Source organism: Pelophylax lessonae (genome assembly GCF_965119305.1).
Source record: "Pelophylax lessonae genome assembly, chromosome: 2".
NCBI lineage: Eukaryota > Metazoa > Chordata > Amphibia > Anura > Ranidae > Pelophylax > Pelophylax lessonae.
Window position 1 is genome coordinate 315,154,733 of NC_138769.1, and position 72,089 is coordinate 315,226,821.

Sequence of the window (72,089 nt, forward strand, 5' to 3'; positions counted from 1 at the left end):
GGGTGCTGCCTGTTCCAAACTCCTCCTACTCCTCATCCTGCCTTTAGGGGTACAAACAATAGTAATTGGGGCCTAGTGTGCTTCTGTACGTGTGAGATACATACACTTTTTTTGATCATATTTCCTATTCCGCTATTCAATAAAAACTTTTGGGGATCAATTAAATTGCGGGATAGTCTGTGTTGGTACGTGTGAGATCCACCTTTCCAAGTTTTTGGGGTTCATCTCATACTTCTGAAGATTTGAGGGTGCTGCCTGTTCCAAACTCCTCCTACTCCTCATCCTGCCTTTAGGGGTACAAACAATAGTAATTGGGGCCTAGTGTGCTTCTGTACGTGTGAGATACATACACTTTTTTTGATCATATTTCCTATTCCGCTATTCAATAAAAACCTTTGGGGATCAATTAAATTGCGGGATAGTCTGTGTTGGTACGTGTGAGATCCACCTTTCCAAGTTTTTGGGGTTCATCTCATACTTCTGAAGATTTGAGGGTGCTGCCTGTTCCAAACTCCTCCTACTCCTCATCCGGCCTTTAGGGGTACAAACAATAGTAATTGGGGCCTAGTGTGGTTTTGTACGTGTGAGATACATACACTTTTTTTGATCATATTTCCAAATCCGCTATTCAATAAAAACCTTTGGGGATCAATTAAATTGCGGGATAGTCTGTGTTGTTACCTGTGAGATCCACCTTTCCAAGTTTTTGGGGTTCATCTCATACTTCTGAAGAATTGAGGGTGCTGCCTGTTCCATACTCCTCCTACTCCTCATTCAGCCTTTTAGGGGTACAAACAATAGTAATTGGGGCCTAGTGTGGTTTTGTACGTGTGAGATACATACACTTTTTTTGATCATATTTCCTATTCCGCTATTCAATAAAAACCTTTGGGGATCAATTAAATTGCGGGATAGTCTGTGTTGGTACGTGTGAGATCCACCTTTCCAAGTTTTTGGGGTTCATCTCATACTTCTGAAGATTTGAGGGTGCTGCCTGTTCCAAACTCCTCCTACTCCTCATCCTGCCTTTAGGGGTACAAACAATAGTAATTGGGGCCTAGTGTGCTTCTGTACGTGTGAGATACATACACTTTTTTTGATCATATTTCCTATTCCGCTATTCAATAAAAACCTTTGGGGCTCAAAAAAATTGTGGGATAGTCTGTGTTGGTACCTGTGAGATCCACCTTTCCAAGTTTTTGGGGTTCATCTCATACTTCTGAAGAATTGAGGGTGCTGCCTGTTCCATACTCCTCCTACTCCTCATTCAGCCTTTTAGGGGTACAAACAATAGTAATTGGGGCCTAGTGTGGTTTTGTACGTGTGAGATACATACACTTTTTTTGATCATATTTCCTATTCCGCTATTCAATAAAAACCTTTGGGGATCAATTAAATTGCGGGATAGTCTGTGTTGGTACGTGTGAGATCCACCTTTCCAAGGTTTTGGGGTTCATCTCATACTTCTGAAGATTTGAGGGTGCTGCCTGTTCCATACTCCTACTCCTCATTCAGCCTTTTAGGGGTACAAACAATAGTAATTGGGGCCTAGTGTGGTTTTGTACGTGTGAGATACATACACTTTTTTTGATCATATTTCCTATTCCGCTATTCAATAAAAACCTTTGGGGATCAATTAAATTGCGGGATAGTCTGTGTTGGTACGTGTGAGATCCACCTTTCCAAGTTTTTGGGGTTCATCTCATACTTCTGAAGATTTGAGGGTGCTGCCTGTTCCAAACTCCTCCTACTCCTCATCCTGCCTTTAGGGGTACAAACAATAGTAATTGGGGCCTAGTGTGCTTCTGTACGTGTGAGATACATACACTTTTTTGATCATATTTCCTATTCCGCTATTCAATAAAAACTTTTGGGGATCAATTAAATTGCGGGATAGTCTGTGTTGGTACGTGTGAGATCCACCTTTCCAAGTTTTTGGGGTTCATCTCATACTTCTGAAGATTTGAGGGTGCTGCCTGTTCCAAACTCCTCCTACTCCTCATCCTGCCTTTAGGGGTACAAACAATAGTAATTGGGGCCTAGTGTGCTTCTGTACGTGTGAGATACATACACTTTTTTTGATCATATTTCCTATTCCGCTATTCAATAAAAACCTTTGGGGATCAATTAAATTGCAGGATATTCTGTGTTGGTACCTGTGAGATCCACCTTTCCAAGTTTTTGGGGTTCATCTCATACTTCTGAAGATTTGAGGGTGCTGCCTGTTCCATACTCCTCCTACTCCTCATTCAGCCTTTTAGGGGTACAAACAATAGTAATTGGGGCCTAGTGTGGTTTTGTACGTGTGAGATACATACACTTTTTTGGATCATATTTCCTATTCCGCTATTCAATAAAAACCTTTGGGGATCAATTAAATTGCGGTATAGTCTTTGTTGGTACGTGTGAGATCCACCTTTCCAAGTTTTTGGGGTTCATCTCATACTTCTGAAGATTTGAGGGTGGTGCCTGTTCCATACTCCTCCTACTCCTCATCCTGCCTTTAGGGGTACAAACAATAGTAATTGGGGCCTAGTGTGCTTCTGTACGTGTGAGATACATACACTTTTTTTGATCATATTTCCTATTCCGCTATTCAATAAAAACCTTTGGGGATCAATTAAATTGCGGTATAGTCTTTGTTGGTACGTGTGAGATCCACCTTTCCAAGTTTTTGGGGTTCATCTCATACTTCTGAAGATTTGAGGGTGCTGCCTGTTCCAAACTCCTCCTACTCCTCATCCTGCCTTTAGGGGTACAAACAATAGTAATTGGGGCCTAGTGTGGTTTTGTACGTGTGAGATACATACACTTTTTTTGATCATATTTCCTATTCCGCTATTCAATCAAAACCTTTGGGGATCAATTAAATTGCGGGATAGTCTGTGTTGGTACGTGTGAGATCCACCTTTCCAAGGTTTTGGGGTTCATCTCATACTTCTGAAGATTTGAGGGTGCTGCCTGTTCCATACTCCTACTCCTCATTCAGCCTTTTAGGGGTACAAACAATAGTAATTGGGGCCTAGTGTGGTTTTGTACGTGTGAGATACATACACTTTTTTTGATCATATTTCCTATTCCGCTATTCAATAAAAACCTTTGGGGATCAATTAAATTGCGGGATAGTCTGTGTTGGTACGTGTGAGATCCACCTTTCCAAGTTTTTGGGGTTCATCTCATACTTCTGAAGATTTGAGGGTGCTGCCTGTTCCAAACTCCTCCTACTCCTCATCCTGCCTTTAGGGGTACAAACAATAGTAATTGGGGCCTAGTGTGCTTCTGTACGTGTGAGATACATACACTTTTTTTGATCATATTTCCTATTCCGCTATTCAATAAAAACTTTTGGGGATCAATTAAATTGCGGGATAGTCTGTGTTGGTACGTGTGAGATCCACCTTTCCAAGTTTTTGGGGTTCATCTCATACTTCTGAAGATTTGAGGGTGCTGCCTGTTCCAAACTCCTCCTACTCCTCATCCTGCCTTTAGGGGTACAAACAATAGTAATTGGGGCCTAGTGTGCTTCTGTACGTGTGAGATACATACACTTTTTTTGATCATATTTCCTATTCCGCTATTCAATAAAAACCTTTGGGGATCAATTAAATTGCGGGATAGTCTGTGTTGGTACGTGTGAGATCCACCTTTCCAAGTTTTTGGGGTTCATCTCATACTTCTGAAGATTTGAGGGTGCTGCCTGTTCCATACTCCTCCTACTCCTCATTCAGCCTTTTAGGGGTACAAACAATAGTAATTGGGGCCTAGTGTGGTTTTGTACGTGTGAGATACATACACTTTTTTTGATCATATTTCCTATTCCGCCATTCAATAAAAACCATTGGGGATCAATTAAATTGAGGGATAGTCTGTGTTGGTACGTGTGAGATCCACCTTTCCAAGTTTTTGGGGTTCATCTCATACTTCTGAAGATTTGAGGGTGCTGCCTGTTCCAAACTCCTCCTACTCCTCATCCTGCCTTTAGGGGTACAAACAATAGTAATTGGGGCCTAGTGTGCTTCTGTACGTGTGAGATACATACACTTTTTTTGATCATATTTCCTATTCCGCTATTCAATAAAAACTTTTGGGGATCAATTAAATTGCGGGATAGTCTGTGTTGGTACGTGTGAGATCCACCTTTCCAAGTTTTTGGGGTTCATCTCATACTTCTGAAGATTTGAGGGTGCTGCCTGTTCCAAACTCCTCCTACTCCTCATCCTGCCTTTAGGGGTACAAACAATAGTAATTGGGGCCTAGTGTGCTTCTGTACGTGTGAGATACATACACTTTTTTTGATCATATTTCCTATTCCGCTATTCAATAAAAACCTTTGGGGATCAATTAAATTGCGGGATAGTCTGTGTTGGTACGTGTGAGATCCACCTTTCCAAGTTTTTGGGGTTCATCTCATACTTCTGAAGATTTGAGGGTGCTGCCTGTTCCATACTCCTCCTACTCCTCATTCAGCCTTTTAGGGGTACAAACAATAGTAATTGGGGCCTAGTGTGGTTTTGTACGTGTGAGATACATACACTTTTTTTGATCATATTTCCTATTCCGCCATTCAATAAAAACCATTGGGGATCAATTAAATTGAGGGATAGTCTGTGTTGGTACGTGTGAGATCCACCTTTCCAAGTTTTTGGAGTTCATCTCATACTTCTGAAGATTTGAGGGTGCTGCCTGTTCCAAACTCCTCCTACTCCTCATCCTGCCTTTAGGGGTACAAACAATAGTAATTGGGGCCTAGTGTGCTTCTGTACGTGTGAGATACATACACTTTTTTTGATCATATTTCCTATTCCGCTATTCAATAAAAAACCTTTGGGGATCAATTAAATTGCGGGATAGTCTGTGTTGGTACGTGTGAGATCCACCTTTCCAAGTTTTTGGGGTTCATCTCATACTTCTGAAGATTTGAGGGTGCTGCCTGTTCCAAACTCCTCCTACTCCTCATCCTGCCTTTAGGGGTACAAACAATAGTAATTGGGGCCTAGTGTGGTTTTGTACGTGTGAGATACATACACTTTTTTTGATCATATTTCCTTTTCCGCTATTCAATAAAAACCTTTGGGGATCAATTAAATTGCGGGATAGTCTTTGTTGGTACGTGTGAGATCCACCTTTCCAAGTTTTTGGGGTTCATCTCATACTTCTGAAGATTTGAAGGTGCTGCCTGTTCCATACTCCTCCTATTCCTCATTCAGCCTTTTAGGGGTACAAACAATAGTAATTGGGGCCTAGTGTGGTTTTGTACGTGTGAGATACATACACTTTTTTTGATCATATTTCCTATTCCGCTATTCAATAAAAACCTTTGGGGATCAATTAAATTGCGGGATAGTCTGTGTTGGTACGTGTGAGATCCACCTTTCCAAGTTTTTGGGGTTCATCTCATACTTCTGAAGATTTGAGGGTGCTGCCTGTTCCAAACTCCTCCTACTCCTCATCCTGCCTTTAGGGGTACAAACAATAGTAATTGGGGCCTAGTGTGCTTCTGTACGTGTGAGATACATACACTTTTTTTGATCATATTTCCTATACCGCTATTCAATAAAAAACCTTTGAGGATCAATTAAATTGCGAGATAGTCTGTGTTGGTACGTGTGAGATCCTCCTTTCCAAGTTTTTGGGGTTCATCTCATACTTCTGAAGATTTGAGGGTGCTGCCTGTTCCAAACTCCTCCTACTCCTCATCCTGCCTTTAGGGGTACAAACAATAGTAATTGGGGCCTAGTGTGGTTTTGTACGTGTGAGATACATACACTTTTTTTGATCATATTTCCTATTCCGCTATTCAATCAAAACCTTTGGGGATCAATTAAATTGCGGGATAGTCTGTGTTGGTACGTGTGAGATCCACCTTTCCAAGTTTTTGGGGTTCATCTCATACTTCTGAAGATTTGAGGGTGCTGCCTGTTCCAAACTCCTCCTACTCCTCATCCTGCCTTTAGGGGTACAAACAATAGTAATTGGGGCCTAGTGTGCTTCTGTACGTGTGAGATACATACACTTTTTTTGATCATATTTCCTATTCCGCTATTCAATAAAAACTTTTGGGGATCAATTAAATTGCAGGATAGTCTGTGTTGGTACGTGTGAGATCCACCTTTCCAAGTTTTTGGGGTTCATCTCATACTTCTGAAGATTTGAGGGTGCTGCCTGTTCCAAACTACTCCTACTCCTCATCCTGCCTTTAGGGGTACAAACAATAGTAATTGGGGCCTAGTGTGCTTCTGTACGTGTGAGATACATACACTTTTTTTGATCATATTTCCTATTCCGCTATTCAATAAAAACCTTTGGGGATCAATTAAATTGCGGGATAGTCTGTGTTGGTACCTGTGAGATCCACCTTTCCAAGTTTTTGGGGTTCATCTCATACTTCTGAAGATTTGAGGGTGCTGCCTGTTCCATACTCCTCCTACTCCTCATTCAGCCTTTTAGGGGTACAAACAATAGTAATTGGGACCTAGTGTGGTTTTGTACGTGTGAGATACATACACTTTTTTTGATCATATTTCCTATTCCGCTATTCAATAAAAACCTTTGGGGATCAATTAAATTGCGGGATAGTCTGTGTTGGTACGTGTGAGATCCACCTTTCCAAGTTTTTGGGGTTCATCTCATACTTCTGAAGATTTGAGGGTGCTGCCTGTTCCAAACTCCTCCTACTCCTCATCCTGCCTTTAGGGGTACAAACAATAGTAATTGGGGCCTAGTGTGCTTCTGTATGTGTGAGATACATACACTTTTTTTGATCATATTTCCTATTCCGCTATTCAATAAAAACCTTTGGGGATCAATTAAATTGCGGTATAGTCTTTGTTGGTACGTGTGAGATCCACCTTTCCAAGTTTTTGGGGTTCATCTCATACTTCTGAAGATTTGAGGGTGCTGCCTGTTCCAAACTCCTCCTACTCCTCATCCTGCCTTTAGGGGTACAAACAATAGTAATTGGGGCCTAGTGTGGTTTTGTACGTGTGAGATACATACACTTTTTTTGATCATATTTCCTATTCCGCTATTCAATCAAAACCTTTGGGGATCAATTAAATTGCGGGATAGTCTGTGTTGGTACGTGTGAGATCCACCTTTCCAAGGTTTTGGGGTTCATCTCATACTTCTGAAGATTTGAGGGTGCTGCCTGTTCCATACTCCTTTTTTTGATAGTCTGTGTTGGTACGTGTGAGATCCACCTTTCCAAGGTTTTGGGGTTCATCTCATACTTCTGAAGATTTGAGGGTGCTGCCTGTTCCATACTCCTACTCCTCATTCAGCCTTTTAGGGGTACAAACAATAGTAATTGGGGCCTAGTGTGGTTTTGTACGTGTGAGATACATACACTTTTTTGATCATATTTCCTATTCCGCTATTCAATAAAAACTTTTGGGGATCAATTAAATTGCGGGATAGTCTGTGTTGGTACGTGTGAGATCCACCTTTCCAAGTTTTTGGGGTTCATCTCATACTCCTGAAGATTTGAGGGTGCTGCCTGTTCCAAACTCCTCCTACTCCTCATCCTGCCTTTAGGGGTACAAACAATAGTAATTGGGGCCTAGTGTGCTTCTGTACGTGTGAGATACATACACTTTTTTTGATCATATTTCCTATTCCGCTATTCAATAAAAACCTTTGGGGATCAATTAAATTGCGGGATAGTCTGTGTTGGTACCTGTGAGATCCACCTTTCCAAGTTTTTGGGGTTCATCTCATACTTCTGAAGATTTGAGGGTGCTGCCTGTTCCATACTCCTCCTACTCCTCATTCAGCCTTTTAGGGGTACAAACAATAGTAATTGGGGCCTAGTGTGGTTTTGTACGTGTGAGATACATACACTTTTTTTGATCATATTTCCTATTCCGCTATTCAATAAAAACCTTTGGGGATCAATTAAATTGCGGGATAGTCTGTGTTGGTACGTGTGAGATCCACCTTTCCAAGTTTTTGGGGTTCATCTCATACTTCTGAAGATTTGAGGGTGCTGCCTGTTCCAAACTCCTCCTACTCCTCATCCTGCCTTTAGGGGTACAAACAATAGTAATTGGGGCCTAGTGTGCTTCTGTACGTGTGAGATACATACACTTTTTTGGATCATATTTCCTATTCCGCTATTCAATAAAAACCTTTGGGGATCAATTAAATTGCGGTATAGTCTTTGTTGGTACGTGTGAGATCCACCTTTCCAAGTTTTTGGGGTTCATCTCATACTTCTGAAGATTTGAGGGTGGTGCCTGTTCCATACTCCTCCTACTCCTCATCCTGCCTTTAGGGGTACAAACAATAGTAATTGGGGCCTAGTGTGCTTCTGTACGTGTGAGATACATACACTTTTTTTGATCATATTTCCTATTCCGCTATTCAATAAAAACCTTTGGGGATCAATTAAATTGCGGTATAGTCTTTGTTGGTACGTGTGAGATCCACCTTTCCAAGTTTTTGGGGTTCATCTCATACTTCTGAAGATTTGAGGGTGCTGCCTGTTCAAATTCCTCCTACTCCTCATCCTGCCTTTAGGGGTACAAACAATAGTAATTGGGGCCTAGTGTGGTTTTGTACGTGTGAGATACATACACTTTTTTTGATCATATTTCCTATTCCGCTATTCAATCAAAACCTTTGGGGATCAATTAAATTGCGGGATAGTCTGTGTTGGTACGTGTGAGATCCACCTTTCCAAGGTTTTGGGGTTCATCTCATACTTCTGAAGATTTGAGGGTGCTGCCTGTTCCATACTCCTACTCCTCATTCAGCCTTTTAGGGGTACAAACAATAGTAATTGGGGCCTAGTGTGGTTTTGTACGTGTGAGATACATACACTTTTTTTGATCATATTTCCTATTCCGCTATTCAATAAAAACCTTTGGGGATCAATTAAATTGCGGTATAGTCTTTGTTGGTACGTGTGAGATCCACCTTTCCAAGTTTTTGGGGTTCATCTCATACTTCTGAAGATTTGAGGGTGCTGCCTGTTCAAACTCCTCCTACTCCTCATCCTGCCTTTAGGGGTACAAACAATAGTAATTGGGGCCTAGTGTGGTTTTGTACGTGTGAGATACATACACTTTTTTTGATCATATTTCCAATTCCGCTATTCAATCAAAACCTTTGGGGATCAATTAAATTGCGGGATAGTCTGTGTTGGTACGTGTGAGATCCACCTTTCCAAGGTTTTGGGGTTCATCTCATACTTCTGAAGATTTGAGGGTGCTGCCTGTTCCATACTCCTACTCCTCATTCAGCCTTTTAGGGGTACAAACAATAGTAATTGGGGCCTAGTGTGGTTTTGTACGTGTGAGATACATACACTTTTTTTGATCATATTTCCTATTCCGCTATTCAATAAAAACCTTTGGGGATCAATTAAATTGCGGGATAGTCTGTGTTGGTACGTGTGAGATCCACCTTTCCAAGTTTTTGGGGTTCATCTCATACTTCTGAAGATTTGAGGGTGCTGCCTGTTCCAAACTCCTCCTACATCTCATCCTGCCTTTAGGGGTGGGTACAAACAATAGTAATTGGGGCCTAGTGTGCTTCTGTACGTGTGAGATACATACACTTTTTTTGATCATATTTCCTATTCCGCTATTCAATAAAAACTTTTGGGGATCAATTAAATTGCGGGATAGTCTGTGTTGGTACGTGTGAGATCCACCTTTCCAAGTTTTTGGGGTTCATCTCATACTTCTGAAGATTTGAGGGTGCTGCCTGTTCCAAACTCCTCCTACTCCTCATCCTGCCTTTAGGGGTACAAACAATAGTAATTGGGGCCTAGTGTGCTTCTGTACGTGTGAGATACATACACTTTTTTTGATCATATTTCCTATTCCGCTATTCAATAAAAAACCTTTGGGGATCAATTAAATTGCGGGATAGTCTGTGTTGGTACCTGTGAGATCCACCTTTCCAAGTTTTTGGGGTTCATCTCATACTTCTGAAGAATTGAGGGTGCTGCCTGTTCCATACTCCTCCTACTCCTCATTCAGCCTTTTAGGGGTACAAACAATAGTAATTGGGGCCTAGTGTGGTTTTGTACGTGTGAGATACATACACTTTTTTTGATCATATTTCCTATTCCGCTATTCAATAAAAACCTTTGGGGATCAATTAAATTGCGGGATAGTCTGTGTTGGTACGGGTGAGATCCACCTTTCCAAGTTTTTGGGGTTCATCTCATACTTCTGAAGATTTGAGGGTGCTGCCTGTTCCATACTCCTCCTACTCCTCATTCAGCCTTTTAGGGGTACAAACAATAGTAATTGGGGCCTAGTGTGGTTTTGTACGTGTGAGATACATACACTTTTTTTGATCATATTTCCTATTCCGCTATTCAATAAAAACCTTTGGGGATCAATTAAATTGCGGGATAGTCTGTGTTGGTACGTGTGAGATCCACCTTTCCAAGTTTTTGGGGTTCATCTCATACTTCTGAAGATTTGAGGGGTCTGCCTGTTCCAAACTCCTCCTACTCCTCATCCTGCCTTTAGGGGTACAAACAATAGTAATTGGGGCCTAGTGTGGTTTTGTACGTGTGAGATACATACACTTTTTTTGATCATATTTCCTATTCCGCTATTCAATAAAAACCTTTGGGGATCAATTAAATTGCGGGATAGTCTGTGTTGGTACGTGTGAGATCCACCTTTCCAAGGTTTTGGGGTTCATCTCATACTTCTGAAGATTTGAGGGTGCTGCCTGTTCCATACTCCTACTCCTCATTCAGCCTTTTAGGGGTACAAACAATAGTAATTGGGGCCTAGTGTGGTTTTGTACGTGTGAGATACATACACTTTTTTTTAACATATTTCCTATTCCGCTATTCAATAAAAACCTTTGGGGATCAATTAAATTGCGGGATAGTCTGTGTTGGTTTGTGTGAGATCCACCTTTCCAAGTTTTTGGGGTTCATCTCATACTTCTGAAGATTTGAGGGTGCTGCCTGTTCCAAACTCCTCCTACTCCTCATCCTGCCTTTAGGGGTACAAACAATAGTAATTGGGGCCTAGTGTGCTTCTGTATGTGTGAGATACATACACTTTTTTTGATCATATTTCCTATTCCGCTATTCAATAAAAACTTTTGGGGATCAATTAAATTGCGGGATAGTCTGTGTTGGTACGTGTGAGATCCACCTTTCCAAGTTTTTGGGGTTCATCTCATACTTCTGAAGATTTGAGGGTGCTGCCTGTTCCAAACTCCTCCTACTCCTCATCCTGCCTTTAGGGGTACAAACAATAGTAATTGGGGCCTAGTGTGCTTCTGTACGTGTGAGATACATACACTTTTTTTGATCATATTTCCTATTCCGCTATTCAATAAAAACCTTTGGGGATCAATTAAATTGCGGGATAGTCTGTGTTGGTACGTGTGAGATCCACCTTTCCAAGTTTTTGGGGTTCATCTCATACTTCTGAAGATTTGAGGGTGCTGCCTGTTCCAAACTCCTCCTACTCCTCATCCGGCCTTTAGGGGTACAAACAATAGTAATTGGGGCCTAGTGTGGTTTTGTACGTGTGAGATACATACACTTTTTTTGATCATATTTCCTATTCCGCTATTCAATAAAAACCTTTGGGGATCAATTAAATTGCGGGATAGTCTGTGTTGGTACGGGTGAGATCCACCTTTCCAAGTTTTTGGGGTTCATCTCATACTTCTGAAGATTTGAGGGTGCTGCCTGTTCCATACTCCTCCTACTCCTCATTCAGCCTTTTAGGGGTACAAACAATAGTAATTGGGGCCTAGTGTGCTTCTGTACGTGTGAGATACATACACTTTCTTTGATCATATTTCCAAATCCGCTATTCAATAAAAACCTTTGGGGATCAATTAAATTGCGGGATAGTCTGTGTTGTTACCTGTGAGATCCACCTTTCCAAGTTTTTGGGGTTCATCTCATACTTCTGAAGAATTGAGGGTGCTGCCTGTTCCATACTCCTCCTACTCCTCATTCAGCCTTTTAGGGGTACAAACAATAGTAATTGGGGCCTAGTGTGGTTTTGTACGTGTGAGATACATACACTTTTTTTGATCATATTTCCTATTCCGCTATTCAATAAAAACCTTTGGGGATCAATTAAATTGCGGGATAGTCTGTGTTGGTACGGGTGAGATCCACCTTTCCAAGTTTTTGGGGTTCATCTCATACTTCTGAAGATTTGAGGGTGCTGCCTGTTCCATACTCCTCCTACTCCTCATTCAGCCTTTTAGGGGTACAAACAATAGTAATTGGGGCCTAGTGTGGTTTTGTACGTGTGAGATACATACACTTTTTTTGATCATATTTCCTATTCCGCTATTCAATAAAAACCTTTGGGGATCAATTAAATTGCGGGATAGTCTGTGTTGGTACGTGTGAGATCCACCTTTCCAAGTTTTTGGGGTTCATCTCATACTTCTGAAGATTTGAGGGTGCTGCCTGTTCCAAACTCCTCCTACTCCTCATCCTGCCTTTAGGGGTACAAACAATAGTAATTGGGGCCTAGTGTGGTTTTGTACGTGTGAGATACATACACTTTTTTTGATCATATTTCCTATTCCGCTATTCAATAAAAACCTTTGGGGATCAATTAAATTGCGGGATAGTCTGTGTTGGTACGTGTGAGATCCACCTTTCCAAGGTTTTGGGGTTCATCTCATACTTCTGAAGATTTGAGGGTGCTGCCTGTTCCATACTCCTACTCCTCATTCAGCCTTTTAGGGGTACAAACAATAGTAATTGGGGCCTAGTGTGGTTTTGTACGTGTGAGATACATACACTTTTTTTTTAACATATTTCCTATTCCGCTATTCAATAAAAACCTTTGGGGATCAATTAAATTGCGGGATAGTCTGTGTTGGTACGTGTGAGATCCACCTTTCCAAGTTTTTGGGGTTCATCTCATACTTCTGAAGATTTGAGGGTGCTGCCTGTTCCAAACTCCTCCTACTCCTCATCCTGCCTTTAGGGGTACAAACAATAGTAATTGGGGCCTAGTGTGCTTCTGTATGTGTGAGATACATACACTTTTTTTGATCATATTTCCTATTCCGCTATTCAATAAAAACCTTTGGGGATCAATTAAATTGCGGGATAGTCTGTGTTGGTACGTGTGAGATCCACCTTTCCAAGTTTTTGGGGTTCATCTCATACTTCTGAAGATTTGAGGGTGCTGCCTGTTCCAAACTCCTCCTACTCCTCATCCTGCCTTTAGGGGTGGGTACAAACAATAGTAATTGGGGCCTAGTGTGCTTCTGTACGTGTGAGATACATACACTTTTTTTGATCATATTTCCTATTCCGCTATTCAATAAAAACTTTTGGGGATCAATTAAATTGCGGGATAGTCTGTGTTGGTACGTGTGAGATCCACCTTTCCAAGTTTTTGGGGTTCATCTCATACTTCTGAAGATTTGAGGGTGCTGCCTGTTCCAAACTCCTCCTACTCCTCATCCTGCCTTTAGGGGTACAAACAATAGTAATTGGGGCCTAGTGTGCTTCTGTACGTGTGAGATACATACACTTTTTTTGATCATATTTCCTATTCCGCTATTCAATAAAAACCTTTGGGGCTCAAAAAAATTGCGGGATAGTCTGTGTTGGTACCTGTGAGATCCACCTTTCCAAGTTTTTGGGGTTCATCTCATACTTCTGAAGAATTGAGGGTGCTGCCTGTTCCATACTCCTCCTACTCCTCATTCAGCCTTTTAGGGGTACAAACAATAGTAATTGGGGCCTAGTGTGGTTTTGTACGTGTGAGATACATACACTTTTTTTGATCATATTTCCTATTCCGCTATTCAATAAAAACCTTTGGGGATCAATTAAATTGCGGGTTAGTCTGTGTTGGTACGGGTGAGATCCACCTTTCCAAGTTTTTGGGGTTCATCTCATACTTCTGAAGATTTGAGGGTGCTGCCTGTTCCATACTCCTCCTACTCCTCATTCAGCCTTTTAGGGGTACAAACAATAGTAATTGGGGCCTAGTGTGGTTTTGTACGTGTGAGATACATACACTTTTTTTGATCATATTTCCTATTCCGCTATTCAATAAAAACCTTTGGGGATCAATTAAATTGCGGGATAGTCTGTGTTGGTACGTGTGAGATCCACCTTTCCAAGTTTTTGGGGTTCATCTCATACTTCTGAAGATTTGAGGGTGCTGTCTGTTCCAAACTCCTCCTACTCCTCATCCTGCCTTTAGGGGTACAAACAATAGTAATTGGGGCCTAGTGTGCTTCTGTACGTGTGAGATACATACACTTTTTTTGATCATATTTCCTATTCCGCCATTCAATAAAAACCTTTGGGGATCAATTAAATTGCGGGATAGTCTGTGTTGGTACGTGTGAGATCCACCTTTCCAAGTTTTTGGGGTTCATCTCATACTTCTGAAGATTTGAGGGTGCTGCCTGTTCCAAACTCCTCCTACTCCTCATCCTGCCTTTAGGGGTACAAACAATAGTAATTGGGGCCTAGTGTGCTTCTGTATGTGTGAGATACATACACTTTTTTTGATCATATTTCCTATTCCGCTATTCAATAAAAAACCTTTGGGGATCAATTAAATTGCGGGATAGTCTGTGTTGGTACGTGTGAGATCCACCTTTCCAAGTTTTTGGGGTTCATCTCATACTTCTGAAGATTTGAGGGTGCTGCCTGTTCCAAACTCCTCCTACTCCTCATCCTGCCTTTAGGGGTACAAACAATAGTAATTGGGGCCTAGTGTGGTTTTGTACGTGTGAGATACATACACTTTTTTTGATCATATTTCCTATTCCGCTATTCAATAAAAACCTTTGGGGATCAATTAAATTGCGGGATAGTCTGTGTTGGTACGTGTGAGATCCACCTTTCCAAGGTTTTGGGGTTCATCTCATACTTCTGAAGATTTGAGGGTGCTGCCTGTTCCATACTCCTACTCCTCATTCAGCCTTTTAGGGGTACAAACAATAGTAATTGGGGCCTAGTGTGGTTTTGTACGTGTGAGATACATACACTTTTTTTTAACATATTTCCTATTCCGCTATTCAATAAAATCCTTTGGGGACCAATTAAATTGCGGGATAGTCTGTGTTGGTACGTGTGAGATCCACCTTTCCAAGTTTTTGGGGTTCATCTCATACTTCTGAAGATTTGAGGGTGCTGCCTGTTCCAAACTCCTCCTACTCCTCATCCTGCCTTTAGGGGTACAAACAATAGTAATTGGGGCCTAGTGTGCTTCTGTATGTGTGAGATACATACACTTTTTTTGATCATATTTCCTATTCCGCTATTCAATAAAAACTTTTGGGGATCAATTAAATTGCGGGATAGTCTGTGTTGGTACGTGTGAGATCCACCTTTCCAAGTTTTTGGGGTTCATCTCATACTTCTGAAGATTTGAGGGTGCTGCCTGTTCCAAACTCCTCCTACTCCTCATCCTGCCTTTAGGGGTACAAACAATAGTAATTGGGGCCTAGTGTGCTTCTGTACGTGTGAGATACATACACTTTTTTGATCATATTTCCTATTCCGCTATTCAATAAAAACCTTTGGGGATCAATTAAATTGCGGGATAGTCTGTGTTGGTACGTGTGAGATCCACCTTTCCAAGTTTTTGGGGTTCATCTCATACTTCTGAAGATTTGAGGGTGCTGCCTGTTCCAAACTCCTCCTACTCCTCATCCGGCCTTTAGGGGTACAAACAATAGTAATTGGGGCCTAGTTTGGTTTTGTACGTGTGAGATACATACACTTTTTTTGATCATATTTCCTATTCCGCTATTCAATAAAAACCTTTGGGGATCAATTAAATTGCGGGATAGTCTGTGTTGGTACGGGTGAGATCCACCTTTCCAAGTTTTTGGGGTTCATCTCATACTTCTGAAGATTTGAGGGTGCTGCCTGTTCCATACTCCTCCTACTCCTCATTCAGCCTTTTAGGGGTACAAACAATAGTAATTGGGGCCTAGTGTGCTTCTGTACGTGTGAGATACATACACTTTTTTTGATCATATTTCCAAATCCGCTATTCAATAAAAACCTTTGGGGATCAATTAAATTGCGGGATAGTCTGTGTTGTTACCTGTGAGATCCACCTTTCCAAGTTTTTGGGGTTCATCTCATACTTCTGAAGAATTGAGGGTGCTGCCTGTTCCATACTCCTCCTACTCCTCATTCAGCCTTTTAGGAGTACAAACAATAGTAATTGGGGCCTAGTGTGGTTTTGTACGTGAGAGATACATACACTTTTTTTGATCATATTTCCTATTCCGCTATTCAATAAAAACCTTTGGGGATCAATTAAATTGCGGGATAGTCTGTGTTGGTACGGGTGAGATCCACCTTTCCAAGTTTTTGGGGTTCATCTCATACTTCTGAAGATTTGAGGGTGCTGCCTGTTCCATACTCCTCCTACTCCTCATTCAGCCTTTTAGGGGTACAAACAATAGTAATTGGGGCCTAGTGTGGTTTTGTACGTGTGAGATACATACACTTTTTTTGATCATATTTCCTATTCCGCTATTCAATAAAAACCTTTGGGGATCAATTAAATTGCGGGATAGTCTGTGTTGGTACGGGTGAGATCCACCTTTCCAAGTTTTTGGGGTTCATCTCATACTTCTGAAGATTTGAGGGTGCTGCCTGTTCCATACTCCTCCTACTCCTCATTCAGCCTTTTAGGGGTACAAACAATAGTAATTGGGGCCTAGTGTGGTTTTGTACGTGTGAGATACATACACTTTTTTTGATCATATTTCCTATTCCGCCATTCAATAAAAACCTTTGGGGATCAATTAAATTGCGGGATAGTCTGTGTTGGTACGTGTGAGATCCACCTTTCCAAGTTTTTGGGGTTCATCTCATACTTCTGAAGATTTGAGGGTGCTGCCTGTTCCAAACTCCTCCTACTCCTCATCCTGCCTTTAGGGGTACAAACAATAGTAATTGGGGCCTAGTGTGCTTCTGTACGTGTGAGATACATACACTTTTTTTGATCATATTTCCTATTCCGCTATTCAATAAAAAACCTTTGGGGATCAATTAAATTGCGGGATAGTCTGTGTTGGTACGTGTGAGATCCACCTTTCCAAGTTTTTGGGGTTCATCTCATACTTCTGAAGATTTGAGGGTGCTGCCTGTTCCAAACTCCTCCTACTCCTCATCCTGCCTTTAGGGGTACAAACAATAGTAATTGGGGCCTAGTGTGCTTCTGTATGTGTGAGATACATACACTTTTTTTGATCATATTTCCTATTCCGCTATTCAATAAAAACTTTTGGGGATCAATTAAATTGCGGGATAGTCTGTGTTGGTACGTGTGAGATCCACCTTTCCAAGTTTTTGGGGTTCATCTCATACTTCTGAAGATTTGAGGGTGCTGCCTGTTCCAAACTCCTCCTACTCCTCATCCTGCCTTTAGGGGTACAAACAATAGTAATTGGGGCCTAGTGTGCTTCTGTACGTGTGAGATACATACACTTTTTTTGATCATATTTCCTATTCCGCTATTCAATAAAAACCTTTGGGGATCAATTAAATTGCGGGATAGTCTGTGTTGGTACGTGTGAGATCCACCTTTCCAAGTTTTTGGGGTTCATCTCATACTTCTGAAGATTTGAGGGTGCTGCCTGTTCCAAACTCCTCCTACTCCTCATCCGGCCTTTAGGGGTACAAACAATAGTAATTGGGGCCTAGTGTGGTTTTGTACGTGTGAGATACATACACTTTTTTTGATCATATTTCCTATTCCGCTATTCAATAAAAACCTTTGGGGATCAATTAAATTGCGGGATAGTCTGTGTTGGTACGGGTGAGATCCACCTTTCCAAGTTTTTGGGGTTCATCTCATACTTCTGAAGATTTGAGGGTGCTGCCTGTTCCATACTCCTCCTACTCCTCATTCAGCCTTTTAGGGGTACAAACAATAGTAATTGGGGCCTAGTGTGCTTCTGTACGTGTGAGATACATACACTTTTTTTGATCATATTTCCAAATCCGCTATTCAATAAAAACCTTTGGGGATCAATTAAATTGCGGGATAGTCTGTGTTGTTACCTGTGAGATCCACCTTTCCAAGTTTTTGGGGTTCATCTCATACTTCTGAAGAATTGAGGGTGCTGCCTGTTCCATACTCCTCCTACTCCTCATTCAGCCTTTTAGGGGTACAAACAATAGTAATTGGGGCCTAGTGTGGTTTTGTACGTGTGAGATACATACACTTTTTTTGATCATATTTCCTATTCCGCTATTCAATAAAAACCTTTGTGGATCAATTAAATTGCGGGATAGTCTGTGTTGGTACGGGTGAGATCCACCTTTCCAAGTTTTTGGGGTTCATCTCATACTTCTGAAGATTTGAGGGTGCTGCCTGTTCCAAACTCCTCCTACTCCTCATTCAGCCTTTTAGGGGTACAAACAATAGTAATTGGGGCCTAGTGTGGTTTTGTACGTGTGAGATACATACACTTTTTTTGATCATATTTCCTATTCCGCTATTCAATAAAAACCTTTGGGGATCAATTAAATTGCGGTATAGTCTTTGTTGGTACGTGTGAGATCCACCTTTCCAAGTTTTTGGGGTTCATCTCATACTTCTGAAGATTTGAGGGTGCTGCCTGTTCCAAACTCCTCCTACTCCTCATCCTGCCTTTAGGGGTACAAACAATAGTAATTGGGGCCTAGTGTGGTTTTGTACGTGTGAGATACATACACTTTTTTTGATCATATTTCCTATTCCGCTATTCAATCAAAACCTTTGGGGATCAATTAAATTGCGGGATAGTCTGTGTTGGTACGTGTGAGATCCACCTTTCCAAGGTTTTGGGGTTCATCTCATACTTCTGAAGATTTGAGGGTGCTGCCTGTTCCATACTCCTTTTTTTGATAGTCTGTGTTGGTACGTGTGAGATCCACCTTTCCAAGGTTTTGGGGTTCATCTCATACTTCTGAAGATTTGAGGGTGCTGCCTGTTCCATACTCCTACTCCTCATTCAGCCTTTTAGGGGTACAAACAATAGTAATTGGGGCCTAGTGTGGTTTTGTACGTGTGAGATACATACACTTTTTTGATCATATTTCCTATTCCGCTATTCAATAAAAACTTTTGGGGATCAATTAAATTGCGGGATAGTCTGTGTTGGTACGTGTGAGATCCACCTTTCCAAGTTTTTGGGGTTCATCTCATACTCCTGAAGATTTGAGGGTGCTGCCTGTTCCAAACTCCTCCTACTCCTCATCCTGCCTTTAGGGGTACAAACAATAGTAATTGGGGCCTAGTGTGGTTTTGTACGTGTGAGATACATACACTTTTTTTGATCATATTTCCTATTCCGCTATTCAATAAAAACCTTTGGGGATCAATTAAATTGCGGGATAGTCTGTGTTGGTACGGGTGAGATCCACCTTTCCAAGTTTTTGGGGTTCATCTCATACTTCTGAAGATTTGAGGGTGCTGCCTGTTCCATACTCCTCCTACTCCTCATTCAGCCTTTTAGGGGTACAAACAATAGTAATTGGGGCCTAGTGTGCTTCTGTACGTGTGAGATACATACACTTTTTTTGATCATATTTCCAAATCCGCTATTCAATAAAAACCTTTGGGGATCAATTAAATTGCGGGATAGTCTGTGTTGTTACCTGTGAGATCCACCTTTCCAAGTTTTTGGGGTTCATCTCATACTTCTGAAGAATTGAGGGTGCTGCCTGTTCCATACTCCTCCTACTCCTCATTCAGCCTTTTAGGGGTACAAACAATAGTAATTGGGGCCTAGTGTGGTTTTGTACGTGTGAGATACATACACTTTTTTTGATCATATTTCCTATTCCGCTATTCAATAAAAACCTTTGTGGATCAATTAAATTGCGGGATAGTCTGTGTTGGTACGGGTGAGATCCACCTTTCCAAGTTTTTGGGGTTCATCTCATACTTCTGAAGATTTGAGGGTGCTGCCTGTTCCAAACTCCTCCTACTCCTCATTCAGCCTTTTAGGGGTACAAACAATAGTAATTGGGGCCTAGTGTGGTTTTGTACGTGTGAGATACATACACTTTTTTTGATCATATTTCCTATTCCGCTATTCAATAAAAACCTTTGGGGATCAATTAAATTGCGGTATAGTCTTTGTTGGTACGTGTGAGATCCACCTTTCCAAGTTTTTGGGGTTCATCTCATACTTCTGAAGATTTGAGGGTGCTGCCTGTTCCAAACTCCTCCTACTCCTCATCCTGCCTTTAGGGGTACAAACAATAGTAATTGGGGCCTAGTGTGGTTTTGTACGTGTGAGATACATACACTTTTTTTGATCATATTTCCTATTCCGCTATTCAATCAAAACCTTTGGGGATCAATTAAATTGCGGGATAGTCTGTGTTGGTACGTGTGAGATCCACCTTTCCAAGGTTTTGGGGTTCATCTCATACTTCTGAAGATTTGAGGGTGCTGCCTGTTCCATACTCCTTTTTTTGATAGTCTGTGTTGGTACGTGTGAGATCCACCTTTCCAAGGTTTTGGGGTTCATCTCATACTTCTGAAGATTTGAGGGTGCTGCCTGTTCCATACTCCTACTCCTCATTCAGCCTTTTAGGGGTACAAACAATAGTAATTGGGGCCTAGTGTGCTTCTGTACGTGTGAGATACATACACTTTTTTGATCATATTTCCTATTCCGCTATTCAATAAAAACTTTTGGGGATCAATTAAATTGCGGGATAGTCTGTGTTGGTACGTGTGAGATCCACCTTTCCAAGTTTTTGGGGTTCATCTCATACTCCTGAAGATTTGAGGGTGCTGCCTGTTCCAAACTCCTCCTACTCCTCATCCTGCCTTTAGGGGTACAAACAATAGTAATTGGGGCCTAGTGTGCTTCTGTACGTGTGAGATACATACACTTTTTTTGATCATATTTCCTATTCCGCTATTCAATAAAAACCTTTGGGGATCAATTAAATTGCGGGATAGTCTGTGTTGGTACCTGTGAGATCCACCTTTCCAAGTTTTTGGGGTTCATCTCATACTTCTGAAGATTTGAGGGTGCTGCCTGTTCCATACTCCTCCTACTCCTCATTCAGCCTTTTAGGGGTACAAACAATAGTAATTGGGGCCTAGTGTGGTTTTGTACGTGTGAGATACATACACTTTTTTTGATCATATTTCCTATTCCGCTATTCAATAAAAACCTTTGGGGATCAATTAAATTGCGGGATAGTCTGTGTTGGTACGTGTGAGATCCACCTTTCCAAGTTTTTGGGGTTCATCTCATACTTCTGAAGATTTGAGGGTGCTGCCTGTTCCAAACTCCTCCTACTCCTCATCCTGCCTTTAGGGGTACAAACAATAGTAATTGGGGCCTAGTGTGCTTCTGTACGTGTGAGATACATACACTTTTTTGGATCATATTTCCTATTCCGCTATTCAATAAAAACCTTTGGGGATCAATTAAATTGCGGTATAGTCTTTGTTGGTACGTGTGAGATCCACCTTTCCAAGTTTTTGGGGTTCATCTCATACTTCTGAAGATTTGAGGGTGGTGCCTGTTCCATACTCCTCCTACTCCTCATCCTGCCTTTAGGGGTACAAACAATAGTAATTGGGGCCTAGTGTGCTTCTGTACGTGTGAGATACATACACTTTTTTGGATCATATTTCCTATTCCGCTATTCAATAAAAACCTTTGGGGATCAATTAAATTGCGGTATAGTCTTTGTTGGTACGTGTGAGATCCACCTTTCCAAGTTTTTGGGGTTCATCTCATACTTCTGAAGATTTGAGGGTGCTGCCTGTTCAAATTCCTCCTACTCCTCATCCTGCCTTTAGGGGTACAAACAATAGTAATTGGGGCCTAGTGTGGTTTTGTACGTGTGAGATACATACACTTTTTTTGATCATATTTCCTATTCCGCTATTCAATAAAAACCTTTGGGGATCAATTAAATTGCGGGATAGTCTGTGTTGGTACGGGTGAGATCCACCTTTCCAAGTTTTTGGGGTTCATCTCATACTTCTGAAGATTTGAGGGTGCTGCCTGTTCCATACTCCTCCTACTCCTCATTCAGCCTTTTAGGGGTACAAACAATAGTAATTGGGGCCTAGTGTGCTTCTGTACGTGTGAGATACATACACTTTTTTTGATCATATTTCCAAATCCGCTATTCAATAAAAACCTTTGGGGATCAATTAAATTGCGGGATAGTCTGTGTTGTTACCTGTGAGATCCACCTTTCCAAGTTTTTGGGGTTCATCTCATACTTCTGAAGAATTGAGGGTGCTGCCTGTTCCATACTCCTCCTACTCCTCATTCAGCCTTTTAGGGGTACAAACAATAGTAATTGGGGCCTAGTGTGGTTTTGTACGTGAGAGATACATACACTTTTTTTGATCATATTTCCTATTCCGCTATTCAATAAAAACCTTTGGGGATCAATTAAATTGCGGGATAGTCTGTGTTGGTACGGGTGAGATCCACCTTTCCAAGTTTTTGGGGTTCATCTCATACTTCTGAAGATTTGAGGGTGCTGCCTGTTCCATACTCCTCCTACTCCTCATTCAGCCTTTTAGGGGTACAAACAATAGTAATTGGGGCCTAGTGTGGTTTTGTACGTGTGAGATACATACACTTTTTTTGATCATATTTCCTATTCCGCTATTCAATAAAAACCTTTGGGGATCAATTAAATTGCGGGATAGTCTGTGTTGGTACGTGTGAGATCCACCTTTCCAAGTTTTTGGGGTTCATCTCATACTTCTGAAGATTTGAGGGTGCTGCCTGTTCCATACTCCTCCTACTCCTCATTCAGCCTTTTAGGGGTACAAACAATAGTAATTGGGGCCTAGTGTGGTTTTGTACGTGTGAGATACATACACTTTTTTTGATCATATTTCCTATTCCGCCATTCAATAAAAACCTTTGGGGATCAATTAAATTGCGGGATAGTCTGTGTTGGTACGTGTGAGATCCACCTTTCCAAGTTTTTGGGGTTCATCTCATACTTCTGAAGATTTGAGGGTGCTGCCTGTTCCAAACTCCTCCTACTCCTCATCCTGCCTTTAGGGGTACAAACAATAGTAATTGGGGCCTAGTGTGCTTCTGTACGTGTGAGATACATACACTTTTTTTGATCATATTTCCTATTCCGCTATTCAATAAAAAACCTTTGGGGATCAATTAAATTGCGGGATAGTCTGTGTTGGTACGTGTGAGATCCACCTTTCCAAGTTTTTGGGGTTCATCTCATACTTCTGAAGATTTGAGGGTGCTGCCTGTTCCAAACTCCTCCTACTCCTCATCCTGCCTTTAGGGGTACAAACAATAGTAATTGGGGCCTAGTGTGCTTCTGTATGTGTGAGATACATACACTTTTTTTGATCATATTTCCTATTCCGCTATTCAATAAAAACTTTTGGGGATCAATTAAATTGCGGGATAGTCTGTGTTGGTACGTGTGAGATCCACCTTTCCAAGTTTTTGGGGTTCATCTCATACTTCTGAAGATTTGAGGGTGCTGCCTGTTCCAAACTCCTCCTACTCCTCATCCTGCCTTTAGGGGTACAAACAATAGTAATTGGGGCCTAGTGTGCTTCTGTACGTGTGAGATACATACACTTTTTTTGATCATATTTCCTATTCCGCTATTCAATAAAAACCTTTGGGGATCAATTAAATTGCGGGATAGTCTGTGTTGGTACGTGTGAGATCCACCTTTCCAAGTTTTTGGGGTTCATCTCATACTTCTGAAGATTTGAGGGTGCTGCCTGTTCCAAACTCCTCCTACTCCTCATCCGGCCTTTAGGGGTACAAACAATAGTAATTGGGGCCTAGTGTGGTTTTGTACGTGTGAGATACATACACTTTTTTTGATCATATTTCCTATTCCGCTATTCAATAAAAACCTTTGGGGATCAATTAAATTGCGGGATAGTCTGTGTTGGTACGGGTGAGATCCACCTTTCCAAGTTTTTGGGGTTCATCTCATACTTCTGAAGATTTGAGGGTGCTGCCTGTTCCATACTCCTCCTACTCCTCATTCAGCCTTTTAGGGGTACAAACAATAGTAATTGGGGCCTAGTGTGCTTCTGTACGTGTGAGATACATACACTTTTTTTGATCATATTTCCAAATCCGCTATTCAATAAAAACCTTTGGGGATCAATTAAATTGCGGGATAGTCTGTGTTGTTACCTGTGAGATCCACCTTTCCAAGTTTTTGGGGTTCATCTCATACTTCTGAAGAATTGAGGGTGCTGCCTGTTCCATACTCCTCCTACTCCTCATTCAGCCTTTTAGGGGTACAAACAATAGTAATTGGGGCCTAGTGTGGTTTTGTACGTGTGAGATACATACACTTTTTTTGATCATATTTCCTATTCCGCTATTCAATAAAAACCTTTGTGGATCAATTAAATTGCGGGATAGTCTGTGTTGGTACGGGTGAGATCCACCTTTCCAAGTTTTTGGGGTTCATCTCATACTTCTGAAGATTTGAGGGTGCTGCCTGTTCCAAACTCCTCCTACTCCTCATTCAGCCTTTTAGGGGTACAAACAATAGTAATTGGGGCCTAGTGTGGTTTTGTACGTGTGAGATACATACACTTTTTTTGATCATATTTCCTATTCCGCTATTCAATAAAAACCTTTGGGGATCAATTAAATTGCGGTATAGTCTTTGTTGGTACGTGTGAGATCCACCTTTCCAAGTTTTTGGGGTTCATCTCATACTTCTGAAGATTTGAGGGTGCTGCCTGTTCCAAACTCCTCCTACTCCTCATCCTGCCTTTAGGGGTACAAACAATAGTAATTGGGGCCTAGTGTGGTTTTGTACGTGTGAGATACATACACTTTTTTTGATCATATTTCCTATTCCGCTATTCAATCAAAACCTTTGGGGATCAATTAAATTGCGGGATAGTCTGTGTTGGTACGTGTGAGATCCACCTTTCCAAGGTTTTGGGGTTCATCTCATACTTCTGAAGATTTGAGGGTGCTGCCTGTTCCATACTCCTTTTTTTGATAGTCTGTGTTGGTACGTGTGAGATCCACCTTTCCAAGGTTTTGGGGTTCATCTCATACTTCTGAAGATTTGAGGGTGCTGCCTGTTCCATACTCCTACTCCTCATTCAGCCTTTTAGGGGTACAAACAATAGTAATTGGGGCCTAGTGTGGTTTTGTACGTGTGAGATACATACACTTTTTTGATCATATTTCCTATTCCGCTATTCAATAAAAACTTTTGGGGATCAATTAAATTGCGGGATAGTCTGTGTTGGTACGTGTGAGATCCACCTTTCCAAGTTTTTGGGGTTCATCTCATACTCCTGAAGATTTGAGGGTGCTGCCTGTTCCAAACTCCTCCTACTCCTCATCCTGCCTTTAGGGGTACAAACAATAGTAATTGGGGCCTAGTGTGGTTTTGTACGTGTGAGATACATACACTTTTTTTGATCATATTTCCTATTCCGCTATTCAATAAAAACCTTTGGGGATCAATTAAATTGCGGGATAGTCTGTGTTGGTACGGGTGAGATCCACCTTTCCAAGTTTTTGGGGTTCATCTCATACTTCTGAAGATTTGAGGGTGCTGCCTGTTCCATACTCCTCCTACTCCTCATTCAGCCTTTTAGGGGTACAAACAATAGTAATTGGGGCCTAGTGTGCTTCTGTACGTGTGAGATACATACACTTTTTTTGATCATATTTCCAAATCCGCTATTCAATAAAAACCTTTGGGGATCAATTAAATTGCGGGATAGTCTGTGTTGTTACCTGTGAGATCCACCTTTCCAAGTTTTTGGGGTTCATCTCATACTTCTGAAGAATTGAGGGTGCTGCCTGTTCCATACTCCTCCTACTCCTCATTCAGCCTTTTAGGGGTACAAACAATAGTAATTGGGGCCTAGTGTGGTTTTGTACGTGTGAGATACATACACTTTTTTTGATCATATTTCCTATTCCGCTATTCAATAAAAACCTTTGTGGATCAATTAAATTGCGGGATAGTCTGTGTTGGTACGGGTGAGATCCACCTTTCCAAGTTTTTGGGGTTCATCTCATACTTCTGAAGATTTGAGGGTGCTGCCTGTTCCAAACTCCTCCTACTCCTCATTCAGCCTTTTAGGGGTACAAACAATAGTAATTGGGGCCTAGTGTGGTTTTGTACGTGTGAGATACATACACTTTTTTTGATCATATTTCCTATTCCGCTATTCAATAAAAACCTTTGGGGATCAATTAAATTGCGGTATAGTCTTTGTTGGTACGTGTGAGATCCACCTTTCCAAGTTTTTGGGGTTCATCTCATACTTCTGAAGATTTGAGGGTGCTGCCTGTTCCAAACTCCTCCTACTCCTCATCCTGCCTTTAGGGGTACAAACAATAGTAATTGGGGCCTAGTGTGGTTTTGTACGTGTGAGATACATACACTTTTTTTGATCATATTTCCTATTCCGCTATTCAATCAAAACCTTTGGGGATCAATTAAATTGCGGGATAGTCTGTGTTGGTACGTGTGAGATCCACCTTTCCAAGGTTTTGGGGTTCATCTCATACTTCTGAAGATTTGAGGGTGCTGCCTGTTCCATACTCCTTTTTTTGATAGTCTGTGTTGGTACGTGTGAGATCCACCTTTCCAAGGTTTTGGGGTTCATCTCATACTTCTGAAGATTTGAGGGTGCTGCCTGTTCCATACTCCTACTCCTCATTCAGCCTTTTAGGGGTACAAACAATAGTAATTGGGGCCTAGTGTGGTTTTGTACGTGTGAGATACATACACTTTTTTGATCATATTTCCTATTCCGCTATTCAATAAAAACTTTTGGGGATCAATTAAATTGCGGGATAGTCTGTGTTGGTACGTGTGAGATCCACCTTTCCAAGTTTTTGGGGTTCATCTCATACTCCTGAAGATTTGAGGGTGCTGCCTGTTCCAAACTCCTCCTACTCCTCATCCTGCCTTTAGGGGTACAAACAATAGTAATTGGGGCCTAGTGTGCTTCTGTACGTGTGAGATACATACACTTTTTTTGATCATATTTCCTATTCCGCTATTCAATAAAAACCTTTGGGGATCAATTAAATTGCGGGATAGTCTGTGTTGGTACCTGTGAGATCCACCTTTCCAAGTTTTTGGGGTTCATCTCATACTTCTGAAGATTTGAGGGTGCTGCCTGTTCCATACTCCTCCTACTCCTCATTCAGCCTTTTAGGGGTACAAACAATAGTAATTGGGGCCTAGTGTGGTTTTGTACGTGTGAGATACATACACTTTTTTTGATCATATTTCCTATTCCGCTATTCAATAAAAACCTTTGGGGATCAATTAAATTGCGGGATAGTCTGTGTTGGTACGTGTGAGATCCACCTTTCCAAGTTTTTGGGGTTCATCTCATACTTCTGAAGATTTGAGGGTGCTGCCTGTTCCAAACTCCTCCTACTCCTCATCCTGCCTTTAGGGGTACAAACAATAGTAATTGGGGCCTAGTGTGCTTCTGTACGTGTGAGATACATACACTTTTTTGGATCATATTTCCTATTCCGCTATTCAATAAAAACCTTTGGGGATCAATTAAATTGCGGTATAGTCTTTGTTGGTACGTGTGAGATCCACCTTTCCAAGTTTTTGGGGTTCATCTCATACTTCTGAAGATTTGAGGGTGGTGCCTGTTCCATACTCCTCCTACTCCTCATCCTGCCTTTAGGGGTACAAACAATAGTAATTGGGGCCTAGTGTGCTTCTGTACGTGTGAGATACATACACTTTTTTGGATCATATTTCCTATTCCGCTATTCAATAAAAACCTTTGGGGATCAATTAAATTGCGGTATAGTCTTTGTTGGTACGTGTGAGATCCACCTTTCCAAGTTTTTGGGGTTCATCTCATACTTCTGAAGATTTGAGGGTGCTGCCTGTTCAAATTCCTCCTACTCCTCATCCTGCCTTTAGGGGTACAAACAATAGTAATTGGGGCCTAGTGTGGTTTTGTACGTGTGAGATACATACACTTTTTTTGATCATATTTCCTATTCCGCTATTCAATCAAAACCTTTGGGGATCAATTAAATTGCGGGATAGTCTGTGTTGGTACGTGTGAGATCCACCTTTCCAAGGTTTTGGGGTTCATCTCATACTTCTGAAGATTTGAGGGTGCTGCCTGTTCCATACTCCTACTCCTCATTCAGCCTTTTAGGGGTACAAACAATAGTAATTGGGGCCTAGTGTGGTTTTGTACGTGTGAGATACATACACTTTTTTTGATCATATTTCCTATTCCGCTATTCAATAAAAACCTTTGGGGATCAATTAAATTGCGGTATAGTCTTTGTTGGTACGTGTGAGATCCACCTTTCCAAGTTTTTGGGGTTCATCTCATACTTCTGAAGATTTGAGGGTGCTGCCTGTTCAAACTCCTCCTACTCCTCATCCTGCCTTTAGGGGTACAAACAATAGTAATTGGGGCCTAGTGTGGTTTTGTACGTGTGAGATACATACACTTTTTTTGATCATATTTCCTATTCCGCTATTCAATCAAAACCTTTGGGGATCAATTAAATTGCGGGATAGTCTGTGTTGGTACGTGTGAGATCCACCTTTCCAAGGTTTTGGGGTTCATCTCATACTTCTGAAGATTTGAGGGTGCTGCCTGTTCCATACTCCTACTCCTCATTCAGCCTTTTAGGGGTACAAACAATAGTAATTGGGGCCTAGTGTGGTTTTGTACGTGTGAGATACATACACTTTTTTTGATCATATTTCCTATTCCGCTATTCAATAAAAACCTTTGGGGATCAATTAAATTGCGGGATAGTCTGTGTTGGTACGTGTGAGATCCACCTTTCCAAGTTTTTGGGGTTCATCTCATACTTCTGAAGATTTGAGGGTGCTGCCTGTTCCAAACTCCTCCTACATCTCATCCTGCCTTTAGGGGTGGGTACAAACAATAGTAATTGGGGCCTAGTGTGCTTCTGTACGTGTGAGATACATACACTTTTTTTGATCATATTTCCTATTCCGCTATTCAATAAAAACTTTTGGGGATCAATTAAATTGCGGGATAGTCTGTGTTGGTACGTGTGAGATCCACCTTTCCAAGTTTTTGGGGTTCATCTCATACTTCTGAAGATTTGAGGGTGCTGCCTGTTCCAAACTCCTCCTACTCCTCATCCTGCCTTTAGGGGTACAAACAATAGTAATTGGGGCCTAGTGTGCTTCTGTACGTGTGAGATACATACACTTTTTTTGATCATATTTCCTATTCCGCTATTCAATAAAAAACCTTTGGGGATCAATTAAATTGCGGGATAGTCTGTGTTGGTACCTGTGAGATCCACCTTTCCAAGTTTTTGGGGTTCATCTCATACTTCTGAAGAATTGAGGGTGCTGCCTGTTCCATACTCCTCCTACTCCTCATTCAGCCTTTTAGGGGTACAAACAATAGTAATTGGGGCCTAGTGTGGTTTTGTACGTGTGAGATACATACACTTTTTTTGATCATATTTCCTATTCCGCTATTCAATAAAAACCTTTGGGGATCAATTAAATTGCGGGATAGTCTGTGTTGGTACGGGTGAGATCCACCTTTCCAAGTTTTTGGGGTTCATCTCATACTTCTGAAGATTTGAGGGTGCTGCCTGTTCCATACTCCTCCTACTCCTCATTCAGCCTTTTAGGGGTACAAACAATAGTAATTGGGGCCTAGTGTGGTTTTGTACGTGTGAGATACATACACTTTTTTTGATCATATTTCCTATTCCGCTATTCAATAAAAACCTTTGGGGATCAATTAAATTGCGGGATAGTCTGTGTTGGTACGTGTGAGATCCACCTTTCCAAGTTTTTGGGGTTCATCTCATACTTCTGAAGATTTGAGGGGTCTGCCTGTTCCAAACTCCTCCTACTCCTCATCCTGCCTTTAGGGGTACAAACAATAGTAATTGGGGCCTAGTGTGGTTTTGTACGTGTGAGATACATACACTTTTTTTGATCATATTTCCTATTCCGCTATTCAATAAAAACCTTTGGGGATCAATTAAATTGCGGGATAGTCTGTGTTGGTACGTGTGAGATCCACCTTTCCAAGGTTTTGGGGTTCATCTCATACTTCTGAAGATTTGAGGGTGCTGCCTGTTCCATACTCCTACTCCTCATTCAGCCTTTTAGGGGTACAAACAATAGTAATTGGGGCCTAGTGTGGTTTTGTACGTGTGAGATACATACACTTTTTTTTAACATATTTCCTATTCCGCTATTCAATAAAAACCTTTGGGGATCAATTAAATTGCGGGATAGTCTGTGTTGGTTTGTGTGAGATCCACCTTTCCAAGTTTTTGGGGTTCATCTCATACTTCTGAAGATTTGAGGGTGCTGCCTGTTCCAAACTCCTCCTACTCCTCATCCTGCCTTTAGGGGTACAAACAATAGTAATTGGGGCCTAGTGTGCTTCTGTATGTGTGAGATACATAGACTTTTTTTGATCATATTTCCTATTCCGCTATTCAATAAAAACTTTTGGGGATCAATTAAATTGCGGGATAGTCTGTGTTGGTACGTGTGAGATCCACCTTTCCAAGTTTTTGGGGTTCATCTCATACTTCTGAAGATTTGAGGGTGCTGCCTGTTCCAAACTCCTCCTACTCCTCATCCTGCCTTTAGGGGTACAAACAATAGTAATTGGGGCCTAGTGTGCTTCTGTACGTGTGAGATACATACACTTTTTTTGATCATATTTCCTATTCCGCTATTCAATAAAAACCTTTGGGGATCAATTAAATTGCGGGATAGTCTGTGTTGGTACGTGTGAGATCCACCTTTCCAAGTTTTTGGGGTTCATCTCATACTTCTGAAGATTTGAGGGTGCTGCCTGTTCCAAACTCCTCCTACTCCTCATCCGGCCTTTAGGGGTACAAACAATAGTAATTGGGGCCTAGTGTGGTTTTGTACGTGTGAGATACATACACTTTTTTTGATCATATTTCCTATTCCGCTATTCAATAAAAACCTTTGGGGATCAATTAAATTGCGGGATAGTCTGTGTTGGTACGGGTGAGATCCACCTTTCCAAGTTTTTGGGGTTCATCTCATACTTCTGAAGATTTGAGGGTGCTGCCTGTTCCATACTCCTCCTACTCCTCATTCAGCCTTTTAGGGGTACAAACAATAGTAATTGGGGCCTAGTGTGCTTCTGTACGTGTGAGATACATACACTTTTTTTGATCATATTTCCAAATCCGCTATTCAATAAAAACCTTTGGGGATCAATTAAATTGCGGGATAGTCTGTGTTGTTACCTGTGAGATCCACCTTTCCAAGTTTTTGGGGTTCATCTCATACTTCTGAAGAATTGAGGGTGCTGCCTGTTCCATACTCCTCCTACTCCTCATTCAGCCTTTTAGGGGTACAAACAATAGTAATTGGGGCCTAGTGTGGTTTTGTACGTGTGAGATACATACACTTTTTTTGATCATATTTCCTATTCCGCTATTCAATAAAAACCTTTGGGGATCAATTAAATTGCGGGATAGTCTGTGTTGGTACGGGTGAGATCCACCTTTCCAAGTTTTTGGGGTTCATCTCATACTTCTGAAGATTTGAGGGTGCTGCCTGTTCCATACTCCTCCTACTCCTCATTCAGCCTTTTAGGGGTACAAACAATAGTAATTGGGGCCTAGTGTGGTTTTGTACGTGTGAGATACATACACTTTTTTTGATCATATTTCCTATTCCGCTATTCAATAAAAACCTTTGGGGATCAATTAAATTGCGGGATAGTCTGTGTTGGTACGTGTGAGATCCACCTTTCCAAGTTTTTGGGGTTCATCTCATACTTCTGAAGATTTGAGGGTGCTGCCTGTTCCAAACTCCTCCTACTCCTCATCCTGCCTTTAGGGGTACAAACAATAGTAATTGGGGCCTAGTGTGGTTTTGTACGTGTGAGATACATACACTTTTTTTGATCATATTTCCTATTCCGCTATTCAATAAAAACCTTTGGGGATCAATTAAATTGCGGGATAGTCTGTGTTGGTACGTGTGAGATCCACCGTTCCAAGGTTTTGGGGTTCATCTCATACTTCTGAAGATTTGAGGGTGCTGCCTGTTCCATACTCCTACTCCTCATTCAGCCTTTTAGGGGTACAAACAATAGTAATTGGGGCCTAGTGTGGTTTTGTACGTGTGAGATACATACACTTTTTTTTTAACATATTTCCTATTCCGCTATTCAATAAAAACCTTTGGGGATCAATTAAATTGCGGGATAGTCTGTGTTGGTACGTGTGAGATCCACCTTTCCAAGTTTTTGGGGTTCATCTCATACTTCTGAAGATTTGAGGGTGCTGCCTGTTCCAAACTCCTCCTACTCCTCATCCTGCCTTTAGGGGTACAAACAATAGTAATTGGGGCCTAGTGTGCTTCTGTATGTGTGAGATACATACACTTTTTTTGATCATATTTCCTATTCCGCTATTCAATAAAAACCTTTGGGGATCAATTAAATTGCGGGATAGTCTGTGTTGGTACGTGTGAGATCCACCTTTCCAAGTTTTTGGGGTTCATCTCATACTTCTGAAGATTTGAGGGTGCTGCCTGTTCCAAACTCCTCCTACTCCTCATCCTGCCTTTAGGGGTGGGTACAAACAATAGTAATTGGGGCCTAGTGTGCTTCTGTACGTGTGAGATACATACACTTTTTTTGATCATATTTCCTATTCCGCTATTCAATAAAAACTTTTGGGGATCAATTAAATTGCGGGATAGTCTGTGTTGGTACGTGTGAGATCCACCTTTCCAAGTTTTTGGGGTTCATCTCATACTTCTGAAGATTTGAGGGTGCTGCCTGTTCCAAACTCCTCCTACTCCTCATCCTGCCTTTAGGGGTACAAACAATAGTAATTGGGGCCTAGTGTGCTTCTGTACGTGTGAGATACATACACTTTTTTTGATCATATTTCCTATTCCGCTATTCAATAAAAACCTTTGGGGCTCAAAAAAATTGCGGGATAGTCTGTGTTGGTACCTGTGAGATCCACCTTTCCAAGTTTTTGGGGTTCATCTCATACTTCTGAAGAATTGAGGGTGCTGCCTGTTCCATACTCCTCCTACTCCTCATTCAGCCTTTTAGGGGTACAAACAATAGTAATTGGGGCCTAGTGTGGTTTTGTACGTGTGAGATACATACACTTTTTTTGATCATATTTCCTATTCCGCTATTCAATAAAAACCTTTGGGGATCAATTAAATTGCGGGTTAGTCTGTGTTGGTACGGGTGAGATCCACCTTTCCAAGTTTTTGGGGTTCATCTCATACTTCTGAAGATTTGAGGGTGCTGCCTGTTCCATACTCCTCCTACTCCTCATTCAGCCTTTTAGGGGTACAAACAATAGTAATTGGGGCCTAGTGTGGTTTTGTACGTGTGAGATACATACACTTTTTTTGATCATATTTCCTATTCCGCTATTCAATAAAAACCTTTGGGGATCAATTAAATTGCGGGATAGTCTGTGTTGGTACGTGTGAGATCCACCTTTCCAAGTTTTTGGGGTTCATCTCATACTTCTGAAGATTTGAGGGTGCTGTCTGTTCCAAACTCCTCCTACTCCTCATCCTGCCTTTAGGGGTACAAACAATAGTAATTGGGGCCTAGTGTGCTTCTGTACGTGTGAGATACATACACTTTTTTTGATCATATTTCCTATTCCGCCATTCAATAAAAACCTTTGGGGATCAATTAAATTGCGGGATAGTCTGTGTTGGTACGTGTGAGATCCACCTTTCCAAGTTTTTGGGGTTCATCTCATACTTCTGAAGATTTGAGGGTGCTGCCTGTTCCAAACTCCTCCTACTCCTCATCCTGCCTTTAGGGGTACAAACAATAGTAATTGGGGCCTAGTGTGCTTCTGTATGTGTGAGATACATACACTTTTTTTGATCATATTTCCTATTCCGCTATTCAATAAAAAACCTTTGGGGATCAATTAAATTGCGGGATAGTCTGTGTTGGTACGTGTGAGATCCACCTTTCCAAGTTTTTGGGGTTCATCTCATACTTCTGAAGATTTGAGGGTGCTGCCTGTTCCAAACTCCTCCTACTCCTCATCCTGCCTTTAGGGGTACAAACAATAGTAATTGGGGCCTAGTGTGGTTTTGTACGTGTGAGATACATACACTTTTTTTGATCATATTTCCTATTCCGCTATTCAATAAAAACCTTTGGGGATCAATTAAATTGCGGGATAGTCTGTGTTGGTACGTGTGAGATCCACCTTTCCAAGGTTTTGGGGTTCATCTCATACTTCTGAAGATTTGAGGGTGCTGCCTGTTCCATACTCCTACTCCTCATTCAGCCTTTTAGGGGTACAAACAATAGTAATTGGGGCCTAGTGTGGTTTTGTACGTGTGAGATACATACACTTTTTTTTAACATATTTCCTATTCCGCTATTCAATAAAAACCTTTGGGGATCAATTAAATTGCGGGATAGTCTGTGTTGGTACGTGTGAGATCCACCTTTCCAAGTTTTTGGGGTTCATCTCATACTTCTGAAGATTTGAGGGTGCTGCCTGTTCCAAACTCCTCCTACTCCTCATCCTGCCTTTAGGGGTACAAACAATAGTAATTGGGGCCTAGTGTGCTTCTGTATGTGTGAGATACATACACTTTTTTTGATCATATTTCCTATTCCGCTATTCAATAAAAACTTTTGGGGATCAATTAAATTGCGGGATAGTCTGTGTTGGTACGTGTGAGATCCACCTTTCCAAGTTTTTGGGGTTCATCTCATACTTCTGAAGATTTGAGGGTGCTGCCTGTTCCAAACTCCTCCTACTCCTCATCCTGCCTTTAGGGGTACAAACAATAGTAATTGGGGCCTAGTGTGCTTCTGTACGTGTGAGATACAAATACACTTTTTTGATCATATTTCCTATTCCGCTATTCAATAAAAACCTTTGGGGATCAATTAAATTGCGGGATAGTCTGTGTTGGTACGGGTGAGATCCACCTTTCCAAGTTTTTGGGGTTCATCTCATACTTCTGAAGATTTGAGGGTGCTGCCTGTTCCATACTCCTCCTACTCCTCATTCAGCCTTTTAGGGGTACAAACAATAGTAATTGGGGCCTAGTGTGCTTCTGTACGTGTGAGATACATACACTTTTTTTGATCATATTTCCAAATCCGCTATTCAATAAAAACCTTTGGGGATCAATTAAATTGCGGGATAGTCTGTGTTGTTACCTGTGAGATCCACCTTTCCAAGTTTTTGGGGTTCATCTCATACTTCTGAAGAATTGAGGGTGCTGCCTGTTCCATACTCCTCCTACTCCTCATTCAGCCTTTTAGGGGTACAAACAATAGTAATTGGGGCCTAGTGTGGTTTTGTACGTGAGAGATACATACACTTTTTTTGATCATATTTCCTATTCCGCTATTCAATAAAAACCTTTGGGGTTCAATTAAATTGCGGGATAGTCTGTGTTGGTACGGGTGAGATCCACCTTTCCAAGTTTTTGGGGTTCATCTCATACTTCTGAAGATTTGAGGGTGCTGCCTGTTCCATACTCCTCCTACTCCTCATTCAGCCTTTTAGGGGTACAAACAATAGTAATTGGGGCCTAGTGTGGTTTTGTACGTGTGAGATACATACACTTTTTTTGATCATATTTCCTATTCCGCTATTCAATAAAAACCTTTGGGGATCAATTAAATTGCGGGATAGTCTGTGTTGGTACGTGTGAGATCCACCTTTCCAAGTTTTTGGGGTTCATCTCATACTTCTGAAGATTTGAGGGTGCTGCCTGTTCCATACTCCTCCTACTCCTCATTCAGCCTTTTAGGGGTACAAACAATAGTAATTGGGGCCTAGTGTGGTTTTGTACGTGTGAGATACATACACTTTTTTTGATCATATTTCCTATTCCGCCATTCAATAAAAACCTTTGGGGATCAATTAAATTGCGGGATAGTCTGTGTTGGTACGTGTGAGATCCACCTTTCCAAGTTTTTGGGGTTCATCTCATACTTCTGAAGATTTGAGGGTGCTGCCTGTTCCAAACTCCTCCTACTCCTCATCCTGCCTTTAGGGGTACAAACAATAGTAATTGGGGCCTAGTGTGCTTCTGTACGTGTGAGATACATACACTTTTTTTGATCATATTTCCTATTCCGCTATTCAATAAAAAACCTTTGGGGATCAATTAAATTGCGGGATAGTCTGTGTTGGTACGTGTGAGATCCACCTTTCCAAGTTTTTGGGGTTCATCTCATACTTCTGAAGATTTGAGGGTGCTGCCTGTTCCAAACTCCTCCTACTCCTCATCCTGCCTTTAGGGGTACAAACAATAGTAATTGGGGCCTAGTGTGCTTCTGTACGTGTGAGATACATACACTTTTTTGATCATATTTCCTATTCCGCTATTCAATAAAAACCTTTGGGGATCAATTAAATTGCGGGATAGTCTGTGTTGGTACGGGTGAGATCCACCTTTCCAAGTTTTTGGGGTTCATCTCATACTTCTGAAGATTTGAGGGTGCTGCCTGTTCCATACTCCTCCTACTCCTCATTCAGCCTTTTAGGGGTACAAACAATAGTAATTGGGGCCTAGTGTGCTTCTGTACGTGTGAGATACATACACTTTTTTTGATCATATTTCCAAATCCGCTATTCAATAAAAACCTTTGGGGATCAATTAAATTGCGGGATAGTCTGTGTTGTTACCTGTGAGATCCACCTTTCCAAGTTTTTGGGGTTCATCTCATACTTCTGAAGAATTGAGGGTGCTGCCTGTTCCATACTCCTCCTACTCCTCATTCAGCCTTTTAGGGGTACAAACAATAGTAATTGGGGCCTAGTGTGGTTTTGTACGTGAGAGATACATACACTTTTTTTGATCATATTTCCTATTCCGCTATTCAATAAAAACCTTTGGGGTTCAATTAAATTGCGGGATAGTCTGTGTTGGTACGGGTGAGATCCACCTTTCCAAGTTTTTGGGGTTCATCTCATACTTCTGAAGATTTGAGGGTGCTGCCTGTTCCATACTCCTCCTACTCCTCATTCAGCCTTTTAGGGGTACAAACAATAGTAATTGGGGCCTAGTGTGGTTTTGTACGTGTGAGATACATACACTTTTTTTGATCATATTTCCTATTCCGCTATTCAATAAAAACCTTTGGGGATCAATTAAATTGCGGGATAGTCTGTGTTGGTACGTGTGAGATCCACCTTTCCAAGTTTTTGGGGTTCATCTCATACTTCTGAAGATTTGAGGGTGCTGCCTGTTCCATACTCCTCCTACTCCTCATTCAGCCTTTTAGGGGTACAAACAATAGTAATTGGGGCCTAGTGTGGTTTTGTACGTGTGAGATACATACACTTTTTTTGATCATATTTCCTATTCCGCCATTCAATAAAAACCTTTGGGGATCAATTAAATTGCGGGATAGTCTGTGTTGGTACGTGTGAGATCCACCTTTCCAAGTTTTTGGGGTTCATCTCATACTTCTGAAGATTTGAGGGTGCTGCCTGTTCCAAACTCCTCCTACTCCTCATCCTGCCTTTAGGGGTACAAACAATAGTAATTGGGGCCTAGTGTGCTTCTGTACGTGTGAGATACATACACTTTTTTTGATCATATTTCCTATTCCGCTATTCAATAAAAAACCTTTGGGGATCAATTAAATTGCGGGATAGTCTGTGTTGGTACGTGTGAGATCCACCTTTCCAAGTTTTTGGGGTTCATCTCATACTTCTGAAGATTTGAGGGTGCTGCCTGTTCCAAACTCCTCCTACTCCTCATCCTGCCTTTAGGGGTACAAACAATAGTAATTGGGGCCTAGTGTGCTTCTGTATGTGTGAGATACATACACTTTTTTTGATCATATTTCCTATTCCGCCATTCAATAAAAACCTTTGGGGATCAATTAAATTGCGGGATAGTCTGTGTTGGTACGTGTGAGATCCACCTTTCCAAGTTTTTGGGGTTCATCTCATACTTCTGAAGATTTGAGGGTGCTGCCTGTTCCAAACTCCTCCTACTCCTCATCCTGCCTTTAGGGGTACAAACAATAGTAATTGGGGCCTAGTGTGCTTCTGTACGTGTGAGATACATACACTTTTTTTGATCATATTTCCTATTCCGCTATTCAATAAAAAACCTTTGGGGATCAATTAAATTGCGGGATAGTCTGTGTTGGTACGTGTGAGATCCACCTTTCCAAGTTTTTGGGGTTCATCTCATACTTCTGAAGATTTGAGGGTGCTGCCTGTTCCAAACTCCTCCTACTCCTCATCCTGCCTTTAGGGGTACAAACAATAGTAATTGGGGCCTAGTGTGCTTCTGTATGTGTGAGATACATACACTTTTTTTGATCATATTTCCTATTCCGCTATTCAATAAAAACTTTTGGGGATCAATTAAATTGCGGGATAGTCTGTGTTGGTACGTGTGAGATCCACCTTTCCAAGTTTTTGGGGTTCATCTCATACTTCTGAAGATTTGAGGGTGCTGCCTGTTCCAAACTCCTCCTACTCCTCATCCTGCCTTTAGGGGTACAAACAATAGTAATTGGGGCCTAGTGTGCTTCTGTACGTGTGAGATACATACACTTTTTTTGATCATATTTCCTATTCCGCTATTCAATAAAAACCTTTGGGGATCAATTAAATTGCGGGATAGTCTGTGTTGGTACGTGTGAGATCCACCTTTCCAAGTTTTTGGGGTTCATCTCATACTTCTGAAGATTTGAGGGTGCTGCCTGTTCCAAACTCCTCCTACTCCTCATCCGGCCTTTAGGGGTACAAACAATAGTAATTGGGGCCTAGTGTGGTTTTGTACGTGTGAGATACATACACTTTTTTTGATCATATTTCCTATTCCGCTATTCAATAAAAACCTTTGGGGATCAATTAAATTGCGGGATAGTCTGTGTTGGTACGGGTGAGATCCACCTTTCCAAGTTTTTGGGGTTCATCTCATACTTCTGAAGATTTGAGGGTGCTGCCTGTTCCATACTCCTCCTACTCCTCATTCAGCCTTTTAGGGGTACAAACAATAGTAATTGGGGCCTAGTGTGCTTCTGTACGTGTGAGATACATACACTTTTTTTGATCATATTTCCAAATCCGCTATTCAATAAAAACCTTTGGGGATCAATTAAATTGCGGGATAGTCTGTGTTGTTACCTGTGAGATCCACCTTTCCAAGTTTTTGGGGTTCATCTCATACTTCTGAAGAATTGAGGGTGCTGCCTGTTCCATACTCCTCCTACTCCTCATTCAGCCTTTTAGGGGTACAAACAATAGTAATTGGGGCCTAGTGTGGTTTTGTACGTGTGAGATACATACACTTTTTTTGATCATATTTCCTATTCCGCTATTCAATAAAAACCTTTGTGGATCAATTAAATTGCGGGATAGTCTGTGTTGGTACGGGTGAGATCCACCTTTCCAAGTTTTTGGGGTTCATCTCATACTTCTGAAGATTTGAGGGTGCTGCCTGTTCCAAACTCCTCCTACTCCTCATTCAGCCTTTTAGGGGTACAAACAATAGTAATTGGGGCCTAGTGTGGTTTTGTACGTGTGAGATACATACACTTTTTTTGATCATATTTCCTATTCCGCCATTCAATAAAAACCTTTGGGGATCAATTAAATTGCGGGATAGTCTGTGTTGGTACGTGTGAGATCCACCTTTCCAAGTTTTTGGGGTTCATCTCATACTTCTGAAGATTTGAGGGTGCTGCCTGTTCCAAACTCCTCCTACTCCTCATCCTGCCTTTAGGGGTACAAACAATAGTAATTGGGGCCTAGTGTGGTTTTGTACGTGTGAGATACATACACTTTTTTTGATCATATTTCCTATTCCGCTATTCAATAAAAACCTTTGGGGATCAATTAAATTGCGGGATAGTCTGTGTTGGTACGTGTGAGATCCACCTTTCCAAGGTTTTGGGGTTCATCTCATACTTCTGAAGATTTGAGGGTGCTGCCTGTTCCATACTCCTACTCCTCATTCAGCCTTTAAGGGGTACAAACAATAGTAATTGGGGCCTAGTGTGGTTTTGTACGTGTGAGATACATACACTTTTTTTTTAACATATTTCCTATTCCGCTATTCAATAAAAACCTTTGGGGATCAATTAAATTGCGGGATAGTCTGTGTTGGTACGTGTGAGATCCACCTTTCCAAGTTTTTGGGGTTCATCTCATACTTCTGAAGATTTGAGGGTGCTGCCTGTTCCAAACTCCTCCTACTCCTCATCCTGCCTTTAGGGGTACAAACAATAGTAATTGGGGCCTAGTGTGCTTCTGTATGTGTGAGATACATACACTTTTTTTGATCATATTTCCTATTCCGCTATTCAATAAAAACTTTTGGGGATCAATTAAATTGCGGGATAGTCTGTGTTGGTACGTGTGAGATCCACCTTTCCAAGTTTTTGGGGTTCATCTCATACTTCTGAAGATTTGAGGGTGCTGCCTGTTCCAAACTCCTCCTACTCCTCATCCTGCCTTTAGGGGTACAAACAATAGTAATTGGGGCCTAGTGTGCTTCTGTACGTGTGAGATACATACACTTTTTTTGATCATATTTCCTATTCTGCTATTCAATAAAAACCTTTGGGGATCAATTAAATTGCGGTATAGTCTGTGTTGGTACGTGTGAGATCCACCTTTCCAAGTTTTTGGGGTTCATCTCATACTTCTGAAGATTTGAGGGTGCTGCCTGTTCCAAACTCCTCCTACTCCTCATCCGGCCTTTAGGGGTACAAACAATAGTAATTGGGGCCTAGTGTGGTTTTGTACGTGTGAGATACATACACTTTTTTTGATCATATTTGCTATTCTGCTATTCAATAAAAACCTTTGGGGATCAATTAAATTGCGGGATAGTCTGTGTTGGTACGGGTGAGATCCACCTTTCCAAGTTTTTGGGGTTCATCTCATACTTCTGAAGATTTGAGGGTGCTGCCTGTTCCATACTCCTCCTACTCCTCATTCAGCCTTTTAGGGGTACAAACAATAGTAATTGGGGCCTAGTGTGGTTTTGTACGTGTGAGATACATACACTTTTTTTGATCATATTTCCTATTCCGCTATTCAATAAAAACCTTTGGGGATCAATTAAATTGCGGGATAGTCTGTGTTGGTACGTGTGAGATCCACCTTTCCAAGATTTTGGGGTTCATCTCATACTTCTGAAGATTTGAGGGTGCTGCCTGTTCCAAACTCCTCCTACTCCTCATCCTGCCTTTAGGGGTACAAACAATAGTAATTGGGGCCTAGTGTGCTTCTGTACGTGTGAGATACATACACTTTTTTTGATCATATTTCCTATTCCGCTATTCAATAAAAAACCTTTGGGGATCAATTAAATTGCGGGATAGTCTGTGTTGGTACGTGTGAGATCCACCTTTCCAAGTTTTTGGGGTTCATCTCATACTTCTGAAGATTTGAGGGTGCTGCCTGTTCCAAACTCCTCCTACTCCTCATCCTGCCTTTAGGGGTACAAACAATAGTAATTGGGGCCTAGTGTGGTTTTGTACGTGTGAGATACATACACTTTTTTTGATCATATTTCCTATTCCACTATTCAATAAAAACCTTTGGGGATCAATTAAATTGCGGGATAGTCTGTGTTGGTACGTGTGAGATCCACCTTTCCAAGGTTTTGGGGTTCATCTCATACTTCTGAAGATTTGAGGGTGCTGCCTGTTCCATACTCCTCCTATTCCTCATTCAGCCTTTTAGGGGTACAAACAATAGTAATTGGGGCCTAGTGTGGTTTTGTACGTGTGAGATACATACACTTTTTTTGATCATATTTCCTATTCCGCTATTCAATAAAAACCTTTGGGGATCAATTAAATTGCGGGATAGTCTGTGTTGGTACGTGTGAGATCCACCTTTCCAAGTTTTTGGGGTTCATCTCATACTTCTGAAGTTTTGAGGGTGCTGCCTGTTCCAAACTCCTCCTACTCCTCATCCTGCCTTTAGGGGTACAAACAATAGTAATTGGGGCCTAGTATGCTTCTGTACGTGTGAGATACATACACTTTTTTTGATCATATTTCCTATTCCGCTATTCAATAAAAAACCTTTGGGGATCAATTAAATTGCGGGATAGTCTGTGTTGGTACGTGTGAGATCCTCCTTTCCAAGTTTTTGGGGTTCATCTCATACTTCTGAAGATTTCAGGGTGCTGCCTGTTCCAAACTCCTCCTACTCCTCATCCTGCCTTTAGGGGTACAAACAATAGTAATTGGGGCCTAGTGTGGTTTTGTACGTGTGAGATACATACACTTTTTTTGATCATATTTCCTATTCCGCTATTCAATCAAAACCTTTGGGGATCAATTAAATTGCGGGATAGTCTGTGTTGGTACGTGTGAGATCCACCTTTCCAAGGTTTTGGGGTTCATCTCATACTTCTGAAGATTTGAGGGTGCTGCCTGTTCCATACTCCTACTCCTCATTCAGCCTTTTTGGGGTACAAACAATAGTAATTGGGGCCTAGTGTGGTTTTGTACGTGTGAGATACATACACTTTTTTTGATCATATTTCCTATTCCGCTATTCAATAAAAACCTTTGGGGATCAATTAAATTGCGGGATAGTCTGTGTTGGTACGTGTGAGATCCACCTTTCCAAGTTTTTGGGGTTCATCTCATACTTCTGAAGATTTGAGGGTGCTGCCTGTTCCAAACTCCTCCTACTCCTCATCCTGCCTTTAGGGGTACAAACAATAGTAATTGGGGCCTAGTGTGCTTCTGTACGTGTGAGATACATACACTTTTTTTGATCATATTTCCTATTCCGCTATTCAATAAAAACTTTTGGGGATCAATTAAATTGCGGGATAGTCTGTGTTGGTACGTGTGAGATCCACCTTTCCAAGTTTTTGGGGTTCATCTCATACTTCTGAAGATTTGAGGGTGCTGCCTGTTCCAAACTCCTCCTACTCCTCATTCAGCCTTTTAGGGGTACAAACAATAGTAATTGGGGCCTAGTGTGCTTTTGTACGTGTGAGATACATACACTTTTTTTGATCATATTTCCAATTCCGCTATTCAATAAAAACCTTTGGGGATCAATTAAATTGCGGGATAGTCAGTGTTGGTACCTGTGAGATCCACCTTTCCAAGTTTTTGGGGTTCATCTCATACTTCTGAAGATTTGAGGGTGCTGCCTGTTCCATACTCCTACTCCTCATTCAGCCTTTTTGGGGTACAAACAATAGTAATTGGGGCCTAGTATGCTTCTGTACGTGTGAGATACATACACTTTTTTTGATCATATTTCCTATTCCGCTATTCAATAAAAAACCTTTGGGGATCAATTAAATTGCGGGATAGTCTGTGTTGGTACGTGTGAGATCCTCCTTTCCAAGTTTTTGGGGTTCATCTCATACTTCTGAAGATTTGAGGGTGCTGCCTGTTCCAAACTCCTCCTACTCCTCATCCTGCCTTTAGGGGTACAAACAATAGTAATTGGGGCCTAGTGTGGTTTTGTACGTGTGAGATACATACACTTTTTTTGATCATATTTCCTATTCCGCTATTCAATCAAAACCTTTGGGGATCAATTAAATTGCGGGATAGTCTGTGTTGGTACGTGTGAGATCCACCTTTCCAAGGTTTTGGGGTTCATCTCATACTTCTGAAGATTTGAGGGTGCTGCCTGTTCCATACTCCTACTCCTCATTCAGCCTTTTTGGGGTACAAACAATAGTAATTGGGGCCTAGTGTGGTTTTGTACGTGTGAGATACATACACTTTTTTTGATCATATTTCCTATTCCGCTATTCAATAAAAACCTTTGGGGATCAATTAAATTGCGGGATAGTCTGTGTTGGTACGTGTGAGATCCACCTTTCCAAGTTTTTGGGGTTCATCTCATACTTCTGAAGATTTGAGGGTGCTGCCTGTTCCAAACTCCTCCTACTCCTCATCCTGCCTTTAGGGGTACAAACAATAGTAATTGGGGCCTAGTGTGCTTCTGTACGTGTGAGATACATACACTTTTTTTGATCATATTTCCTATTCCGCTATTCAATAAAAACTTTTGGGGATCAATTAAATTGCGGGATAGTCTGTGTTGGTACGTGTGAGATCCACCTTTCCAAGTTTTTGGGGTTCATCTCATACTTCTAAAGATTTGAGGGTGCTGCCTGTTCCAAACTCCTCCTACTCCTCATTCAGCCTTTTAGGGGTACAAACAATAGTAATTGGGGCCTAGTGTGCTTTTGTACGTGTGAGATACATACACTTTTTTTGATCATATTTCCAATTCCGCTATTCAATAAAAACCTTTGGGGATCAATTAAATTGCGGGATAGTCAGTGTTGGTACCTGTGAGATCCACCTTTCCAAGTTTTTGGGGTTCATCTCATACTTCTGAAGATTTGAGGGTGCTGCCTGTTCCAAACTCCTCCTACTCCTCATCCTGCCTTTAGGGGTACAAACAATAGTAATTGGGGCCTAGTGTGCTTCTGTACGTGTGAGATACATACACTTTTTTTGATCATATTTCCTATTCCGCTTTTCAATAAAAACTTTTGGGGATCAATTAAATTGCGGGATACTCTGTGTTGGTACGTGTGAGATCCACCTTTCCAAGTTTTTGGGGTTCATCTCATACTTCTGAAGATTTGAGGGTACTGCCTGTTCCAAACTCCTCCTACTCCTCATCCTGCCTTTAGGGGTACAAACAATAGTAATTGGGGCCTAGTGTGCTTCTGTACGTGTGAGATACATACACTTTTTTTGATCATATTTCCTATTCCGCTATTCAATAAAAACCTTTGGGGATCAATTAAATTGCGGCATAGTCTGTGTTGGTACCTGTGAGATCCACCTTTCCAAGTTTTTGGGGTTCATCTCATACTTCTGAAGATTTGAGGGTGCTGCCTGTTCCATACTCCTCCTACTCCTCATTCAGCCTTTTAGGGGTACAAACAATAGTAATTGGGGCCTAGTGTGGTTTTGTACGTGTGAGATACATACACTTTTTTTGATCATATTTCCTATTCCGCTATTCAATAAAAACCTTTGGGGATCAATTCAATTGCGGGATAGTCTGTGTTGGTACGTGTGAGATCCACCTTTCCAAGTTTTTGGGGTTCATCTCATACTTCTGAAGATTTGAGGGTGCTGCCTGTTCCAAACTCCTCCTACTCCTCATCCTGCCTTTAGGGGTACAAACAATAGTAATTGGGGCCTAGTGTGGTTTTGTACGTGTGAGATACATACACTTTTTTTGATCATATTTCCTATTCCGCCATTCAATAAAAACCTTTGGGGATCAATTAAATTGCGGGATAGTCTGTGTTGGTACGTGTGAGATCCACCTTTCCAAGTTTTTGGGGTTCATCTCATACTTCTGAAGATTTGAGGGTGCTGCCTGTTCCAAACTCCTCCTACTCCTCATCCTGCCTTTAGGGGTACAAACAATAGTAATTGGGGCCTAGTGTGCTTCTGTACGTGTGAGATACATTCACTTTTTTTGATCATATTTCCTATTCCGCTATTCAATAAAAACCTTTGGGGATCAATTAAATTGCGGGATAGTCTGTGTTGGTACGTGTGAGATCCACCTTTCCAAGTTTTTGGGGTTCATCTCATACTTCTGAAGATTTGAGGGTGCTGCCTGTTCCAAACTCCTCCTACTCCTCATCCTGCCTTTAGGGGTACAAACAATAGTAATTGGGGCCTAGTGTGGTTTTGTACGTGTGAGATACATACACTTTTTTTGATCATATTTCCTATTCCGCTATTCAATAAAAACCTTTGGGGATCAATTAATTTGCGGTATAGTCTTTGTTGGTACGTGTGAGATCCACGAGATCCACCTTTCCAAGTTTTTGGGGTTCATTTCATACTTCTGAAGATTTGAGGGTGGTGCCTGTTCCATACTCCTCCTACTCCTCATCCTGCTTTTAGGGGTACAAACAATAGTAATTGGGGCCTAGTGTGCTTCTGTACGTGTGAGATACATACACTTTTTTTGATCATATTTCCTATTCCGCTATTCAATAAAAACCTTTGGGGATCAATTAAATTGTGGGATAGTCTGTGTTGGTACGTGTGAGATCCACCTTTCCAAGTTTTTGGGGTTCATCTCATACTTCTGAAGATTTGAGGGTGCTGCCTGTTCCAAACTCCTCCTACTCCTCATCCTGCCTTTAGGGGTACAAACAATAGTAATTGGGGCCTAGTGTGGTTTTGTACGTGTGAGATACATACACTTTTTTTGATCATATTTCCTATTCCGCTATTCAATAAAAACCTTTGGGGATCAATTAAATTGCGGGATAGTCTGTGTTGGTACTTGTGAGATCCACCTTTCCAAGTTTTTGGGGTTCATCTCATACTTCTGAAGATTTGAGGGTGCTGCCTGTTCCAAACTCCTCCTACTCCTCATCCTGCCTTTAGGGGTACAAACAATAGTAATTTGTGCCTAGTGTGCTTCTGTACGTGTGAGATACATACACTTTTTTTGATCATATTTCCTATTCCGCTATTCAATCAAAACCTTTGGGGATCAATTAAATTGCGGGATAGTCTGTGTTGGTACGTGTGAGATCCACCTTTCCAAGTTTTTGGGGTTCATCTCATACTTCTGAAGATTTGAGGGTGCTGCCTGTTCCATACTCCTCCTACTCCTCATTCAGCCTTTTAGGGGTACAAACAATAGTAATTAGGGCCTAGTGTGGTTTTGTACGTGTGAGATACATACACTTTTTTGATCATATTTCCTATTCCGCTATTCAATAAAAACCTTTGGGGATCAATTCAATTGCGGGATAGTCTGTGTTGGTACGTGTGAGATCCACCTTTCCAAGGTTTTGGGGTTCATCTCATACTTCTGAAGATTTGAGGGTGCTGCCTGTTCCATACTCCTACTCCTCATTCAGCCTTTTAGGGGTACAAACAATAGTAATTGGGGCCTAGTGTGGTTTTGTACGTGTGAGATACATACACTTTTTTTGATCATATTTCCTATTCCGCTATTCAATAAAAACCTTTGGGGATCAATTAAATTGCGGGATAGTCTGTGTTGGTACGTGTGAGATCCACCTTTCCAAGTTTTTGGGGTTCATCTCATACTTCTGAAGATTTGAGGGTGCTGCCTGTTCCAAACTCCTCCTACTCCTCATCCTGCCTTTAGGGGTACAAACAATAGTAATTGGGGCCTAGTGTGCTTCTGTACGTGTGAGATACATACACTTTTTTTGATCATATTTCCTATTCCGCTATTCAATAAAAACTTTTGGGGATCAATTAAATTGCAGGATAGTCTGTGTTGGTACGTGTGAGATCCACCTTTCCAAGTTTTTGGGGTTCATCTCATACTTCTGAAGATTTGAGGGTGCTGCCTGTTCCAAACTCCTCCTACTCCTCATCCTGCCTTTAGGGGTACAAACAATAGTAATTGGGGCCTAGTGTGCTTCTGTACGTGTGAGATACATACACTTTTTTTGATCATATTTCCTATTCCGCTATTCAATGAAAACATTTAGGGATCAATTAAATTGCGGGATAGTCTGTGTTGGTACCTGTGAGATCCACCTTTCCAAGTTTTTGGGGTTCATCTCATACTTCTGAAGATTTGAGGGTGCTGCCTGTTCCATACTCCTCCTACTCCTCATTCAGCCTTTTAGGGGTACAAACAATAGTAATTGGGGCCTAGTGTGGTTTTGTACGTGTGAGATACATACACTTTTTTTGATCATATTTCCTATTCCGCTATTCAATAAAAACCTTTGGGGATCAATTAAATTGCGGGATAGTCTGTGTTGGTACGTGTGAGATCCACCTTTCCAAGTTTTTGGGGTTCATCTCATATTTCTGAAGATTTGAGGGTGCTGCCTGTTCCAAACTCCTCCTACTCTTCATCCTGCCTTTAAGGGTACAAACAATAGTAATTGGGGCCTAGTGTGCTTCTGTACGTGTGAGATACATACACTTTTTTTGATCATATTTCCTATTCCGCTATTCAATAAAAACCTTTGGGGATCAATTAAATTGCGGGATAGTCTGTGTTGGTACATGTGAGATCCACCTTTCCAAGTTTTTGGGGTTCATCTCATACTTCTGAAGATTTGAGGGTGCTGCCTGTTCCATACTACTCCTACTCCTCATTCAGCCTTTTAGGGGTACAAACAATAGTAATTGGGGCCTAGTGTGGTTTTGTACGTGTGAGATACATACACTTTCTTTGATCATATTTCCGATTCTGCTATTCAATCAAAACCTTTGGGGATCAATTAAATTGCGGGATAGTCTGTGTTGGTACGTGTGAGATCCACCTTTCCAAGTTTTTGGGGTTCATCTCATACTTCTGAAGATTTGAGGGTGCTGCCTGTTCCATACTCCTCCTATTCCTCATTCAGCCTTTTAGGGGTACAAACAATAGTAATTGGGGCCTAGTGTGGTTTTGTACGTGTGAGATACATACACTTTTTTTGATCATATTTCCTATTCCGCTATTCAATAAAAACCTTTGGGGATCAATTAAATTGCGGGATAGTCTGTGTTGGTACGTGTGAGATCCAACTTTCCAAGTTTTTGGGGTTCATCTCATACTTCTGAAGTTTTGAGGGTGCTGCCTGTTCCAAACTCCTCCTACTCCTCATCCTGCCTTTAGGGGTACAAACAATAGTAATTGGGGCCTAGTGTGCTTCTGTACGTGTGAGATACATACACTTTTTTTGATCATATTTCCTATTCCGCTATTCAATAAAAAACCTTTGGGGATCAATTAAATTGCGGGATAGTTTGTGTTGGTACGTGTGAGATCCTCCTTTCCAAGTTTTTGGGGTTCATCTCATACTTCTGAAGATTTGAGGGTGCTGCCTGTTCCATACTACTCCTACTTCTCATTCAGCCTTTTAGGGGTACAAACAATAGTAATTGGGGCCTAGTGTGGTTTTGTACGTGTGAGATACATACACTTTTTTTGATCATATTTCCGATTCTGCTATTCATTCAAAACCTTTGGGGATCAATTAAATTGCGGGATAGTCTGTGTTGGTACGTGTCAGATCCACCTTTCCAAGTTTTTGGGGTTCATCTCATACTTCTGAAGATTTGAGGGTGCTGCCTGTTCCATACTCCTCCTATTCCTCATTCAGCCTTTTAGGGGTACAAACAATAGTAATTGGGGCCTAGTGTGGTTTTGTACGTGTGAGATACATACACTTTTTTTGATCATATTTCATATTCTGCTATTCAATAAAAACCTTTGGGGATCAATTAAATTGCGGGATAGTCTGTGTTGGTACGTGTGAGATCCAACTTTCCAAGTTTTTGGGGTTCATCTCATACTTCTGAAGTTTTGAGGGTGCTGCCTGTTCCAAACTCCTCCTACTCCTCATCCTGCCTTTAGGGGTACAAACAATAGTAATTGGGGCCTAGTGTGCTTCTGTACGTGTGAGATACATACACTTTTTTTGATCATATTTCCTATTCCGCTATTCAATAAAAAACCTTTGGGGATCAATTAAATTGCGGGATAGTCTGTGTTGGTACGTGTGAGATCCTCCTTTCCAAGTTTTTGGGGTTCATCTCATACTTCTGAAGATTTGAGGGTGCTGCCTGTTCCAAACTCCTCCTACTCCTCATCCTGCCTTTAGGGGTACAAACAATAGTAATTGGGGCCTAGTGTGGTTTTGTACGTGTGAGATACATACACTTTTTTTGATCATATTTCCTATTCCGCTATTCAATCAAAACCTTTGGGGATCAATTAAATTGCGAGATAGTCTGTGTTGGTACGTGTGAGATCCACCTTTCCAAGGTTTTGGGGTTCATCTCATACTTCTGAAGATTTGAGGGTGCTGCCTGTTCCATACTCCTACTCCTCATTCAGCCTTTTTGGGGTACAAACAATAGTAATTGGGGCCTAGTGTGGTTTTGTACGTGTGAGATACATACACTTTTTTTGATCATATTTCCTATTCCGCTATTCAATAAAAACCTTTGGGGATCAATTAAATTGCGGGATAGTCTGTGTTGGTACGTGTGAGATCCACCTTTCCAAGTTTTTGGGGTTCATCTCATACTTCTGAAGATTTGAGGGTGCTGCCTGTTCCAAACTCCTCCTACTCCTCATCCTGCCTTTAGGGGTACAAACAATAGTAATTGGGGCCTAGTGTGCTTCTGTACGTGTGAGATACATACACTTTTTTTGATCATATTTCCTATTCCGCTATTCAATAAAAACTTTTGGGGATCAATTAAATTGCGGGATAGTCTGTGTTGGTACGTGTGAGATCCACCTTTCCAAGTTTTTGGGGATCATCTCATACTTCTGAAGATTTGAGGGTGCTGCCTGTTCCAAACTCCTCCTACTCCTCATCCTGCCTTTAGGGGTACAAACAATAGTAATTGGGGCCTAGTGTGCTTTTGTACGTGTGAGATACATACACTTTTTTTGATCATATTTCCAATTCCGCTATTCAATAAAAACCTTTGGGGATCAATTAAATTGCGGGATAGTCAGTGTTGGTACCTGTGAGATCCACCTTTCCAAGTTTTTGGGGTTCATCTCATACTTCTGAAGATTTGAGGGTGCTGCCTGTTCCATACTCCTCCTACTCCTCATTCAGCCTTTTAGGGGTACAAACAATAGTAATTGGGGCCTAGTGTGGTTTTGTACGTGTGAGATACATACACTTTTTTTGATCATATTTCCTATTCCGCTATTCAATAAAAACCTTTGGGGATCAATTAAATTGCGGGATAGTCTGTGTTGGTACGTGTGAGATCCACCTTTCCAAGTTTTTGGGGTTCATCTCATACTTCTGAAGATTTGAGGGTGCTGCCTGTTCCAAACTCCTCCTACTCCTCATCCTGCCTTTAGGGGTACAAACAATAGTAATTGGGGCCTAGTGTGCTTCTGTACGTGTGAGATACATACACTTTTTTTGATCATATTTCCTATTCCGCTTTTCAATAAAAACTTTTGGGGATCAATTAAATTGCGGGATACTCTGTGTTGGTACGTGTGAGATCCACCTTTCCAAGTTTTTGGGGTTCATCTCATACTTCTGAAGATTTGAGGGTGCTGCCTGTTCCAAACTCCTCCTACTCCTCATCCTGCCTTTAGGGGTACAAACAATAGTAATTGGGGCCTAGTGTGCTTCTGTACGTGTGAGATACATACACTTTTTTTGATCATATTTCCTATTCCGCTATTCAATAAAAACCTTTGGGGATCAATTAAATTGCGGGATAGTCTGTGTTGGTACCTGTGAGATCCACCTTTCCACGTTTTTGGGGTTCATCTCATACTTCTGAAGATTTGAGGGTGCTGCCTGTTCCATACTCCTCCTACTCCTCATTCAGCCTTTTAGGGGTACAAACAATAGTAATTGGGGCCTAGTGTGGTTTTGTACGTGTGAGATACATACACTTTTTTTGATCATATTTCCTATTCCGCTATTCAATAAAAACCTTTGGGGATCAATTCAATTGCGGGATAGTCTGTGTTGGTACGTGTGAGATCCACCTTTCCAAGTTTTTGGGGTTCATCTCATACTTCTGAAGATTTGAGGGTGCTGCCTGTTCCAAACTCCTCCTACTCCTCATCCTGCCTTTAGGGGTACAAACAATAGTAATTGGGGCCTAGTGTGCTTCTGTACGTGTGAGATACATACACTTTTTTTGATCATATTTCCTATTCCGCTATTCAATAAAAACCTTTGGGGATCAATTAAATTGCGGTATAGTCTTAGTTGGTACGTGTGAGATCCACCTTTCCAAGTTTTTGGGGTTCATCTCATACTTCTGAAGATTTGAGGGTGGTGCCTGTTCCATACTCCTCCTACTCCTCATCCTGCCTTTAGGGGTACAAACAATAGTAATTGGGGCCTAGTGTGCTTCTGTACGTGTGAGATACATACACTTTTTTTGATCATATTTCCTATTCCGCTATTCAATAAAAACCTTTGGGGATCAATTAAATTGCGGGATAGTCTGTGTTGGTACGTGTGAGATCCTCCTTTCCAAGTTTTTGGGGTTCATCTCATACTTCTGAAGATTTGAGGGTGCTGCCTGTTCCAAACTCCTCCTACTCCTCATCCTGCCTTTAGGGGTACAAACAATAGTAATTGGGGCCATGTGTGGTTTTGTACGTGTGAGATACATACACTTTTTTTGATCATATTTCCTATTCCGCTATTCAATAAAAACCTTTGGGGATCAATTAAATTGCGGGATAGTCTGTGTTGGTACATGTGAGATCCACCTTTCCAAGTTTTTGGGGTTCATCTCATACTTCTGAAGATTTGAGAGTGCTGCCTGTTCCATACTACTCCTACTCCTCATTCAGCCTTTTAGGGGTACAAACAATAGTAATTGGGGCCTAGTGTGGTTTTGTACGTGTGAGATACATACACTTTTTTTGATCATATTTCCGATTCTGCTATTCAATCAAAACCTTTGGGGATCAATTAAATTGCGGGATAGTCTGTGTTGGTACGTGTGAGATCCACCTTTCCAAGTTTTTGGGGTTCATCTCATACTTCTGAAGATTTGAGGGTGCTGCCTGTTCCATACTCCTCCTATTCCTCATTCAGCCTTTTAGGGGTACAAACAATAGTAATTGGGGCCTAGTGTGGTTTTGTACGTGTGAGATACATACACTTTTTTTGATCATATTTCCTATTCCGCTATTCAATAAAAACCTTTGGTGATCAATTAAATTGCGGGATAGTCTGTGTTGGTACGTGTGAGATCCACCTTTCCAAGTTTTTGGGGTTCATCTCATACTTCTGAAGATTTGAGGGTGCTGCCTGTTCCATACTCCTCCTACTCCTCATTCAGCCTTTTAGGGGTACAAACAATAGTAATTGGGGCCTAGTGTGGTTTTGTACGTGTGAGATACATACACTTTTTTTGATCATATTTCCTATTCCGCCATTCAATAAAAACCTTTGGGGATCAATTAAATTGCGGGATAGTCTGTGTTGGTACGTGTGAGATCCACCTTTCCAAGTTTTTGGGGTTCATCTCATACTTCTGAAGATTTGAGGGTGCTGCCTGTTCCAAACTCCTCCTACTCCTCATCCTGCCTTTAGGGGTACAAACAATAGTAATTGGGGCCTAGTGTGCTTCTGTACGTGTGAGATACATACACTTTTTTTGATCATATTTCCTATTCCGCTATTCAATAAAAAACCTTTGGGGATCAATTAAATTGCGGGATAGTCTGTGTTGGTACGTGTGAGATCCACCTTTCCAAGTTTTTGGGGTTCATCTCATACTTCTGAAGATTTGAGGGTGCTGCCTGTTCCAAACTCCTCCTACTCCTCATCCTGCCTTTAGGGGTACAAACAATAGTAATTGGGGCCTAGTGTGGTTTTGTACGTGTGAGATACATACACTTTTTTTGATCATATTTCCTATTCCGCTATTCAATAAAAACCTTTGGGGATCAATTAAATTGCGGGATAGTCTGTGTTGGTACGTGTGAGATCCAACTTTCCAAGTTTTTGGGGTTCATCTCATACTTCTGAAGTTTTGAGGGTGCTGCCTGTTCCAAACTCCTCCTACTCCTCATCCTGCCTTTAGGGGTACAAACAATAGTAATTGGGGCCTAGTGTGCTTCTGTACGTGTGAGATACATACACTTTTTTTGATCATATTTCCTATTCCGCTATTCAATAAAAAACCTTTGGGGATCAATTAAATTGCGGGATAGTCTGTGTTGGTACGTGTGAGATCCACCTTTCCAAGTTTTTGGGGTTCATCTCATACTTCTGAAGATTTGAGGGTGCTGCCTGTTCCAAACTCCTCCTACTCCTCATCCTGCCTTTAGGGGTACAAACAATAGTAATTGGGGCCTAGTGTGGTTTTGTACGTGTGAGATACATACACTTTTTTTGATCATATTTCCTATTCCGCTATTCAATAAAAACCTTTGGGGATTAATTAAATTGCGGGATAGTCTGTGTTGGTACGTGTGAGATCCACCTTTCCAAGGTTTTGGGGTTCATCTCATACTTCTGAAGATTTGAGGGTGCTGCCTGTTCCATACTCCTACTCCTCATTCAGCCTTTTAGGGGTACAAACAATAGTAATTGGGGCCTAGTGTGGTTTTGTACGTGTGAGATACATACACTTTTTTTTAACATATTTCCTATTCCGCTATTCAATAAAAACCTTTGGGGATCAATTAAATTGCGGGATAGTCTGTGTTGGTACGTGTGAGATCCACCTTTCCAAGTTTTTGGGGTTCATCTCATACTTCTGAAGATTTGAGGGTGCTGCCTGTTCCAAACTCCTCCTACTCCTCATCCTGCCTTTAGGGGTACAAACAATAGTAATTGGGGCCTAGTGTGCTTCTGTATGTGTGAGATACATACACTTTTTTTGATCATATTTCCTATTCCGCTATTCAATAAAAACCTTTGGGGATCAATTAAATTGCGGGATAGTCTGTGTTGGTACGTGTGAGATCCACCTTTCCAAGTTTTTGGGGTTCATCTCATACTTCTGAAGATTTGAGGGTGCTGCCTGTTCCAAACTCCTCCTACTCCTCATCCTGCCTTTAGGGGTACAAACAATAGTAATTGGGGCCTAGTGTGCTTCTGTACGTGTGAGATACATACACTTTTTTTGATCATATTTCCTATTCCGCTATTCAATAAAAACCTTTGGGGATCAATTAAATTGCGGGATAGTCTGTGTTGGTACGTGTGAGATCCACCTTTCCAAGTTTTTGGGGTTCATCTCATACTTCTGAAGATTTGAGGGTGCTGCCTGTTCCAAACTCCTCCTACTCCTCATCCGGCCTTTAGGGGTACAAACAATAGTAATTGGGGCCTAGTGTGGTTTTGTACGTGTGAGATACATACACTTTTTTTGATCATATTTCCTATTCCGCTATTCAATAAAAACCTTTGGGGATCAATTAAATTGCGGGATAGTCTGTGTTGGTACGGGTGAGATCCACCTTTCCAAGTTTTTGGGGTTCATCTCATACTTCTGAAGATTTGAGGGTGCTGCCTGTTCCATACTCCTCCTACTCCTCATTCAGCCTTTTAGGGGTACAAACAATAGTAATTGGGGCCTAGTGTGCTTCTGTACGTGTGAGATACATACACTTTTTTTGATCATATTTCCAAATCCGCTATTCAATAAAAACCTTTGGGGATCAATTAAATTGCGGGATAGTCTGTGTTGTTACCTGTGAGATCCACCTTTCCAAGTTTTTGGGGTTCATCTCATACTTCTGAAGAATTGAGGGTGCTGCCTGTTCCATACTCCTCCTACTCCTCATTCAGCCTTTTAGGGGTACAAACAATAGTAATTGGGGCCTAGTGTGGTTTTGTACGTGTGAGATACATACACTTTTTTTGATCATATTTCCTATTCCGCTATTCAATAAAAACCTTTGGGGATCAATTAAATTGCGGGATAGTCTGTGTTGGTACGGGTGAGATCCACCTTTCCAAGTTTTTGGGGTTCATCTCATACTTCTGAAGATTTGAGGGTGCTGCCTGTTCCAAACTCCTCCTACTCCTCATTCAGCCTTTTAGGGGTACAAACAATAGTAATTGGGGCCTAGTGTGGTTTTGTACGTGTGAGATACATACACTTTTTTTGATCATATTTCCTATTCCGCTATTCAATAAAAACCTTTGGGGATCAATTAAATTGCGGGATAGTCTGTGTTGGTACGTGTGAGATCCACCTTTCCAAGTTTTTGGGGTTCATCTCATACTTCTGAAGATTTGAGGGTGCTGCCTGTTCCAAACTCCTCCTACTCCTCATCCTGCCTTTAGGGGTACAAACAATAGTAATTGGGGCCTAGTGTGGTTTTGTACGTGTGAGATACATACACTTTTTTTGATCATATTTCCTATTCCGCTATTCAATCAAAACCTTTGGGGATCAATTAAATTGCGAGATAGTCTGTGTTGGTACGTGTGAGATCCACCTTTCCAAGGTTTTGGGGTTCATCTCATACTTCTGAAGATTTGAGGGTGCTGCCTGTTCCATACTCCTACTCCTCATTCAGCCTTTTTGGGGTACAAACAATAGTAATTGGGGCCTAGTGTGGTTTTGTACGTGTGAGATACATACACTTTTTTTGATCATATTTCCTATTCCGCTATTCAATAAAAACCTTTGGGGATCAATTAAATTGCGGGATAGTCTGTGTTGGTACGTGTGAGATCCACCTTTCCAAGTTTTTGGGGTTCATCTCATACTTCTGAAGATTTGAGGGTGCTGCCTGTTCCAAACTCCTCCTACTCCTCATCCTGCCTTTAGGGGTACAAACAATAGTAATTGGGGCCTAGTGTGCTTCTGTACGTGTGAGATACATACACTTTTTTTGATCATATTTCCTATTCCGCTATTCAATAAAAACTTTTGGGGATCAATTAAATTGCGGGATAGTCTGTGTTGGTACGTGTGAGATCCACCTTTCCAAGTTTTTGGGGATCATCTCATACTTCTGAAGATTTGAGGGTGCTGCCTGTTCCAAACTCCTCCTACTCCTCATCCTGCCTTTAGGGGTACAAACAATAGTAATTGGGGCCTAGTGTGCTTTTGTACGTGTGAGATACATACACTTTTTTTGATCATATTTCCAATTCCGCTATTCAATAAAAACCTTTGGGGATCAATTAAATTGCGGGATAGTCAGTGTTGGTACCTGTGAGATCCACCTTTCCAAGTTTTTGGGGTTCATCTCATACTTCTGAAGATTTGAGGGTGCTGCCTGTTCCATACTCCTCCTACTCCTCATTCAGCCTTTTAGGGGTACAAACAATAGTAATTGGGGCCTAGTGTGGTTTTGTACGTGTGAGATACATACACTTTTTTTGATCATATTTCCTATTCCGCTATTCAATAAAAACCTTTGGGGATCAATTAAATTGCGGGATAGTCTGTGTTGGTACGTGTGAGATCCACCTTTCCAAGTTTTTGGGGTTCATCTCATACTTCTGAAGATTTGAGGGTGCTGCCTGTTCCAAACTCCTCCTACTCCTCATCCTGCCTTTAGGGGTACAAACAATAGTAATTGGGGCCTAGTGTGCTTCTGTACGTGTGAGATACATACACTTTTTTTGATCATATTTCCTATTCCGCTTTTCAATAAAAACTTTTGGGGATCAATTAAATTGCGGGATACTCTGTGTTGGTACGTGTGAGATCCACCTTTCCAAGTTTTTGGGGTTCATCTCATACTTCTGAAGATTTGAGGGTGCTGCCTGTTCCAAACTCCTCCTACTCCTCATCCTGCCTTTAGGGGTACAAACAATAGTAATTGGGGCCTAGTGTGCTTCTGTACGTGTGAGATACATACACTTTTTTTGATCATATTTCCTATTCCGCTATTCAATAAAAACCTTTGGGGATCAATTAAATTGCGGGATAGTCTGTGTTGGTACCTGTGAGATCCACCTTTCCAAGTTTTTGGGGTTCATCTCATACTTCTGAAGATTTGAGGGTGCTGCCTGTTCCATACTCCTCCTACTCCTCATTCAGCCTTTTAGGGGTACAAACAATAGTAATTGGGGCCTAGTGTGGTTTTGTACGTGTGAGATACATACACTTTTTTTGATCATATTTCCTATTCCGCTATTCAATAAAAACCTTTGGGGATCAATTCAATTGCGGGATAGTCTGTGTTGGTACGTGTGAGATCCACCTTTCCAAGTTTTTGGGGTTCATCTCATACTTCTGAAGATTTGAGGGTGCTGCCTGTTCCAAACTCCTCCTACTCCTCATCCTGCCTTTAGGGGTACAAACAATAGTAATTGGGGCCTAGTGTGCTTCTGTACGTGTGAGATACATACACTTTTTTTGATCATATTTCCTATTCCGCTATTCAATAAAAACCTTTGGGGATCAATTAAATTGCGGTATAGTCTTAGTTGGTACGTGTGAGATCCACCTTTCCAAGTTTTTGGGGTTCATCTCATAAATCTGAAGATTTGAGGGTGGTGCCTGTTCCATACTCCTCCTACTCCTCATCCTGCCTTTAGGGGTACAAACAATAGTAATTGGGGCCTAGTGTGCTTCTGTACGTGTGAGATACATACACTTTTTTTGATCATATTTCCTATTCCGCTATTCAATAAAAACCTTTGGGGATCAATTAAATTGCGGGATAGTCTGTGTTGGTACGTGTGAGATCCTCCTTTCCAAGTTTTTGGGGTTCATCTCATACTTCTGAAGATTTGAGGGTGCTGCCTGTTCCAAACTCCTCCTACTCCTCATCCTGCCTTTAGGGGTACAAACAATAGTAATTGGGGCCTAGTGTGGTTTTGTACGTGTGAGATACATACACTTTTTTGATCATATTTCCTATTCCGCTATTCAATAAAAACCTTTGGGGATCAATTAAATTGCGGGATAGTCTGTGTTGGTACATGTGAGATCCACCTTTCCAAGTTTTTGGGGTTCATCTCATACTTCTGAAGATTTGAGAGTGCTGCCTGTTCCATACTACTCCTACTCCTCATTCAGCCTTTTAGGGGTACAAACAATAGTAATTGGGGCCTAGTGTGGTTTTGTACGTGTGAGATACATACACTTTTTTTGATCATATTTCCGATTCTGCTATTCAATCAAAACCTTTGGGGATCAATTAAATTGCGGGATAGTCTGTGTTGGTACGTGTGAGATCCACCTTTCCAAGTTTTTGGGGTTCATCTCATACTTCTGAAGATTTGAGGGTGCTGCCTGTTCCATACTCCTCCTATTCCTCATTCAGCCTTTTAGGGGTACAAACAATAGTAATTGGGGCCTAGTGTGGTTTTGTACGTGTGAGATACATACACTTTTTTTGATCATATTTCCTATTCCGCTATTCAATAAAAACCTTTGGTGATCAATTAAATTGCGGGATAGTCTGTGTTGGTACGTGTGAGATCCACCTTTCCAAGTTTTTGGGGTTCATCTCATACTTCTGAAGATTTGAGGGTGCTGCCTGTTCCATACTCCTCCTACTCCTCATTCAGCCTTTTAGGGGTACAAACAATAGTAATTGGGGCCTAGTGTGGTTTTGTACGTGTGAGATACATACACTTTTTTTGATCATATTTCCTATTCCGCCATTCAATAAAAACCTTTGGGGATCAATTAAATTGCGGGATAGTCTGTGTTGGTACGTGTGAGATCCACCTTTCCAAGTTTTTGGGGTTCATCTCATACTTCTGAAGATTTGAGGGTGCTGCCTGTTCCAAACTCCTCCTACTCCTCATCCTGCCTTTAGGGGTACAAACAATAGTAATTGGGGCCTAGTGTGCTTCTGTACGTGTGAGATACATACACTTTTTTTGATCATATTTCCTATTCCGCTATTCAATAAAAAACCTTTGGGGATCAATTAAATTGCGGGATAGTCTGTGTTGGTACGTGTGAGATCCACCTTTCCAAGTTTTTGGGGTTCATCTCATACTTCTGAAGATTTGAGGGTGCTGCCTGTTCCAAACTCCTCCTACTCCTCATCCTGCCTTTAGGGGTACAAACAATAGTAATTGGGGCCTAGTGTGGTTTTGTACGTGTGAGATACATACACTTTTTTTGATCATATTTCCTATTCCGCTATTCAATAAAAACCTTTGGGGATCAATTAAATTGCGGGATAGTCTGTGTTGGTACCTGTGAGATCCACCTTTCCAAGTTTTTGGGGTTCATCTCATACTTCTGAAGATTTGAGGGTGCTGCCTGTTCCATACTCCTCCTACTCCTCATTCAGCCTTTTAGGGGTACAAACAATAGTAATTGGGGCCTAGTGTGGTTTTGTACGTGTGAGATACATACACTTTTTTTGATCATATTTCCTATTCCGCTATTCAATAAAAACCTTTGGGGATCAATTCAATTGCGGGATAGTCTGTGTTGGTACGTGTGAGATCCACCTTTCCAAGTTTTTGGGGTTCATCTCATACTTCTGAAGATTTGAGGGTGCTGCCTGTTCCAAACTCCTCCTACTCCTCATCCTGCCTTTAGGGGTACAAACAATAGTAATTGGGGCCTAGTGTGCTTCTGTACGTGTGAGATACATACACTTTTTTTGATCATATTTCCTATTCCGCTATTCAATAAAAACCTTTGGGGATCAATTAAATTGCGGTATAGTCTTAGTTGGTACGTGTGAGATCCACCTTTCCAAGTTTTTGGGGTTCATCTCATAAATCTGAAGATTTGAGGGTGGTGCCTGTTCCATACTCCTCCTACTCCTCATCCTGCCTTTAGGGGTACAAACAATAGTAATTGGGGCCTAGTGTGCTTCTGTACGTGTGAGATACATACACTTTTTTTGATCATATTTCCTATTCCGCTATTCAATAAAAACCTTTGGGGATCAATTAAATTGCGGGATAGTCTGTGTTGGTACGTGTGAGATCCTCCTTTCCAAGTTTTTGGGGTTCATCTCATACTTCTGAAGATTTGAGGGTGCTGCCTGTTCCAAACTCCTCCTACTCCTCATCCTGCCTTTAGGGGTACAAACAATAGTAATTGGGGCCTAGTGTGGTTTTGTACGTGTGAGATACATACACTTTTTTTGATCATATTTCCTATTCCGCTATTCAATAAAAACCTTTGGGGATCAATTAAATTGCGGGATAGTCTGTGTTGGTACATGTGAGATCCACCTTTCCAAGTTTTTGGGGTTCATCTCATACTTCTGAAGATTTGAGAGTGCTGCCTGTTCCATACTACTCCTACTCCTCATTCAGCCTTTTAGGGGTACAAACAATAGTAATTGGGGCCTAGTGTGGTTTTGTACGTGTGAGATACATACACTTTTTTTGATCATATTTCCGATTCTGCTATTCAATCAAAACCTTTGGGGATCAATTAAATTGCGGGATAGTCTGTGTTGGTACGTGTGAGATCCACCTTTCCAAGTTTTTGGGGTTCATCTCATACTTCTGAAGATTTGAGGGTGCTGCCTGTTCCATACTCCTCCTATTCCTCATTCAGCCTTTTAGGGGTACAAACAATAGTAATTGGGGCCTAGTGTGGTTTTGTACGTGTGAGATACATACACTTTTTTTGATCATATTTCCTATTCCGCTATTCAATAAAAACCTTTGGTGATCAATTAAATTGCGGGATAGTCTGTGTTGGTACGTGTGAGATCCACCTTTCCAAGTTTTTGGGGTTCATCTCATACTTCTGAAGATTTGAGGGTGCTGCCTGTTCCAAACTCCTCCTACTCCTCATCCTGCCTTTAGGGGTACAAACAATAGTAATTGGGGCCTAGTGTGCTTCTGTACGTGTGAGATACATACACTTTTTTTGATCATATTTCCTATTCCGCTATTCAATAAAAACCTTTGGGGATCAATTAAATTGCGGGATAGTCTGTGTTGGTACGTGTGAGATCCACCTTTCCAAGTTTTTGGGGTTCATCTCATACTTCTGAAGATTTGAGGGTGCTGCCTGTTCCAAACTCCTCCTACTCCTCATCCTGCCTTTAGGGGTACAAACAATAGTAATTGGGGCCTAGTGTGCTTCTGTACGTGTGAGATACATACACTTTTTTTGATCATATTTCCTATTCCGCTATTCAATAAAAAACCTTTGGGGATCAATTAAATTGCGGGATAGTCTGTGTTGGTACGTGTGAGATCCACCTTTCCAAGTTTTTGGGGTTCATCTCATACTTCTGAAGATTTGAGGGTGCTGCCTGTTCCAAACTCCTCCTACTCCTCATCCTGCCTTTAGGGGTACAAACAATAGTAATTGGGGCCTAGTGTGGTTTTGTACGTGTGAGATACATACACTTTTTTTGATCATATTTCCTATTCCGCTATTCAATAAAAACCTTTGGGGATCAATTAAATTGCGGGATAGTCTGTGTTGGTACGTGTGAGATCCAACTTTCCAAGTTTTTGGGGTTCATCTCATACTTCTGAAGTTTTGAGGGTGCTGCCTGTTCCAAACTCCTCCTACTCCTCATCCTGCCTTTAGGGGTACAAACAATAGTAATTGGGGCCTAGTGTGCTTCTGTACGTGTGAGATACATACACTTTTTTTGATCATATTTCCTATTCCGCTATTCAATAAAAAACCTTTGGGGATCAATTAAATTGCGGGATAGTCTGTGTTGGTACGTGTGAGATCCACCTTTCCAAGTTTTTGGGGTTCATCTCATACTTCTGAAGATTTGAGGGTGCTGCCTGTTTCAAACTCCTCCTACTCCTCATCCTGCCTTTAGGGGTACAAACAATAGTAATTGGGGCCTAGTGTGGTTTTGTACGTGTGAGATACATACACTTTTTTTGATCATATTTCCTATTCCGCTATTCAATAAAAACCTTTGGGGATTAATTAAATTGCGGGATAGTCTGTGTTGGTACGTGTGAGATCCACCTTTCCAAGGTTTTGGGGTTCATCTCATACTTCTGAAGATTTGAGGGTGCTGCCTGTTCCATACTCCTACTCCTCATTCAGCCTTTTAGGGGTACAAACAATAGTAATTGGGGCCTAGTGTGGTTTTGTACGTGTGAGATACATACACTTTTTTTTAACATATTTCCTATTCCGCTATTCAATAAAAACCTTTGGGGATCAATTAAATTGCGGGATAGTCTGTGTTGGTACGTGTGAGATCCACCTTTCCAAGTTTTTGGGGTTCATCTCATACTTCTGAAGATTTGAGGGTGCTGCCTGTTCCAAACTCCTCCTACTCCTCATCCTGCCTTTAGGGGTACAAACAATAGTAATTGGGGCCTAGTGTGCTTCTGTATGTGTGAGATACATACACTTTTTTTGATCATATTTCCTATTCCGCTATTCAATAAAAACCTTTGGGGATCAATTAAATTGCGGGATAGTCTGTGTTGGTACGTGTGAGATCCACCTTTCCAAGTTTTTGGGGTTCATCTCATACTTCTGAAGATTTGAGGGTGCTGCCTGTTCCAAACTCCTCCTACTCCTCATCCTGCCTTTAGGGGTACAAACAATAGTAATTGGGGCCTAGTGTGCTTCTGTACGTGTGAGATACATACACTTTTTTTGATCATATTTCCTATTCCGCTATTCAATAAAAACCTTTGGGGATCAATTAAATTGCGGGATAGTCTGTGTTGGTACGTGTGAGATCCACCTTTCCAAGTTTTTGGGGTTCATCTCATACTTCTGAAGATTTGAGGGTGCTGCCTGTTCCAAACTCCTCCTACTCCTCATCCGGCCTTTAGGGGTACAAACAATAGTAATTGGGGCCTAGTGTGGTTTTGTACGTGTGAGATACATACACTTTTTTTGATCATATTTCCTATTCCGCTATTCAATAAAAACCTTTGGGGATCAATTAAATTGCGGGATAGTCTGTGTTGGTACGGGTGAGATCCACCTTTCCAAGTTTTTGGGGTTCATCTCATACTTCTGAAGATTTGAGGGTGCTGCCTGTTCCATACTCCTCCTACTCCTCATTCAGCCTTTTAGGGGTACAAACAATAGTAATTGGGGCCTAGTGTGCTTCTGTACGTGTGAGATACATACACTTTTTTTGATCATATTTCCAAATCCGCTATTCAATAAAAACCTTTGGGGATCAATTAAATTGCGGGATAGTCTGTGTTGTTACCTGTGAGATCCACCTTTCCAAGTTTTTGGGGTTCATCTCATACTTCTGAAGAATTGAGGGTGCTGCCTGTTCCATACTCCTCCTACTCCTCATTCAGCCTTTTAGGGGTACAAACAATAGTAATTGGGGCCTAGTGTGGTTTTGTACGTGTGAGATACATACACTTTTTTTGATCATATTTCCTATTCCGCTATTCAATAAAAACCTTTGGGGATCAATTAAATTGCGGGATAGTCTGTGTTGGTACGGGTGAGATCCACCTTTCCAAGTTTTTGGGGTTCATCTCATACTTCTGAAGATTTGAGGGTGCTGCCTGTTCCAAACTCCTCCTACTCCTCATTCAGCCTTTTAGGGGTACAAACAATAGTAATTGGGGCCTAGTGTGGTTTTGTACGTGTGAGATACATACACTTTTTTTGATCATATTTCCTATTCCGCTATTCAATAAAAACCTTTGGGGATCAATTAAATTGCGGGATAGTCTGTGTTGGTACGTGTGAGATCCACCTTTCCAAGTTTTTGGGGTTCATCTCATACTTCTGAAGATTTGAGGGTGCTGCCTGTTCCATACTCCTCCTACTCCTCATTCAGCCTTTTAGGGGTACAAACAATAGTAATTGGGGCCTAGTGTGGTTTTGTACGTGTGAGATACATACACTTTTTTTGATCATATTTCCTATTCCGCTATTCAATAAAAAACCTTTGGGGATCAATTAAATTGCGGGATAGTCTGTGTTGGTACGTGTGAGATCCACCTTTCCAAGTTTTTGGGGTTCATCTCATACTTCTGAAGATTTGAGGGTGCTGCCTGTTCCAAACTCCTCCTACTCCTCATCCTGCCTTTAGGGGTACAAACAATAGTAATTGGGGCCTAGTGTGGTTTTGTACGTGTGAGATACATACACTTTTTTTGATCATATTTCCTATTCCGCTATTCAATAAAAACCTTTGGGGATTAATTAAATTGCGGGATAGTCTGTGTTGGTACGTGTGAGATCCACCTTTCCAAGGTTTTGGGGTTCATCTCATACTTCTGAAGATTTGAGGGTGCTGCCTGTTCCATACTCCTACTCCTCATTCAGCCTTTTAGGGGTACAAACAATAGTAATTGGGGCCTAGTGTGGTTTTGTACGTGTGAGATACATACACTTTTTTTGATCATATTTCCTATTCCGCTATTCAATAAAAACCTTTGGGGATCAATTAAATTGCGGGATAGTCTGTGTTGGTACGTGTGAGATCCACCTTTCCAAGTTTTTGGGGTTCATCTCATACTTCTGAAGATTTGAGGGTGCTGCCTGTTCCATACTCCTCCTACTCCTCATTCAGCCTTTTAGGGGTACAAACAATAGTAATTGGGGCCTAGTGTGGTTTTGTACGTGTGAGATACATACACTTTTTTTGATCATATTTCCGATTCTGCTATTCAATCAAAACCTTTGGGGATCAATTAAATTGCGGGATAGTCTGTGTTGGTACGTGTGAGATCCACCTTTCCAAGTTTTTGGGGTTCATCTCATACTTCTGAAGATTTGAGGGTGCTGCCTGTTCCATACTCCTCCTATTCCTCATTCAGCCTTTTAGGGGTACAAACAATAGTAATTGGGGCCTAGTGTGGTTTTGTACGTGTGAGATACATACACTTTTTTTGATCATATTTCCTATTCCGCTATTCAATAAAAACCTTTGGGGATCAATTAAATTGCGGGATAGTCTGTGTTGGTACGTGTGAGATCCACCTTTCCAAGTTTTTGGGGTTCATCTCATACTTCTGAAGATTTGAGGGTGCTGCCTGTTCCAAACTCCTCCTACTCCTCATCCTGCCTTTAAGGGTACAAACAATAGTAATTGGGGCCTAGTGTGCTTCTGTACGTGTGAGATACATACACTTTTTTTGATCATATTTCCTATTCCGCTATTCAATAAAAACCTTTGGGGATCAATTAAATTGCGGGATAGTCTGTGTTGGTACATGTGAGATCCACCTTTCCAAGTTTTTGGGGTTCATCTCATACTTCTGAAGATTTGAGGGTGCTGCCTGTTCCATACTACTCCTACTCCTCATTCAGCCTTTTAGGGGTACAAACAATAGTAATTGGGGCCTAGTGTGGTTTTGTACGTGTGAGATACATACACTTTTTTTGATCATATTTCCGATTCTGCTATTCAATCAAAACCTTTGGGGATCAATTAAATTGCGGGATAGTCTGTGTTGGTACGTGTGAGATCCACCTTTCCAAGTTTTTGGGGTTCATCTCATACTTCTGAAGATTTGAGGGTGCTGCCTGTTCCATACTCCTCCTATTCCTCATTCAGCCTTTTAGGGGTACAAACAATAGTAATTGGGGCCTAGTGTGGTTTTGTACGTGTGAGATACATACACTTTTTTTGATCATATTTCCTATTCCGCTATTCAATAAAAACCTTTGGGGATCAATTAAATTGCGGGATAGTCTGTGTTGGTACGTGTGAGATCCAACTTTCCAAGTTTTTGGGGTTCATCTCATACTTCTGAAGTTTTGAGGGTGCTGCCTGTTCCAAACTCCTCCTACTCCTCATCCTGCCTTTAGGGGTACAAACAATAGTAATTGGGGCCTAGTGTGCTTCTGTACGTGTGAGATACATACACTTTTTTTGATCATATCTCCTATTCCGCTATTCAATAAAAAACCTTTGGGGATCAATTAAATTGCGGGATAGTTTGTGTTGGTACGTGTGAGATCCTCCTTTCCAAGTTTTTGGGGTTCATCTCATACTTCTGAAGATTTGAGGGTGCTGCCTGTTCCATACTACTCCTACTCCTCATTCAGCCTTTTAGGGGTACAAACAATAGTAATTGGGGCCTAGTGTGGTTTTGTACGTGTGAGATACATACACTTTTTTTGATCATATTTCCGATTCTGCTATTCAATCAAAACCTTTGGGGATCAATTAAATTGCGGGATAGTCTGTGCTGGTACGTGTGAGATCCACCTTTCCAAGTTTTTGGGGTTCATCTCATACTTCTGAAGATTTGAGGGTGCTGCCTGTTCCAAACTCCTCCTACTCCTCATTCAGCCTTTTAGGGGTACAAACAATAGTAATTGGGGCCTAGTGTGGTTTTGTACGTGTGAGATACATACACTTTTTTTGATCATATTTCCTATTCCGCTATTCAATAAAAACCTTTGGGGATCAATTAAATTGCGGGATAGTCTGTGTTGGTACGTGTGAGATCCACCTTTCCAAGTTTTTGGGGTTCATCTCATACTTCTGAAGATTTGAGGGTGCTGCCTGTTCCATACTCCTCCTACTCCTCATTCAGCCTTTTAGGGGTACAAACAATAGTAATTAGGGCCTAGTGTGGTTTTGTACGTGTGAGATACATACACTTTTTTGATCATATTTCCTATTCCGCTATTCAATAAAAACCTTTGGGGATCAATTCAATTGCGGGATAGTCTGTGTTGGTACGTGTGAGATCCACCTTTCCAAGGTTTTGGGGTTCATCTCATACTTCTGAAGATTTGAGGGTGCTGCCTGTTCCATACTCCTACTCCTCATTCAGCCTTTTAGGGGTACAAACAATAGTAATTGGGGCCTAGTGTGGTTTTGTACGTGTGAGATACATACACTTTTTTTGATCATATTTCCTATTCCGCTATTCAATAAAAACCTTTGGGGATCAATTAAATTGCGGGATAGTCTGTGTTGGTACGTGTGAGATCCACCTTTCCAAGTTTTTGGGGTTCATCTCATACTTCTGAAGATTTGAGGGTGCTGCCTGTTCCAAACTCCTCCTACTCCTCATCCTGCCTTTAGGGGTACAAACAATAGTAATTGGGGCCTAGTGTGCTTCTGTACGTGTGAGATACATACACTTTTTTTGATCATATTTCCTATTCCGCTATTCAATAAAAACCTTTGGGGATCAATTAAATTGCAGGATAGTCTGTGTTGGTACGTGTGAGATCCACCTTTCCAAGTTTTTGGGGTTCATCTCATACTTCTGAAGATTTGAGGGTGCTGCCTGTTCCAAACTCCTCCTACTCCTCATCCTGCCTTTAGGGGTACAAACAATAGTAATTGGGGCCTAGTGTGCTTCTGTACGTGTGAGATACATACACTTTTTTTGATCATATTTCCTATTCCGCTATTCAATGAAAACATTTAGGGATCAATTAAATTGCGGGATAGTCTGTGTTGGTACCTGTGAGATCCACCTTTCCAAGTTTTTGGGGTTCATCTCATACTTCTGAAGATTTGAGGGTGCTGCCTGTTCCAAACTCCTCCTACTCCTCATTCAGCCTTTTAGGGGTACAAACAATAGTAATTGGGGCCTAGTGTGGTTTTGTACGTGTGAGATACATACACTTTTTTTGATCATATTTCCGATTCTGCTATTCAATAAAAACCTTTGGGGATCAATTAAATTGCGGGATAGTCTGTGTTGGTACGTGTGAGATCCACCTTTCCAAGTTTTTGGGGTTCATCTCATACTTCTGAAGATTTGAGGGTGCTGCCTGTTCCAAACTCCTCCTACTCCTCATTCAGCCTTTTAGGGGTACAAACAATAGTAATTGGGGCCTAGTGTGGTTTTGTACGTGTGAGATACATACACTTTTTTTGATCATATTTCCGATTCTGCTATTCAATCAAAACCTTTGGGGATCAATTAAATTGCGGGATAGTCTGTGCTGGTACGTGTGAGATCCACCTTTCCAAGTTTTTGGGGTTCATCTCATACTTCTGAAGATTTGAGGGTGCTGCCTGTTCCAAACTCCTCCTACTCCTCATTCAGCCTTTTAGGGGTACAAACAATAGTAATTGGGGCCTAGTGTGGTTTTGTACGTGTGAGATACATACACTTTTTTTGATCATATTTCCTATTCCGCTATTCAATAAAAACCTTTGGGGATCAATTAAATTGCGGGATAGTCTGTGTTGGTACGTGTGAGATCCACCTTTCCAAGTTTTTGGGGTTCATCTCATACTTCTGAAGATTTGAGGGTGCTGCCTGTTCCATACTCCTCCTACTCCTCATTCAGCCTTTTAGGGGTACAAACAATAGTAATTAGGGCCTAGTGTGGTTTTGTACGTGTGAGATACATACACTTTTTTGATCATATTTCCTATTCCGCTATTCAATAAAAACCTTTGGGGATCAATTCAATTGCGGGATAGTCTGTGTTGGTACGTGTGAGATCCACCTTTCCAAGTTTTTGGGGTTCATCTCATACTTCTGAAGATTTGAGGGTGCTGCCTGTTCCATACTCCTCCTACTCCTCATTCAGCCTTTTAGGGGTACAAACAATAGTAATTGGGGCCTAGTGTGGTTTTGTACGTGTGAGATACATACACTTTTTTTGATCATATTTCCTATTCCGCTATTCAATAAAAACCTTTGGGGATCAATTAAATTGCGGGATAGTCTGTGTTGGTACGTGTGAGATCCACCTTTCCAAGTTTTTGGGGTTCATCTCATACTTCTGAAGATTTGAGGGTGCTGCCTGTTCCAAACTCCTCCTACTCCTCATCCTGCCTTTAAGGGTACAAACAATAGTAATTGGGGCCTAGTGTGCTTCTGTACGTGTGAGATACATACACTTTTTTTGATCATATTTCCTATTCCGCTATTCAATAAAAACCTTTGGGGATCAATTAAATTGCGGGATAGTCTGTGTTGGTACATGTGAGATCCACCTTTCCAAGTTTTTGGGGTTCATCTCATACTTCTGAAGATTTGAGGGTGCTGCCTGTTCCAAACTCCTCCTACTCCTCATCCTGCCTTTAGGGGTACAAACAATAGTAATTGGGGCCTAGTGTGCTTCTGTACGTGTGAGATACATACACTTTTTTTGATCATATTTCCTATTCCGCTATTCAATGAAAACATTTAGGGATCAATTAAATTGCGGGATAGTCTGTGTTGGTACCTGTGAGATCCACCTTTCCAAGTTTTTGGGGTTCATCTCATACTTCTGAAGATTTGAGGGTGCTGCCTGTTCCATACTCCTCCTACTCCTCATTCAGCCTTTTAGGGGTACAAACAATAGTAATTGGGGCCTAGTGTGGTTTTGTACGTGTGAGATACATACACTTTTTTTGATCATATTTCCTATTCCGCTATTCAATAAAAACCTTTGGGGATCAATTAAATTGCGGGATAGTCTGTGTTGGTACGTGTGAGATCCACCTTTCCAAGTTTTTGGGGTTCATCTCATACTTCTGAAGATTTGAGGGTGCTGCCTGTTCCAAACTCCTCCTACTCCTCATCCTGCCTTTAAGGGTACAAACAATAGTAATTGGGGCCTAGTGTGCTTCTGTACGTGTGAGATACATACACTTTTTTTGATCATATTTCCTATTCCGCTATTCAATAAAAACCTTTGGGGATCAATTAAATTGCGGGATAGTCTGTGTTGGTACATGTGAGATCCACCTTTCCAAGTTTTTGGGGTTCATCTCATACTTCTGAAGATTTGAGGGTGCTGCCTGTTCCATACTACTCCTACTCCTCATTCAGCCTTTTAGGGGTACAAACAATAGTAATTGGGGCCTAGTGTGGTTTTGTACGTGTGAGATACATACACTTTTTTTGATCATATTTCCGATTCTGCTATTCAATCAAAACCTTTGGGGATCAATTAAATTGCGGGATAGTCTGTGTTGGTACGTGTGAGATCCACCTTTCCAAGTTTTTGGGGTTCATCTCATACTTCTGAAGATTTGAGGGTGCTGCCTGTTCCATACTCCTCCTATTCCTCATTCAGCCTTTTAGGGGTACAAACAATAGTAATTGGGGCCTAGTGTGGTTTTGTACGTGTGAGATACATACACTTTTTTTGATCATATTTCCTATTCCGCTATTCAATAAAAACCTTTGGGGATCAATTAAATTGCGGGATAGTCTGTGTTGGTACGTGTGAGATCCACCTTTCCAAGTTTTTGGGGTTCATCTCATACTTCTGAAGATTTGAGGGTGCTGCCTGTTCCAAACTCCTCCTACTCCTCATCCTGCCTTTAAGGGTACAAACAATAGTAATTGGGGCCTAGTGTGCTTCTGTACGTGTGAGATACATACACTTTTTTTGATCATATTTCCTATTCCGCTATTCAATAAAAACCTTTGGGGATCAATTAAATTGCGGGATAGTCTGTGTTGGTACATGTGAGATCCACCTTTCCAAGTTTTTGGGGTTCATCTCATACTTCTGAAGATTTGAGGGTGCTGCCTGTTCCATACTACTCCTACTCCTCATTCAGCCTTTTAGGGGTACAAACAATAGTAATTGGGGCCTAGTGTGGTTTTGTACGTGTGAGATACATACACTTTTTTTGATCATATTTCCGATTCTGCTATTCAATCAAAACCTTTGGGGATCAATTAAATTGCGGGATAGTCTGTGTTGGTACGTGTGAGATCCACCTTTCCAAGTTTTTGGGGTTCATCTCATACTTCTGAAGATTTGAGGGTGCTGCCTGTTCCATACTCCTCCTATTCCTCATTCAGCCTTTTAGGGGTACAAACAATAGTAATTGGGGCCTAGTGTGGTTTTGTACGTGTGAGATACATACACTTTTTTTGATCATATTTCCTATTCCGCTATTCAATAAAAACCTTTGGGGATCAATTAAATTGCGGGATAGTCTGTGTTGGTACGTGTGAGATCCAACTTTCCAAGTTTTTGGGGTTCATCTCATACTTCTGAAGTTTTGAGGGTGCTGCCTGTTCCAAACTCCTCCTACTCCTCATCCTGCCTTTAGGGGTACAAACAATAGTAATTGGGGCCTAGTGTGCTTCTGTACGTGTGAGATACATACACTTTTTTTGATCATATCTCCTATTCCGCTATTCAATAAAAAACCTTTGGGGATCAATTAAATTGCGGGATAGTTTGTGTTGGTACGTGTGAGATCCTCCTTTCCAAGTTTTTGGGGTTCATCTCATACTTCTGAAGATTTGAGGGTGCTGCCTGTTCCATACTACTCCTACTCCTCATTCAGCCTTTTAGGGGTACAAACAATAGTAATTGGGGCCTAGTGTGGTTTTGTACGTGTGAGATACATACACTTTTTTTGATCATATTTCCGATTCTGCTATTCAATCAAAACCTTTGGGGATCAATTAAATTGCGGGATAGTCTGTGCTGGTACGTGTGAGATCCACCTTTCCAAGTTTTTGGGGTTCATCTCATACTTCTGAAGATTTGAGGGTGCTGCCTGTTCCAAACTCCTCCTACTCCTCATTCAGCCTTTTAGGGGTACAAACAATAGTAATTGGGGCCTAGTGTGGTTTTGTACGTGTGAGATACATACACTTTTTTTGATCATATTTCCTATTCCGCTATTCAATAAAAACCTTTGGGGATCAATTAAATTGCGGGATAGTCTGTGTTGGTACGTGTGAGATCCACCTTTCCAAGTTTTTGGGGTTCATCTCATACTTCTGAAGATTTGAGGGTGCTGCCTGTTCCATACTCCTCCTACTCCTCATTCAGCCTTTTAGGGGTACAAACAATAGTAATTAGGGCCTAGTGTGGTTTTGTACGTGTGAGATACATACACTTTTTTGATCATATTTCCTATTCCGCTATTCA